The sequence below is a fragment of the Musca autumnalis genome, unplaced genomic scaffold (genome assembly GCF_047663935.1).
Source record: "Musca autumnalis isolate F117 unplaced genomic scaffold, ASM4766393v1 scaffold_3, whole genome shotgun sequence".
NCBI lineage: Eukaryota > Metazoa > Arthropoda > Insecta > Diptera > Muscidae > Musca > Musca autumnalis.
The window spans coordinates 211557427-211629515 of NW_027411866.1; positions in this window are offsets into that span (position 1 = coordinate 211557427).

Consider the following 72089-nt stretch of genomic DNA (forward strand, 5'->3'; position numbering starts at 1 on the left):
AGTTAGAGCATTTTTCCAAAGAAGCTTTTTGACCACAAATATAGGACTAAAAACTATAAAATATATTCAAATCTAATATGTGGATATGCAAAACGTATACTTCTAATTATAGTTATATTCCAGAACCTGGAATCGTAAATGGTACTTTAGTACTTTTTCCCATTTTGCGCTAAAAAACGAACCCTTTTTCCAAAAACTAGAAAAAATTGCGACTAACTCTAGCTCCTTTGTTTTTTTGCTAGACAATTTTGGCCGATTAGAAACAATCCCCATATTTGGACATGTTGATTTTGACATTTCTGATTGAGTTTTTAAATTTTTCCATTATCTATCTACATTTGTATAGGAAGCAAATTATGTTGTAATAGAATGCTGCGTTATTTGACATTTTCTCACCTTGTGAAAACTGATTTAAGACTTGTTAGTCTAGATTTATTGCTGTGGCGGAATATCTGGAGAGTCTCAATAACATAACAATCTGCAAAAAAACTATGTTAAACGTCAAAAAACTTAATTTAGAATGCTTTTTTGATGATTTTCTAAATTTAATTGATTTTTGTCAAAAAAACACTTGCATATTTAGCATATTTTTTGCATATTTTGCATATTTTTTGCATATTTTTGATATGACCCCAAATATCGAAAAATTGACCCTCAAAACGCCTAGATCCAAAATTTGAGTCCAATCGGATAAGAAATAAAAAACATGCTAAAATCCGATGTCTAGTAATAAATTACAGAGATACGTGAGTAATATGGGGTTTTCACCCGAAATATAATGTGGAGGCACATCCGCGTTTCTTGAAGAATTTGAAATAGGTGTATTTTTACGTATTTTTGATGGGTTTTACTGAAACCGGATGCGCATCAAAATCGTATGCACATTGCGCGACTTTTACCCACTTTAAGGTTTTTTTTTACATTGTGTGATGCAACTGGCGGCACACTTTGGCCGCAGAGTGAAACATCGATATATGCATAAATATTGAAAGAGATTGATTCGTTGTATCCAAAAACGGATGCGCATCAACTGAAATAGTTGCAAAACTCCCAAATATATTTTCAACAATATTTTCCAAAAATAAGTTGTTGTTGCTATAATATGCAATTTATGTGCCCAGTCTCTATTATTTGTGATTCATATTTGTCTACGTATTGTCTAGATTCCGCAGATATTTTTAATTTATTTTTTAATGGTTTGTACGGATTCTGGGAAAGGATAATTTGGATTTACTTCAATATTTTTTTGTTATTTGTTGATTTTCCGCGAAAATAATAATAAATTTAGTAAATGTTTAAACATATATATTCCTAGATATGGAATGCTGTTGACGATTTATGCATACATTTTCTCATAACAACAAATAAGACACTTTTTCTTTATATTTGTTCTTTATAGAAAACAAAAAGCGCTATAACTTTTGCTCGCATCGGCCAATTTTGTGAACGCGACAGATTTGAAACCAGAACCTCTATACCAAAAATTGTAGATGTGCTCGCAAACAAATTTTAATTTTTAATTTAATTTTTTTTCAAATGGAATTGCAACGGAAATTTGGTTTTTACCATTATTTCGATGCGTCACAAACTTTTTGGGCAAAAACACCAAAACCAACTTATAATACCCTCCCCACATAGTGGTGTAGGGTATACAAATCTGTGACTTCAGCTTACTGCTGCTATAAAAATATTTCGGTATACTGTTCCTCTCAGAGTTATTGGCTTCCTGTTCCTCACCGAGGCGCCGGTATTCTGAACAACACAGATTATTTGGCTTTCTGTTCCATACTGATACTGTGGTTTCCTGTCCTCCATAGATGTTTTGGGGTTTTTTTGTTCTATAGGGAGACTTTGGTCTTCTTTACCACACAGAGGCATCATTTCTCTGTCCTCCTCAGATGCATTCGTTTCGGTTCCTCACGGAGACTTCAGTCTCCTGTTCGGTGTGTATACTAGAGTAGCTAGTTATAGAATTTAGGCTAGTAGTCCGGTCAAAATAGTTATTGAAGTAGCAAAAATTCCCACAAAGCTGAATTTTAAGTTATGGTTTGCCATTAGAAACAATGTCCTAAAATTCCATGTTTTCAAAAACAGTTGTTCGGGGTCAAAGTTCAAAATTTAGGAATTTTTTAGGTTAAAGATGTTTTCTTGAAAACGGTGGGTCAAATCAAATCAAAAGTGACTAGAGCAAATATTGTAGACAAAAAGGTTTGGTCATTATATTTTTTTCCTAGAAGGAACCATTCTTGAGATAAGAAACACATCATTTTTATGCACTTATAAGGAAAATCGGACATATTCAGGTGAAACGGCTAAAATAACCGGGGTAAGCGCGTCTGTCCCCCCAAACAATATATGCTTCCTTGAAGAACAAAATTATACCTATCTTAAAAAAATCCAACAAAATCGGATCGTGTTTAGTAGAGTTATTCCATGTTAGCGTCATTTTATGCAAAAATAGCCCATTTAACCCACATGTATAAGCGAAAGCCCAACGGGAACGATTCCAAAGAAAACCCTCCGATTTTTTGATTGTTTATCAAAAGGTCGGGTTAGTTGCGCTTATTACGGATATGTATAATTTTCATGCGCGGCAGATCCGTTTCGCCGGTTATTTCACTTGATAGGCCAGATTTATAATCGGGCTAGACCCGGTTCTACTGAACCGATTACTGCAAAGTGGGTACCGTTTGAAAACTTATGGAAATACCTTACACATGGTGTTGTTATTTCCAGTTCCCTTACTTTTTCGCATGTGTAATTTGGCATTTATAACACTATATCTCAAGAATGGTAACTCGTATTGAAAAGTTGTAATTTTCATTCTTGTAGACAATCGTTCCCGACCATCGTCAAACTCGATAATTCCCGACCATCATCGTTTCCCACATCGGAAAGTGTAAAATCTAATAATTGAATAAAATCGACAAACTGTGGGCGAAATTCAAATCTAGCTGCGCGAAAGTCCGAAATGTTACCTTAAGTTATATGAACATTATTAATGGTGTTTTATTCTAAACATTTAGCTGTTGTTTTTGACCGTTATAGTGGTACGTTTATTTGGAGTATTTATTTTTATGCCAAATTGATGTTTTGGTATTTATTTTCGTCGTCAAAATTTGTGGGGAAAATGAAAGTAAACAGTGCATAATTTAATTTGTTCTAATAGATTGGAGATGCTGCTTTAAAAAGACAGTGATTGCAAGATTATTCACTATTGTTTATATTCAAAATACGAGGGACACTAGAAAACTGTCTGCCCTAGGCAACACGCAGTGTCGCCAGCCTTCAGTTGACTTTTTTTGGAAAGTTTTAGCCTAAGCGTACTTAGGACAGTTTGACATACGACCATGTGTTGGGTTGTTTACAGTGGCTTGATTGAGACAACTCTAAAACATGGTTTTTGAACGATTTCACAGCGCCTTCTGGCGACGAAAATCGTTGATCACGCCTTTTTATACCCTCCACCATAGTATGGAGGGTATATTAAGTTTGTTTTTCCGTTTGTAACGCATTGAAATACTCATTTGCGACCCTATAAAGTATATATATTCTTGATCAGGGTAAAATTCTAAGTCGATCTGAGCACGTCCGTCCGTCCGTCCGTCCGTCCGTCTGTGGTAATCACTCTAGCATCCACAAAAATAGAGATAGGACGCTGAAATTTTGGGAAAATGCGTCTTTTGTTTGCAGGCAGGTCAAGTTCGATGATGGGCTATATCGGTCCACGTTTTGGTATAGCCCCCATATAACGGTACCCCCCGATTTACGGTATTTTGACGTTTTTAGCTACATTTTCAGACCGATTTGGCTATAATTTGACATTTAGGGTTCTTATGTGTCAACAAACAAATATAACAAAAGTTGTGGACATAGGTCCACGTTTTGGTATAGCCCCCATATAACGGTACCCCCGATTTGCGGTAATTTGACGTTTTTAGCTACATTTTCAGACCGATGTAGCTATAATTTGACATTTGGGGTTCTTAAAAGTCAATAAACTTATATAACAAAAGTTGTGGACATAGGTCCACGTATTGGTATAGCCCCCATATAACGGTACCCCCCGATTTACGGTATTTGACGGGTTTAGCTACATTTTCAGCCCGATTTAGCTATAATTTGACATTTAGGGTTCTTAAAAGTCAATAAACTTATGTAACACAAGTTGTGGACATAGGTCCACGTATTGGTATAGCCCCCATATAACGGTACCCCCGATTTACGGTATTTTGACGGGTTTAGCTACATTTTCAGACCGATTTAGCTATAATTTGACATTTGAAGTTCTTAAATATCAATAAACTTATGTGACAAAACTTGTGGACATAGGTCCACGTTTTGGTATAGCCCCCATATAATGGTACCCCCCGATTTACGGTATCTTGACGTTTTTAGCTACATTTTCAGACCGATATAGCTATAATTTGACATTTAGGGTTCTTAAGTGTAACTAAACTTATATAACAAAAGTTGTGGACCTAGGCCCAAGTTTTGGTATAGCCCCCATATAACGGTACCCCTGATTTACGGCATTTTGACGTTTTTATCTACATTTTCAGACCGATTTAGCTATCAATTGACATTTAGGGTTCTTAAATGTCAATAAACTTATATAACTAGTGGACATAGGTCCATGTTTTGGAATAGCCCCCATATAACGTTACCGCCCGATTTCAGGTATTTTGAGAATTTTACCAACAAGTTTTAACCGAATTATCTGTAATTTGAACATTTCACATTTGAAATTCTTAGTGGTCACCACACCTCTCCACCAAAAATTGTCAAGAAAGCCCCCATATAACGGTACCTCCCGATTTTCAGTAATTTGATGATTTTAGCTACAATATTAAACCGAACAAGCAGTAATTTGACATTTGAAGTTCTTAGTGGTCACCACACATCTGCATCAACAATTTTCAACATAGCCCCAATATAACGATACTTCCCTATTTTCGGTACTTTGAGGATTTTACTTAAAATGTTTAACCGAACGTAGGTCCATGTTTTTGTATAGCCCCAAAACAAACCTCCCGATTTTCCATAGCTTTATTTTTTGGACGAACTTTCTGTAATTTGAAATTTAAAAGTCAACAAAAATTGTTCATTTAAGTTCATATTTTCGTATAGCCCAGATACCTCCGAACTAGCTGTTAATGACATTTGAAGTTCCCACGTTATGTAACCGAATTAGGAGTTATTTGACATTAAAGGCTCCCATCAAAAACTGTCAACATAGGCCCATGTTTTTTTATAACCCCTATATAACAGTACCTCCCAATTTCTAGCCCACTAAAAATTGTCAACAGTTAGATATAGGCACCATAAAAAACGGCCTCCCGAATGAAGCATTTTATGTACATTATCTGACATTTTAACGTACTCACTTAAAGTTGGGGACAGGAATGAATATTTTATGGTGGAGGGTATGAAAAGTTCGGCCCGGCCGAACTTAATGCTTTTTTACTTGTTTATTTATGTGCTGGAATCAAATGAAGTCGTTGGATCCGGTCAAACAGGCGCTGGTTTGAATCGATGTGTGAGAGCTCGTTTTTCGAATTTCTCTGACAAACAAATTGTAGTGTAACACTCAGAATTATACGTCCTACATTTCTCAAGCCGTATAGTCACCACTCGGTCAGGTATTTATGCAATATCAAAAGTTAGTTGGCGGAAGAAAAGCCCAAGGGTGCCTCTATCTCACGATATATAACATGGCGATCTTGCATTATCAGTTCACGCACGGCACAACGGTCGTTTTTTGACGTGAGGGTCGTCGACTTTCGTTTTTTGGCGAGTGCCGGCGACGATTGATCTCATTAAACTAGTTTTTCATAGTGCTATAGGATCACGGCACACGGCACAACGGCCGTTTTTGAAAGTGAGGGTCGTCGACCTTCGTTTTTTGGCGAGTGTCGGCGACGATTAAACTCATTAAACCAGTTTTTCATAGTGATATAGGATGGTCCTTTATCGAGATACAAAGATTTAATTTGATCGATGCACTCTTGCCGTGATTATCCACGTCGAAAGTTGTGAACAATTGTTGGACGAAAATGTTCACAAGTGAATTCCATTTTTTTTTTGCAAAGTGATATTTTCAAGTCACTGTAAACAACCCAACATATGGCCGTATGTCAAACTGTCATGAGTAAGCTTAGGCTTAAAACTGTCAAACTTTCCAAAAATTATTTTATATAAAGTATAACAAACTTCATTCACCGGATTTCGCATGTTGTTTTTCTTAAAGTACATTGTCCGAGGTAATAACTCCGAAAATTTCGATTGCTACTCTTCATTATATACCCGTTTTATTTTATAGTAAAAAAGGCGTTAAATTCTGGTATCATTATATGAGGACTATGCCTACAAATTTTGGTGGATAAGTTTTTTTTATCACTGGGAACCCTAAATGCAAAAATACATCTGCGTCGGCTAGAAAATGTAGTCAAAAACTTTAAAATCCTAAAATCGGACAATATCTATATAAGGGGGCTACACCAAAACGTGGGTCTATGTCACCAATTTTATGTGGGGAAGTTTTTGAATCCCAATTGTCAAAGTACAGCTATTTCTGACTGAAATAATTTGCAATAATTGTTACTAAACTATTCAAAACACCTAAAATCGATCGGTATCGTTACATGGGATCTACACCAAAATGTGGACATATATAGACCATATCCAATAACGTTTTACCTGCGTTAATAAGAAACATATGTTCCAAATTTCAGTCTATCATAACCAGTTTAATAGATTTTAATTTCGCCCACAGTGCAAAATTCCAAATTATCGTTAAACCCGTTAATCGTCGTACTCGATCATCGTACAATCGTAGAAACCGATCATCCGTAGATTTTGATTGTCCATTCATACTACAAGCATCTGAAATGATTATACCTCAGCATCATCGAAATAATGGTTTAGACCCCATGTTTGGAAATTCGTTTCAGAAAAGTTGGGGTCGATTTCGCCATGTCCGTCCGTCTGTCTGGCTGCTGCGCACCATAACTCTCGAACGGATCAATCGATTTAATTCAAATATTGGGTATCGTAATATTTTGTCCAAACTTAGTTGATGTTTGAACTACTACTCCTTCCAGTACCTCCCTTACAAAAGATGAAAATATTGCTCTAGAATGGTGTGGACAATAACTCACGAAGTGAGTAAAAGATATTGTCCAAACTTTGCACGTTGTATTATTTTCTCCAGACCAGCATCGGTTTCGAGTGTGGACCATATCGAATAAATGTTTAAAACTCAATAGTTTTTTAGCACAAAAAGACAGGGGTATGTATATTAGGGTTATAACTTTTTTGCAAATATCAAAAATAAATTAGCTATCAAATCGTGATATTTCAGGGCATTAATTGCAGCTTTGAATTTTTTTGTTTTTCTTTATAAACCCGCGAATTTTATGTTTATATTTATTCTATTTCGCGAAAGAATTCGCGAAAGGTAGTGACTGTTTTTAACGAATTTCCCTGTGAGAATTGTATTTGTTTTCTATAAATATTTATTCAAACAAAGCAAATTTAAATTTTTAAATAGAAAAAATATCAAAAGTGCTTTAGTAATCGCAGTCGGTGCGGAAACTTTTTTCACCGAATCGAAGTAAAACACGCGTTTTTGTTATCAGGACAATATTCCGCACATGGTACTGGCGTGGTATTTTTTGGTTATATGTACCCCGTAACGTATATACGTATCTACTTTTTTACTTGTGTTACATAAATATTTATATCCTATGTTAGGACAATAAAGTCATTGATCGATTTCGGTTCGATTCTAGGATAAGAGTTCTGTTTTATATTTTGTGGCAGTGCAAGTTAGAATGATTTGGTATGACTTGGGACGCGATATCGACCAAGCGCAATCACCATAAGAACCGGAGCATAAACCTAAATTTTTGGAAAATATATTCTTCGTTTCGAAAGTAATATAGTTCTCAGTTTTCACTAAGGATCCCGTAGGACGACTAGAATTTTCTTTCTGCTAGCGAAATGAAAAACATGACCTATATCCCTACGAAGTCATTTTACTTGTTATCTCTTCAACAATTTAACTTTAAACCCACCTTGTTTGATCCTCGTCGTTAGAGATGATAGTCACACAAACAAAGCATCATCAATGGTATCATTACACTATGCAACACTGAAAATGCAAACTACTTCTAGTATGCATTTTTTAAAAGTACATATCTAGGCTTCAAAAACCCTAGTAGGATTTTGTCCTGTCAGATCCAGTTCGGATTTTATGGCCTCATCTAAACCGGGCTAAATTACACATTTTTGCATTTATCAGGCCTTTATCTCAGAAACGAATAGGAATTTGGCCTAGCAATATTGTAGCTCTAAACTAGTAGAATTTATCTCTTAAAAAAACCACATAAGAAAAATTACATCTAGGGCATCAAAATCTATAATATAGACAATTTTACATAATTCCTGAAATTCTGGTCAGTATCGGCTGAACTATTGGGAGTTGAACCAAGTAACCTGTTGCAAAAATCTTCGAAATAAAGTTCTCAACAATTCCTTAGAAAATTTTGAAACTCTAAAATGCTTACTTCATGTTGTTTCAGTGGTATTTTGCATCATATCTTTTACAACACGTATTTCAAACACAGTTCACCTCAACAGTTTATTCTCGCATTTCGGATTTCACCACATTATTGACATTTTTATTACATATATTTTGAAATTTGAGGCAATAAATGTGGTTTTTCGAGTTCAGCATTTCTCCAAGTATTTTATTCTTGTCCTTATCTACAAATTTGCTTCAGAGGTCAGAAGAAGATTCGCATTGGTTTCAGAGATATAGCCCCGAATTTCTTTAAAAACTCAATATTTAACCATGTTTAGATGGGGCCATAAAATCCGAGCTGGATCTGACACAAAAAAACCCAACTAGGGTTTCTTGTCGTTTGGGTCTGTACTTTCAAAAAATCCTCGGTTCGAATTGTTTGCACAAGATCACCTTAAGAATGTTGCACAGTGTTATCGTTGTGGTGCACAGAGGGGAAATGTGTGTTAAAAGTTGATCAAAAGCCCTAGAAAGCTCACTTACAGTCGGATTGATGTAAAATTTTGCACAAAGCATATCTTCTGTACCAGGATTAATTCTATAGAAAATAATGAAAATCGGTCCAGATTTGGATGCAGCTTCCATATATATTGGCATCTGATATGAGATAAAAATTCACCAAAATCACTGAAATTTTACACATGCAACCTGAACTAGCCTAAAAAAACATTGAGCCAATTTTCAAACAAATCGGTACAGATGTATATACAGTCCCATATACATATATTTCATTCAAATTTTATTTTTTGAAACTTACTTAAATTAAATTTTTCTCAATTCACATGAGAAAAGCCGCGAATGTTTCTGAATAATGCACACATATTTGATAGGTGTTGGTTTAGTCAGATAAATAAGAGCCTCGGTTATAAGGCGGAACAAAATTTAGTGTGAGTAAACCTTGCAATTCCATAAAAAAATATTTCCTATTTTAGGTAAGAAAAATTAGATTTTTTCGGAATGGCGCAAATATGCGCAATTTTTTATGATTGAATCTGATATTTGAGAATCAAGCGCATAAAACATTAGAAGAAACTATGGTCGGGAAACGACGGGGAAATAGACTTTTTCACTATTGAAATTGTAGTAATCTTAAAAATTATCATAAAAAATTTTCATAAAGAGGATATGTATCAGCATTATTAAAGAACAAAGATGTAAAATCAATCTGAAAATTTTAAATGCTAATCTTGTTCGGAGACTGTACAAAAACAATTAATCTTGAAAAATGTAAATTTTCGCGAAAATAATGTCATTTTAATGTTAACCTAATTTCTTACTTTTCGGAAATTTACTTTTTGTTTTCAGTATGGCTGAGTTCAATCGACTGCTGCATTGGATTGGTTAATCTTACAAAGTCGAGGATGGTTATAGCAAATGTAGAAAAGAGTCTGGTTGCCGTTTATCAACATTTTTTTCATAAAAAACGATTTTCATATTTTGAGTTTTGAGCAACTTTAGGCCTATGTTTCCCCTCTGTGTGGTGGTGCAAAAAATAGGATCTATTCATTCCCTATTTCCATAAACATATTGGACTTTCTGGTTCAATATATGACTTTCGCCAAAAATCTGAAATATACATTCCATGTAAATATAATATTAAATCATTCTCAACTACTCATTTACTTTCAGACCTTTCAAAGAGATTATTACTTCCATAAGACATGCAAAAACAAATATGCCAAATGTCTTATAAAAATGTAGGTTACAATGTATGTATGTGGTGTGTTCTTAAGACAACAAATTAAAATAAAACTTTCTCCCTACAGTTTTAATTAAGTTAACTAATTTCAAAAGAAAAAAACTTTCACTAAACTCAACCCTTGACATTTTTAACATCTTTGAATACTCTTCTTCTTTTTCTCGATAAACAAGAACCCCAATTGTGGTTTCACAAGAATTGAATTGTCCAACTTTTCTAATTATATCCCAAATATGAGGTTTTTCTTTCTATTTTCATTTCCTTTGGTTACTACGAGCAAACATTTTGTTGTTTCTCAATTTTTATGCATCCAAGTAAACATTAGCCAGAAACAACAAAAACCATCGTTTGTTTGACCATCTCTATTTCGAAGTTATTCATTGTTCGTCTACGAGAACGACTGGTTGTTTGGTTGTTTTAAGCTTTTGATGATAACTTCTGTTGATTTCATCTAAACTAATTTGCAAATAAATAACTAAAGTTTTTCCTCTACTCCTCTTTTTTGACAATCCACACTATGTATGTATGTCAGTCAGTAAGCCATTGTTATGTTGTTCTCTTTTTTTGGCCTGATAACTCTAACAGAAAGTCAACAGAAATATTTTGCCAACTAAAAACAACTTTTTCTGTTGTGTATGTGTATTTGTGTCGTTATGTCCTGTTAACATCGATGTCTTCATTATATGCGACATGGAAAATTCGTACAGAGTATATCTCGGAAAAACATTTACTGAATGTTTTCGGAATTGTTTGTAAATGCAATGTCATTATCATTAAAATTGTGTTAGAACAGATGAGCCTCGGCTAATGTGGATAAATTATTTGAATTTAAAAAACTAATAATTTTTCACATTTGATTGAATATTTAGGAAAACATGAATGAAAATTCGTTACATTTTCACGTTCATTGTTTCCACATCATTCCGCTAAATGCACAATTTCTCGCAGAAAGTAATGGAAATTTATTGAAAAAGAAGAAGTTGGTTCAGTTTTTTGCATTTGAAATCAAAGAAGCACCTGTTTATTAGGACTTTATTTTTTCCAATTTAACAAATTATAATTGTTCCACAAACATCCCATACGGGACAAGGGAGACTTCTCTCTAACGAATTACCTCACATATTAACAAACATCGTACCGCTTCTATAAGCGATGTTTTATTGTGCGGCTCGTCGTTCAGACTTGGAGGAGGTTACATATCATTGATATGAAGTCTTTCTAGGAAATGGTTTTTTCGGAATGATATATTTTTTCCTCAAAAATGGAATAAAGGTTAAAATCGCCAAAGTTTTCTAACTGTGTATTTCTAGATGAACTTGTAATGTACACGCAGAGAAAAAATATTATTCGCTTCTGTTGGAACAAAAATATCTGTTTTGGTTCCAAATATGTATTTGTTTTGTTCAAACATTGTAATCCAAATCCAAAAATACCACCTTTTGTTCCAAACATAGAAAACAAAAACAACTTTCGAATTTCCGCAATATTGTAAAAATCGTTAACAATACCGATTGTAGGAACTATCATAATCTAATTTTGTTTACAAAAAGTATTGTCAACCCAGAAAACCAGACCAGAAATTGTTCATTTGAGTGTATATACTTCTCATATACACTTTTCACATAACTTGGATATACAGTGCTGCTCAAAACATTTGCAACTCAGATGCCTATATCACATTCAGTCTATTTTAAGGACATTTTGAGTTTCGAAATATGTTTGTTTTTGTTATTTGATTTTTTATTGACCATATTTTCAAGATTTAAAAAGGATTATTCAGTTATGAACACTTTTGTTTCAAAAATGTGTGAAATATCGGAGGAACACATGTTTTTGCCTGCTCAAAACATTTGCAACTCCGTGTTACGAATATCTATTAGTTTTTTTGACGAGTTCTTTTGTATTGATTGGCATCAAATTGTTTTTAATCAGAAGAAGGGGGCAAAAAGCTTTCATGAGGAGTACATTTTATCCCACATATGTTTACTTCTGATAGACAAGCATGCCGAAAACAAGACATGTCTATTGTTTAAGAAAAACTTAAATTATGACCAGAAATTTTTATGAACGCTTTGCTAAAATGGTATTTCTTGAAAATTGTGGATCCAAAGAGGTCCAAAAATAAACATATGAACATCACAATTTCTAAAACAGATCTGGATACCGCGTAAAAGTAACTAAAATCGCCATAAGATGGGAAGGAGATACGAGGACAACAACATCTACTGCAGGGGATGATCAAATAATTATACGAATTATTAAGCAGATCTCCCAGAGGTCATCAACAGATGTTAGAAAAAGACTTGACACCGATAAATCTATACAAACACCTCCGATACATACCAAGGATGCCGGTATACCAAAATAGGCAAATTTTGGGAAATCAGTAATTTCCAGGAAAAATGGAATTTTTCATAGAAATTATGCAAAAAATGTGTGGTTATGTTTTTGGAGTAGTGAAACCGAGTACTTCTCTTCGATTTAAATCTATATTAAAGTTATATGACTTGAAAAAATTTGATTGATCACCAGAACGAAGGACAATAAAATTTGTATACGAACAAGTTGACCCAAAATGTTGGAAGGTGTTTTATATTGCCCTGGAGGTATTTTTATGGACAGAAATGGTACAGAATGCATGAGGTCGAGAAGTTTAACAGATCCAAGAACTAACCGGAAAGATAGCATTTCAAACTCGCACTATGTACACTCCAGAAGTGTCGTATAACAGGAAGTTTTGACATAATACCGCTTCTAAACGTATATATAATCACGTAAAACTAGTAATTTTTTGCAAATATGCTTAAGTTCTTATCGGACCAGATCAACTTAAGTAATCTAAATTCATATAGGAGGTCCCGGGACTCTAATCTGGACTCTAGACTATTAAATATCGAATAAAACCTTGGTATTTAACAAATATCCTTAGAGCACAGGATTTCAAAGGATATATTAATTTATTTAGTTAACTGGCTTACTTTACGATGTCTTCAGATAATAAATAAAATGTTTAATTCACAATATATTATCAAAACAAAAATAATTTCTCCAGATTTTGAATCGAATTTTCTGAGTTGCAAATGTTTTGAGCAGAACCAAAAGTGAGTTCATGCATTGCTTTGTATATTTTTTGTAAAATAAGTGCAATTTTTGCAAACTAATTTTTAAATCATTAAAAAGGATCCAATAAACAGTCAATCTACAAAAATATTTGCATTTCAAATCCACATACTACCTCAGAACTACATAAAATATGAACTAGTCATTCCAGTTGCAAATGTTTTGAGCAGCACTGTAAATGTCGGGTATAATATTGCAATCATTGATGAACACAATACATGGTTTGCTGCATTGGCTGACAACAAAGACAAACAAAAAGCCACAAGCACCCACCACAACACAAGGAATAATTAAACACCATAACAAACTCCGGTATAACCACCAAACCTCAAAGCAAAATGAAGATAGATAAATGAAACAAAACAGAAACAAATAAAAACAAGAGTCTCATTGTTGGTATACATACACACAAAAACAAAGATAAAGGCATCATTTCATACAAACAAAACTCACCATAATTGTTTTTTTCAACACGGCATCGAATAGCGAGAGACGAGAAAAAAATTGTCGAAGAAAATATAGAACTATTATTGGATTTAACAAAACCCAATTGTTGGAATCACAATACTAAATAAGGATACCAACAATATGTTAACAATACATATTTTGCTCTTGGAATATTGTTGGATCAAACATATTTTTTTCTCTGCGTGTACCTGGAATTACAATGGATCAACGTCTATACCTACAGCTTGTACCTGGACCGCTGTAATGAGGCTCCCATTGAACATATTTGTCCATAGTTTCTAGATACCAACCACTAACTACCACAATATAGGTATTTTAACGTTCGATAGCATGTTTAAGACGTCCAAGCAAAACACAGCTATTTGTGACAAGATCAGAGGCAGGAAGAAATCGCTGCTCGGCAGAACTTGGTGTACTGAAAAAAACCTTGACAACATATTACAAAGCCATAGACTTGTACGTTGTAAGCAATTCGGCGCCAGTATGTTTTTGCAAATATTAGCACTACGCATTTCAAAAATATTTAAATCTATCGTTATGCCGAGCTGAGAACTGCAAAAGGGTGTACCGCCATGATATCAGTGGACGTGGTGGATTGGGACCACACAACACCCTGCATTTGTTCAAAAACCCACCTAAACCCACTCCATTGTCTCCTTATTCTTTGTGGACGCAGTCAATCCCAGGTGCAGAATTTTTGAATAAGGACTCAGAGGAAACCAGATGACTGAAATATATACTAACGAACATATTTGCTTTGCTAAAATAAAATCAGACTTATCCCGACTCTTACTGTGAGTTCATAGTTAGTCAGAGCCGAACAAATCTCATCTCTAGAATCACTACGGTGCACACTGGTCGAAACCACTGATCTAAATCAAATCAAAATATAAAATTGCGAACTATTTTCCAATGTATCGATTACAGACACTTTGCTGACAAAAATTTTGTTTATTCATTTTTGTTGTAGTAAATATTAACTCCGGTTTTCACTATCAAATACAAGAAAATTCGATGCAATAAAATTTACATTTTTTGAAATTCCCGGGAATACGGGTATTTGTATTTTTCATATATAAGTCTTATATTATTTGTCTTATAGTTATTTAATGTTGAAAATATAGTGGAATAGCGATTATTCATGTCCCGATAATTCGTAATTCCCGATCATTTGTAACAAATTTAGGGTCCATAGTAAAAATCGCTATAATTCGTGTAAAGTACATACATTTTGGTCCTCTCGATAATTATTGTTTTTTTTTCTAGAATTCGCAGTCTGTATAACCTTAATAAATCTGAACTTTTTGCAGCCATTTCCTTGTTGTTCTAGTCCACATTTTTTATTAATGGCATTCTTGAAGTATATTAATTTGCTAAGATATAAACTCTGCGATCGATTCGAATTTTTGTTTTCTCCAAAATTATTGTATGTAACATTAAAAACTGTATAATGTGCAAGTGGCAAATCGTGTATATTAGGAATGGAAGTCAGTAATAACTATAGTATGTATGTTCATATAAGTACGCCTCTATATCTTTGGTGCCACCATGGTGCAATTGTGAAGCTTTGTAAACAACAGGTCAACCTTGTAAAAATCATTTATCAACGGATCGACACTCCCTTCGAACCATAATAGTAACTCCCCATAACATTGACCTAAAAAATAGAGTCGCACAGCAATCTTTGATAAGAAGGAAGCCTTTGCGAGAATGGTCGTGGGAAACAGCAATTTATATAAGCTTTGTTCCTTTACGCTAAAGTTTCTTCAAGTTTCACCATTTTTAACTCGAAAAGCGTTCCTTAACCCCAAAAAGTAGTAAAACTGGAAGCAATTTTTAAGAGAGTGAGAGAGGAGAAAGGGCCAAAATGGCTTTCTCTTTTACTACTTTCTGTTCGACAAATTTCGTTGTGTAAAAAGTGAAAAATTGGTCAAGCTGCTGATTTGACATTTATTTGACAATTAAGGCAAAAGGAAGGAAAGAAAACTACGCGCATTGTCAAAGGAAAGTAAAACGAAATAAAATAATAAAAATTTAAACCAGTAAAATAAAAAGAACAGTGAAATCTATTTAGTTTGTTATTTTTTTTAACAGCCATGTATGTTTTTTGACTTTGCTGCCAGATTTACTATTTTTGCGTTTCTTTGCTTTTGTGCAAAACTTGTTACGTGAGAGCAATTTTCACAGTATTCTGAGAGAAGAGAGAACTTCTTTCTTTTGTTACTTTTACTACTTTTACTTCCTCTCTGTCACTTCTATGCCCCACAAACTCGATTTCTCATAGTCCCGGCAATTCCCGGGTTTCCGGGAATGAGAAATTTGTATTCCCGATTTCCCGGGAATGGAAAAAAGTCGGGAATTCCCAAAATCTAATAACCACATTAGGGCTGCAAATATTTGCAAATCTTTTGATGACTGCAAATATTGGATTTTGGTTGAAATTACACAAATTTAGCTGTGCATTTGTATGGAGGATATATGAATATATGTACCTATCTTGAAAAAAAAAATATCTGCAAGGAGGAGTTCTACCCCCGGAGACAAAAAATACCATATTATAGCTAAATCTGTTAATAAATATGGGTAAACAAGCAAAAGTTCAACTAATCGGGGGGTACCATAAAGGGGGCTACATCGAACCATAAATCCATATTGAAAATGTTTTGTAAGAAGATTTTACATGCATTTAGAACACGGAAAGCAAAATTATGGCCAAGTCAGTTAAAAAATGTGGTCATGATATTCCAAATACCTTAAATCGAAATGTACGATTACATGGGGACTACATCAAAACGTGCACCTATGTCCATAATTTTTGGTGAAAATGTTTTGTGACCGCTAGGAACCCTAAGTACCAAATTACAGCCAATTTGATACGAAAATGTGGCCTAAATCGTCAAAATACCGAAAATCGGAAGGTACCGTTATTGGGGGCTATACCAAATATTGGCCGATATTGTTCATATTTGGCCAATTCGTTTGCATGTTATTAATGTCTCGCCGCTAGATTAGTGATTTCGACCTCCGTGCTGTGTATGAAAGACTTGTGACAATACGGTTCAATTCGAAATGCTTCAACATATGTTTCATCTGCTTCCATTCCCGACAGAAGGCAAGGACGAGCGCATTGAGGATTAAATGTTTCGAGGCCTAAGAAATTTTAAGGCAAAAAAAAAATTGAAAAATGAGTAGCGCCTAACGAAAAGAGGCTATTCGAATTCACAGCGGGATCTCCAGGTTTAGACATCTTGACAAGTACAAGGTCACGTTGTGGTTACCAGATCGTAATACAAGAACTCGAATATATCACATTGTAATAGATGAAAAACATACGTCGAGTGTGAAGGACGTACGATCGTTTCGAGGTATGAAAATCGACTTAAACCATGAACTTGCTGCTTTTTTGCTGCACCCGACTGACCGCAGCAAATAAAGTACATACCAACACACCACGAAAAGTTGGCATACAACGCGCAAATTACCCGAAATTACCCGAAAATGACAACTCAATGACAAGCCCGTGTTTTGTGTGTCTGAGCCACCAACAAACATATGCTACCGAAGAGAAGAAGGAGACATGCAGAGTATGGCTACAAAAATGTTTCTTTTTTTGGAACTCCTACCCTCTAAGCTTTTCTCGTTTGATCCAAAAACCTTATACGTGAAATTTTATGGCGATCGGTTAACGTTATCCCGCTTCAACCTATAGGGATCTTTGTTTCCATAATAATTTGTATGGCACTTTCGGTTTCACGAAAAAATCGCTAAAGGCGGAAATTTTGGATATAACAGTTCATTATTGTGGCTGACGTAGGGGATGAAATATAACAAGGAACGGTTCTGACCGGCTTCAACATGGTCCCTCTTTCATCTCAAGTGGACACTGACCTCCCCGTTATGTCACCTGGGGTAACACCCGTTAAAGGTAGTGAGCTAAAATGTGCCGGGCGTTTACCCATAAGAACGTAAAAAACAATGCAAACAGCCGCAAAATCCATACTTGGAATCCACCAAGGAATGATCAGGAGTGTCGTGCTGCTAACGAAGAGAAAAATGCGGCATATAGGACTACTTTACAATCCGTAGCAACGCGTAGCGCACGAGAGAGATATCGGGAGAAAAGGAGAGAGGAAAAAGACAGAGATGGGAAAGCGGGATGTGAAAAAATCGAGATGTACAGGAACCAGAATGAAGTCCTAAAAATCTACCAAAGAGTCAAGCATCAAACGGATGGCTTTGGTACAGGGACATCTTCCTGTAGAGACCAGCGAGGTAATAGATAGTGTGCTCAGGATATGTAAAGAACATTTTTCAAAACTGTTGGTATCCAATAGCAGCGAAGACGACATAGATACCACAGATGCAATCCCAGAAGATGGTATTGAATGTATACCGCCCAGCCAAGATGAGGTAAAGGCAGCAATAAATCGGCTGAAGAATAATAAGGCAGCATGAGCCGATTTCAATGTGCCGTCCACAAGAAAGGAGATAAGACTGTATGCTCTAATTATAGGGGCATAAGTCTTCTCCCTATCGCCTACAAAATAGTGTCAGGGATATTGTGCGAACGACTAAAGCCTATGGCCAACGAAATAATTGGACCATACCAATGCGACTTTAGACCTGGCAAGTCCACCATTGACCAGATATTTACTCTGCGACAAATCCTAGAGTAGACCCAAGAAATGCAGATCGACTCCTACCACCTTCTTGTCGATTATAAAGCAGCCATCGAGAGCCCCCTACGTTCAAGGGTATTCCAAGCCATGTCTGATTTTGATATCCCTGCAAAGCTCATACGGCTTTGTAAAATGATTTTTACTGACAATCGATCGTCAGTTAAAATAGGGAAGAACCCTTCCGAACAGTTTTATACCAAAAGAGGTTTCAGGTTTCGTGCTATCTTTTCAACATCCTGCTAGAAAAGGTTTTACGAGACCAACTGCTGAAGTTGGTTCCTATTATTCTGAGGTAGTGAAATACTTCGACTTCCTCGGCACCAGCGTAAACACAACAAACAACATCAGTTGTGAAATAAAAAGAAGAATTATATTGCCTAACAGATGTCACTTTGGCTTAAGTAAGCAGTTTAAAAACAAAGCCACATCTCGCCAAACAAAAGTAACACTTAACAAAACATTGATACCACCCGTGCTGATGTATGGTTCCGAAGCATAGGTACTTGCGCAAGCGGACAAGGCAGTGCTTGGTGTGTTTGAGAGAAAAATTCTTCGAAAGATCTGCGGACCAATCTGCGTTGATGGTGAATATCGACGTCGTATGAACCACGAGCTGTATCTGCTATAAAACGACATCAGTATAGATAAAAGTATCGAGGCACAACGATTGCGTTGGCTAGGCCATATCATAAGAATGAGCTATGATGAACCTGCTAAAAAGGCAGACCAAGGAATCGATGGAGGAAACAAGTGGAAGAAAAGATGAAAAGAGGGATTCCAGAGAGCGAAGCAACAAATAGAGAGACTGGGAAATCTTTCATAGTTCGGCTTATGGAACAAGTGTTCTGTAATTGGTCATATAAGTAAGTAAGTATTTAATTTTTATATTTCCGCCAAACTCCCGTATTTCGCACTATACGTGAGTTCAAAATCAATGATGAATTTGTTTCAGTTAAGCAAACATCTCCATTTATTAACTAAATTAAATAAATTACGATCGCCTTAAATTCTGACATTTTACAATAAGTTGGACCTATATTATATCTACAACATTTGGTATATAATTAATCTTCGTCTCAAGATCTGTTTCAGTTCAAAAATATTCCAAATAATACAAGAAATTCTTCTCAAAACGGTATACACAGTCCTATCTGTAACATCGCTTCAATGCTCTATCGTTTTGCCATAAGATGTGTTAGCAATTTACACTATCTTCCAGAGTACATTCTACGGATTTGTCGATTTTGTTTTGCATATTTCTGTGAAGGTTTTTTTTTTTGCAAATTTAACTTTAATGTAAATTTAATGAGCATTTCTTTTGACATTACTTTGCACATGTAAATGAATACACGTATGTATGTATGTGCAATGTACTTATAAGCATTGATGTCATCAGTAAACCATTACTTGAATTAATAATTTTCCAACAACATTTGATGATAATTTATGATGTTACATATAATTTGTACTTAATTTTAAGTAAATGGAGAATAGATTTAGTTCAATTCTAAATTATTGTGAAGAAGATCTCATGGTAGAATAAATTTCCATCATTAATTGCTCTTATTTATCTGTAGAGTTTTTAATAAAGGGTAACAAGTACATGCTAAATATTGTTTCTTTTTCCAACAATATTATCTGAAATTAAAACGTATTTTACAATACTAAATATTTCTTAATACATTCTTCTGTTGTTATTCACTCCCTGTAGAGCATAGGGCCTGATCCTTTTATGTCGAACTCTGTTGTGCGATGCTTGACTGACGTCGTTCCATGAATTGTTTGCTGCTTGTAGTTCTGCGTCGATGGACCCTCTCCCTGAATCTACCCTGGAGATTCCAACGAAGCGCTTGACGAGCAATGTTTTCGGCAGGTCTCCATAGCGTGTGGCCTATCCAACGCCATTTCCGTTGACAGACCTCAACGGGAGCTGCAATTTGATTTGTGATGTTCAATAGTTTACCATTCCATATGCGGTTCGGCCACCAAATGTTTAAACTTTGCCGCAGACATTTATTTGTGAAGGTTTGTAGACGGGCGTCGATTGAACTTGTACGTTTCGCATCCGCAAAAAAGGACAGATTTAACATTCGAATTATATATACGAAGCTTCGTGTGTGTTGATATTTGTCGGGATCTCCAAATAGGCTGAAGCATGCCGAAAGCAACCTTTGCTTTATTTAATCGAATGTTGATGTCTGGTTCCGCAACACCCTTTGTCGTAATTTGGCTTCCAAGGTAATTGAATTTGTCCACCCATTAGACAAAAGCCCCAAAGTGGGGTGATATCTCCGGAACTGTTTAACCTCTACCACTCCTGTATTCCGCCCCCTCCAGACGGCATCGAGATCGTAACGTATGCGGATGATTGCACGATCCTGGTGTCGGGTACCTATCCTGATGACATCTGTGAGAGACTGAACAACTATTTAACCGATCTTACCACCTTTTTCCATTCGAGGAATATGCAGATTTCCGCCACAAAATCAACAGTCACTCTGTTCACCAAATAGACAGCGTGGTGGGGTGATATCTCCGGAACTGACGGCATCGAGATCGTAACGTATGCGGATGATTGCAGGATCCTGTCGTCGGGTACCTATCCTGATGACATCTGTGAGAGACTGAACAACTATTTAACCGATCTTACCACCTTTTTCCATTCGAGGAATATGCAGATTTCTGCCTCAAAATCAACAGCCACTCTGTTCACCACATGGACAGCGCAGTTTAGAAGAGAATTGAATGTCGTGATCGACGGTAGCAGAATTCCGACCACAAACTGCCCCAAAATTTTAGGGGTCACATTCGACACAACTTTCACATCGTGCGCGCACGCAACAGCTATCTGCGACAAACTGAAAAGTAGGAACAAGGTCCTCAAGTCCCTAGCCGGCAGCACTTGGGGTGCAGATAAGGAAACCTTGTTGACCACATATAACGAGACAGGTCGGTCTGTGGTAAGCTATGCAGCGCTAGTCTGGTCCCCGAATGCCGCCCTGAGAACAGCAACAGGGTGCCTCCTCTAATCTTCGGTGGACCATCTACATGATCAGGCAAAGATTCTTCCAGTAAAGCAACAAAATAAGATGCAGTACCTACTTGGTTGTTACCGTGTGAGCCATCCCAATCACCATCTTGTGGGTAGGTCCGACACATTCAGGCAGATCAGGAAGAATATCCATGCTCTAGAAGATCAACAAGCATATCAAGCAGGTTTGAATAGCATTCACACGGATGCAGTTGCCAAGGCCTTAAGCAATTATAGTGTTAATAAAGTACTCGCAGTACATCCCCCATTTATCGCAGCTGAGGAGTGTCCGCTGAAACGACAAACCAGAGTAGTTTTGGCTCAACTACGCTCGGGATATTGCAGTCGCCTAAATTCTTATTGGGCGGAAATCGATCGCGCCGTGCAAGACATCTGCCCAGTATGCGACATGGGCCCGCACGACACAGAACATCTTTTCAACTGCCCCGCCAAACCTACTCATCTATTTCCAGTGGATCTGTGGTTACATACCATCGAAGCAGCCACTTTCCTGGAACTGGAGATAGACCCCAGAGCCAGATTGAACAAAAGAACGAACATACAAACATAATAACAAACACTGTTGCAACAACAACAACCCATTCGATGTCAACATCGTCAATGCGATGTGTCAATCAGAGTTGGATTTAGTTTTTGAGATGTTGATTTCGAGCCCGACTGAACGCGACTCATTTTTAATGGAGTTGATATTTTCCTACAGGTGACTAGTTACCTGGCTCAGTAGACATACGTCATCAGCGTATTCCAAGTCTTCCAGGTGTTTAAACGGTGTCGTATGCGATTCAAAGCTGAACGCATTACATCGTCGATGACAGGGATGAAAGGTATTGGTGACAGAATACATCCTTGTCTTTCCCCTGCTTTGACCTCGAGAGGATCTGATAATGTACCACTATGAAGAACTCGGCATCTGAAGTCGGTACCCATGGCCTTGATTAAATTGTAATTATTTTGGCGGCATGTTACGCCGTACTAGTATATTCCATAGAGAGAGTCGGTTAATACTATCAAAAGCTTTCATGAAGTCTTTGGCTGCCAAGTATGGGGGAAAATCGTAGCACTGCTCCAATACTATTCTGATAATAAGGTCAACACAGGAACGATTTTCTCTGAACCCAAACTGATTCTCTCGGAGTGTATCAATGTCCGAATTAGATATTCGAGTTAGAATTATGCGACTTAATATTTTGCTTGGAATTGGTAGTAAGTTAATACGCGTGTAATTGTTGCAATTTTTGGGTTCCCACTTTTTGGTATTTTTATCAGGATGCCTTCATTTCCAGAGGAAGGAAGTACTTCTTTCTCCCAATTTTTTTAATATATACGGGTGCCATAATGTTGCTGATTGTTCTGCATCACAGAGAAACGTTTCCGCAGATATATTATCATTGTATGGGACCTTGTAATTTTTAAGGCTTTTTATTGTCATTTCTACCTCGTGTTTAGTTGGCGGGTTATCCACAATTCCAGTAAATGTCGTATCGTGGTTGACGACAAAGTGCGTCTTTATTGGCGTTGTTAGTCCAATTCGGTTATTATTCGGGGACTTGAAATGTTCCATCCCTCTTATTAACAGTCCATCCTTCGCAGTAGGTAGGGTTCCATTTTTTATCATAATAGGTTTGTTGGTGTAGGTTGGTTTTCCGCACAATATCCTTGACATGTTGTATAGCGATTTGACGTCACCCATTCTAGCAGCTAGTTAAACTAGATCCATCAATCCATTGTCGTTTGTCTCTTCTTGCAGACTTCTCGCATACATAACGCCTCTTAATTATGTTATTCAAAATAATATGGAATGAAAAAAAAAACTTTTTTGTACTCATTCACTGAATTGTGGACTAAGGTCAACACAGTCATTATAATAACAACAATCTGCTAAAAAATCCACATGCAGGGATTTAACATTTTAATGCATATTTTATCCTTGTAGTTTTTTTAGATGCATCTCTTGCTCTCTCCTCGAAACAAAATGTTATGCCCTAACTGTCATTCTTTGTATTTGTGCAGCAGCATGACATTGTTGATGACACTAAGATGAACATAAGCTCCTCCCGACAAAAAATCTCAGCAACATCACCAACAAATACAAGTTTGTCATGTTAGTTTTTGACATTTATGATGATTCCGTTCAGAATGTTGGCTGATGTTGATGTCAGAGATTACAATGTTGTTGTTGATGATGATGTTGATGTGAATGCTGATGTTTTTGTGACGTTGACAGCTTCAACATTATCAACAAAGACAATGTCCTTGTCGTTGATGAGTAACAAAACAAGTGAGTTAATTCACATATGACGAAGGGATTATTTTTGTTAGCTAAATGTTAAGTGGAGTTTTTAAAAATAGCATCAACCTTAAGGCTAAAGAGGTATTAATTATATTTTACATTATAAAAGATGCCTTATCGAAATAGCAGTTTTTGACCTCACATAAGTCTATTTAGTTATTCATCTGTGTAGCTGCATGATGCGCACAATACATCATTCAAATTTGTATTGAGATTTAAGATTGGTCATATCTGTACATGAAGACCTCTCCAAAGTTCTAAGATGTTCACTTGGTACAGGTCAAGGAATATTTTCGAATTGTTTTAATAATTGTATATTTAATTAGTAGAGCCCCTAGGGGGAGCCTGTAACCCCTATAGGGCGCGTCCCCAGGTGGCGGATAGGGGAAAGCTTCCCAGATATGGGTGGTAGGACGGAAATCAAATACGTCCCGTGGATCAACAGATAGCTGCGTCTGCCCTAAATTAAGCGGCAGCAAACAGCGTCTGTACTCCATTGGAGCGGCTGAGTATATAGACGGAAAACTATAAACCCATCAGAAGGCAAGGGGAAACCACTGATGTATTCCTTCCCTAGAAAACCATACAATTATGAACAATGAATCAAATACACGGCCCTTAGTCTCCGGCAATACAAGGGTGCTAAGAATCCCCGGAGGTAAAACAAAAAGAAAGCTAAATATCGGTACCTGGAATGTAAGAAGTCTCTACGAACCAGGAAAACTAGCCAACACAATAAACGAAATGAACCATTACAACATAGACATATTGGGTGTAAGTGAAACATGGTGGCCTGATAATGGCGAGTTTACATCTAACAACACAAAGGTATACCACTCTGGCAATCAAAATAACAACCACCGGAATGGAGTTGGAATCATAGTAAAATTCTGTAATAGGATTTATACCAAAATCAGATAGAACAATGCTCATAAAAATAGAAGCAAAGCCTATGAATATAAACATAATACAAGCGTACGCGCCAACTGCAGATAAAAGTGATGAAGAAATTGAAGTATTCTATGACGAAATCACATATTTATTGAAAACTACAAAATCCCATGAGATAAATATTATCCAAGGTGACTTTAACTCAAAAGTTGGAGAAGAAGCTGTACCTAGTGTATCGGGAAAATACGGACTTGGAGATCGAAATGAAAGAGGGGACAGACTGATTCAATTCTGCCAAGAATATAAAATGAAAATAACAAACACATTTTTCTGTCTTCCCAAAAGAAGACTGTATACTTGGAAATCTCCACAAGATCGAAAAGACAACATTGTGAGAAATCAAATAGATTATATAATCATAAATAAACGGTTTTTCTCATGCATAAAGAAAACATCCACTTATCCAGGAGCTGACGTGCCATCCGATCATAATCTTCTATTAGCAAATATGTGTTGCAGAATATCCCTAGCAAGGAAAACGGTTGGGCGAAGGAAATTTGCTGTGGAGAAACTTGATAACCATAATACACTCGCAGTTGTGAAGCAACATATAAATCGTGAATTAGACAATATAAACAGGGAGGAAGTAGAGAACATATGGAGTTCTATCAAAAATACATTAAAAAATATTGCCAGCAATAACCTAGGAAACTACAAAAAACCTAAAAATAAAGTATGGATGACAAACGACATACTCAAATTGATGGAAGAGCGCCGAAAATATAAACACATAAATTATGAAATATACTTTGAACTTAAAAGAGAAATTCAATCGGCAATACGAAACGCAAAAATGAGCTCTTAAACAAGCAATGTCAGGAAATTGAACGTCTGCAGGAGCTTCATGACGACTTCAATTTACATAAACGACTTAAAGAAGCCTCAGGAGTATATTACAAATCAATACCGAAAATACTATATATTAACAACAAAGCTGTTTTTGAGACAAATGAAAAAATAATAGTATGGAGTGAATACATAAAACAAACATTTACTGACGGTAACCGATCAAACAACGTTTCGGCTAACCAACAACCACTCACAGGGAACCCAATATCTAAAACTGAGGTGGAATCTGCAATAAAATTATTACGTAATAAAAAATCTTGTGGACCAGACGAAATTCCTTCCGAATTACTAAAATCGATAGACGACGAAAACATACAGCTTTTAGTATTACTTTTTAACTACATATACGACTCAGGCAGATACCCCCAGGACTGGCTGAAATCTACTTTCATCACAATTCCGAAGAAAAACCACCCAAGACAATGTACCGATTACAGACTAATAAGTTTGATGAGCCACGCTCTCAAAATATTTCTAAGAGTTATACATTCCAGAATATATAAAAAATGTGAAGAATACATGTGGCTATCGCAATTTGGATTTAAAGAAGGCATGGGTACGAGAGAAGCCCTACTCTCTATACAAGTTTTAATACAGAAATGTAGAAATGTACAAAAGGACGTATACATTTGTTTTGTGGATTATGAAAAAGCCTTCGATACCGTACAGCATGACAAAATGGTGGAAATCCTCATTTCTATTGGCATCCAAGGAAAGGAACTACAGTGTATCAAGGAACTATATTGGAACCAAACAGCACAAGTCGACATTAATGGAGAACTTACTGAATCCATTGCAATATCGAGAGGAGTTAGACAGGGCTGCATACTATCACCATTACTATTTAATATTTACGCCGAAAGAATTTTTCAAGAATCAGTCTCTAACGTTCGTAAAGGCATATATATTGGTGGAACATTCGTCAACAACATCAGATATGCAGATGATACCACGTTAATTGCAAGTAGCCTGTCAGAATTACAATTCCTTCTGACTCGTCTAAATATCTGTAGCGAAAAGTATGGGTTAAAGATCAACATCACAAAAACTAAATATATGATTATATCCAAATCCAGAAACGAAGAAACAACCGAATTACAAATAAATAATGTACATACATATAGATAGAGTACAGACTTTTAAATATCTCGGCGTCAAAATAAATGAAAACTGGGATAACACAAAAGAAATACGATGCAGAATAGAAATGGCGAGAGGTGCATTTTTCAAATACAAAAATGTCTTATGCAGTCATGACATAAACATGGAAACAAAAATTCGATTTGTTAAAACTTATGTCTGGTCGGTCTTGCTGTACGCCTCAGAAGTATGGACGCTAAAAGCCGTTGACATAAAGAAACTAGAATCTTTTGAAACGTGGATTTATCGACGTATCCTAAAAATCCCATGGACACATTTGATACCCAATTCAGTAGTTCTGACAAGGGTTAATCGAGAACGTGAACTAATTACAACAATAAAAAGAAGAAAACTGTCATATCTTGGACATATAATGAGGAACCGAAAATACAAGCTGCTCCAAACCATAATCGGTGGAACGATAGAAGGGAAGCCATCCAGAGGACGGAAAGAAACATCATGGATTGACAATATTCTGAAATGGACTGGCATTGAAAATTTCTCATTCCTACTGAGTGAAGCCAGAAATAGAGAAGCTTTTATGGAGATCACGAATAATATATGAATATACCTTAAAATTTGTAACAAATAACGATATATAATTGTATTGGTCGCTTATATTCAGAGATCGAATATGCAAATAAAGAAGAATTAGTAGAGCATATTTTTCTTCTCTTGAAGAAGCCAACACATCCAAAGAAGCTATACGTAAACGTGGAACGATGTGGTCCATCTTCGGATTGAAACTGAATTTGGAAGAAATATTGTGCTGAAGAAAATTAGGCAAAGTCGTCCACCAGGTGCGCTATAACTAGGCATACGGACTAACATGTCTAAATTGCCTGCAGAGCATTTGGTCTTTTGGAGTCCAAAAAATTATTATTTCAATGAGGCATATCTTTGATCGTGTCAGCATAAGGTTAAGGAATTAAAAACAAGAGAACTGATAAGGGTTTGTTGCGGGATTTATAATATTACCTGTCTTATGCCAACATTTTCCAGCTAATGAATAAAAATTGTTTAATATTTCGAAACAACCAAATAAAAGCATCAATCCGTCAAAATCAGTCTTCAACTGTTATGAGTATAAAACAGCATCATGCAGCGCAAATGCTCATGAGCATAAGAAGGCGAACACACGACGCACACGTAGAGTGTTTATATTTGGGATTCACTTGCATTTTTGCTATGATGACGCACAGTGTCACGACCGTGGCAAAAAATGGTCAAAACCAAGTACTTCGGCATGCAAATGTATTGATGAGAATTAATAGTAAACATTTCAATTTGAAAGAATTTGAATTATAGTACTGATTTGTCAAGTAGTTTTGTCGATGTGAAGGTTCAAACCCTATAATTGCTGGAAATATGCATTTTTGTCCTTATTTTACTAAAATTAATAAATTTTATTATGCTCCAATATTTTAATACTTAAAGAAATTTATCATTCTAAAATAAATTTTTACAGTAGCTTAGGATGTAATAAACATGGATTTAATTTTATTTGGAAGTGAATAGTGATCATATGGTACTTCCAGCTACCCTAGTCTGTGGTACTTAGTACATCGATTTTGTGAAACAAATTTGAAAAATAGTGAAGCGGGGAAAAAATTGATATCGATATTTTTGCTGTTTGAGTTGTGAAAAGTGAGTACTTTAAACGTATAAAGGTGCCAGCTGCAGAGGTTTGCAGACGAACATGTTATTTCTCTTTTTCAGTGACCACCTCATTAGGGAGTTACCCCCTTTTTATAGCAATGTTTTGCGGTGTTCATTAAAGCTCGAAAACGAATGGACCGATCGTCATATATTTTTTTGGGCTTATTAAGTACCTAATAAACCAGCTTTTGGGCAAGAGACTTTTAAAAATATAAATTAACAAGTAAAAAAGTATCAGTCAGCTTTGCCGACAGAGATATACCCTCAGCCTGTGTATATTGAAACAATTTTTAACAAAAACGTATGTATTTATGGGGTTTTAAAAATTTTGGATGTATGAACAGACAAAAATGTTGATTTGGATTAAAGATCAAAAGTTTTGCGGAGGAGATACTTAAAAGAGTGGATTGACATTGACCATTATGGAAGTGGATCTCCAGCCACTACATATGGTGCCATATGGGGTTTTTGCACCCATCAAGAAGTATGGACTTGCCCCTGAAAAAAATTTACCATCGTAATTGAGGCAGCGAATGCAAGTTGCTTCAGCAAAAATCAAAGTGATTCGAGTGCAGCTCTTAAAGTGAACTTATCCGAAATTTTGTGTGCGAAGTACCGCATGGAGTGGACAAATATAGTCCATATTTGAACCTGGTCTATATCTGGCAGATATATTCGGATGTGTAAAGTATGGACCAATTCGGCCACTCCCTTCAAGAGCTACCGTACAAACAATTTTTCCGAACATTTTTGAACTTTTGTTGGGGAGGTACCTAAAGGAGTGGACCGATATGGCTTATCTACGAACTTAAACTATGTTTGGACAAAATATTACTAAAGCCAAATTTTGGACCGAATCGGCAGATCCGTTCGAGAGTTATCGTGCGCTCCAGCCAGCCAGTCAGGCAGACAAACAGACAGACGGACGGACATTGCTCAATCGACTCCAAATTGTCTGAAACACATTTCGTCCAAACATATTTCGATGAGGCACATTTTGCCCGTATGAAAGTGTATATACCCTCGTTAGCACAAATGCTGAGGGTATAAAAAGAATAGTGAACAGCCAATGTCAATAGTAGATTTTTTACAAAAAAATTACCGTTTTTGACCACTAATCGGTCAAAAAATTTTTCAAAGAAAAATTCTCATTTTTAAAGACAAGAGTTCGATATATTCAATAGGCCCATAAAAAATATGAAGACTGAACACAAAATTTCAGCCATTTCGGTGTGATATTAAAAGCATAACCTTCAAAAAGCCGAAAATCGGAAGGTACCGTTCTATGGGGGCTATATGAAGACGTGGACCTATACTGACAAATTTCAAGGGGAATGTTGTATACCCCCAACGAAGATTTAATACCAAATTTCAGCAATTTCGGTGTGATAATGGGACTAAAATCTTCAAAACATATACCGACAAATTTCAAGGGGAAAGTTGTATACCCCGAACGAAAACTAAATATCTAATTTCAGCAATTTCGGTGTGATAATGAGGCTCAAATCTTCAAAATACCGAAAATCGGGAGGTATCGTTATATGGGCGCTATATCAAAATGTGGACTTACACTCACAATTCTCTGTTGGAATGTTTCATACCTCTGCCGAAGACTAAACACCAAATTTCAATAATTTCGTTTGGTTATTATGACTAAAACTTTCAAATTACCGAAAATCGGGAGGTATGGTACTATGGGGGCTATATCAAAACGTGGACCGAACATCCCAGTTTTTTGTCCTCGAGATTGTATATCAACAATAAGTTAGTATACCAAAATTGATGCACCTACCATGTCTCCTTTTATTTTTGGCCACAGTTAATATAAACTCGCGACATAGTATAGCGTATGATTAATACATTATTTTGTTTAATTAAATAACATTGCTCACACGCCTCTGTTGCGTTGCAAATCCAGTTGGCGTACGATGTTGAAAACATGCCAGATATTTTGAGGATAGATGATATAATTTAACACTTACTTACTTAGTTGGCCCTCTACAGTACATTTGTCATATAAGCCGAACTAATATAAGATTTCCATTTCTCTCCATTTTCTTACTTCATTTCTCCAATTTCGAATACCTCGCTTTTCGATCTCGTCTTCCATTTGTTTACCCCATCAAAGTCTTGACCTTCCATCAAGACCTTTTTAGCAGTTTCATCGCTCATTGTTATGACATAGCCTGACCAAAGCATTCGTTATATCTCGATACGTTTAACTATACTGATGTCGTTGTATAGCAGATACAGCTCATGGTTTATAAGACTTCGATATTCACCGTCAACGCTGATTGCCCCGTATATGTGTCGAAGAGTTTTCCTCTCAAACGACCCAAGCAATGCCTCATCTGCTTGCGCAAATACTTAGACTTCGGAACCATACATTAGCACAGCTGGTATCAGTGTTTTGTAAATATTAATTTTTGTTTGACGAGATGTGGCTTTATTCTTGGCTTTGCTTTATTCTTATTAAACAAAAGGTTGGTCTTGTTTACTGCCAGACCCACTATAGTAGATTCTCCTTCAACCTTCTTAAAGGTATCAGTTACTTCTGTCACCGATGGACACATGATATCAATGTCGTCAGAATTAGAGAGTAACATGTGACTATTAGGGTGGTATTAAGAAATCGATGTCAGATTTTTTTTATGCGGCATCCACCTAAAGTGTTTAGTTTTGTTCGATTTTAAGATAGCCAAAGTTTGAGTAGAATAGAAAAGTTTAATGATTTTTTCTTCTATCTAGGCAACGCCGTTAAAGACTAGTATAATATGGAGCAATCCTGGCTACTACATGACTTTCCATATATCATTATATTGTTTGTAAGTGGTCTAGATATAACCGTTAATGAATTTTCATAGTCATAGTCAAAAACTAGAAATTTCTAGTAAAATTTCCTACAAAGGGGAACTAATTACGGTCATGTCAAAATTACGTCAGGAACATCAGAAAAAAAAAATTCGGCCAGAATCAATGACAAAATCACTGAACAAAGTAGGGAACAAATTATTCCACCATTCTGATACTTAAGTTGGCATAAAAAGCCAACAATTTGGTAATTACACTGTGAACACAAATTTTGGGACAGAGAGTATTCCTTTTGGAGATGAAAGCCCTTGGTGAATATATTAAGAATCCCAAAAGGCAGATCCGCCGTGAGTCGAACTTCCGCGTTACGGCGAGATGAAGTTTTTACTAGAGACCATGTAAGGCATCAGGAATTAGCGTTATATTTTAGATAACTGTTGTTTTAGTTTGTTTTTGAGATGACATGTCTCTAGCAAAAACTTCATCACGCCATAACGCGGAAGTTCGACTCATGGCGGATCTGTCCTTCGATGTTCATAATATACTCACCAAGGCCTTTCTTCCCCAAGAGGAATTTTCCGTGCCCCATACTTTCATCTCCGCAGGGTTATTAATCGTTTATTGTGGTGCATCATTTTTAATGCTCAATTTAAATTTTATTTTTTTGTTTTGTTTATTGTTTGAAGATTCAAGCTCATATGATTGCTTATGGCTGGAGTTTCCCCCCAATTGTTTCTTTTTTTTTGTAAAATTTTAGTATAAGGATAAAGTAAATTAAGTATTTTTGTATGCCGTCGTAAAGATAACTTTTCAGCCATAAAATTATTTTTTGAGTTGTTAAAGAACCTCAAGCCGTTTCGAAGTTATCAACGTGTAAATTTGTTGGTTGTGACAGCTACTGTGCATTTTCTGAACTAACTGAGGCATTTGTGGTATTCGTGGTAGAAAAACTTCTCCACTTATAATTGCGGACACCTATAATTGCATTTTAGTTCGGAATATTTTATCGTGGTTGGTATACAAATTTCGGCCATGCCGAACTTAATGTTTGTTTACCTGTTTTTATACCCTCCACCATAATATAATTAAATTTGTCATTATCACGCCGAAATGGCTGAAATTTGGTTTTTAGTCTTCGATGGGGGTATACAACTTCCCCCCAAGAATTTTTTCAGTATAGGTCAATGCCTTCATATAGCCACCATCGAAAGTACCTCCCGATTTTTGGTGTTTTGAAGGTTGTGGTCTCAACATTCCTCAGAAATGGAAGAAATTTGGTATTAAGTCTTCGTTGCGGGTATAAAACTTCCCCCCAAAAACTTGTCGGTACAGGTCCACGCCTTAGTATAGCCCCCATAGAACGGTACCTCCATATTTCCGTTATGTTGACATTTGTGGCCTCAATATTCCACCGAAATGGTTGAAATTTGGTATTTGGTCTTCATTTGAGGCATTAAATGTTCCAAATGAAAATTTTCGGTGTAGGTCCACGCCTTAGTATAGCCCCCATAGAAATGTACCTCCCTATTTCCGGTATTTTGAAGGTTGTGGGCTCAATATTCCACCGAAATTACTGAATTTTAGAATTTGGACTTCATTTGGACTTCATTTGGGATATTAAACGTTCCGTATTTTGAAGGTTTTAGTTCCATTATCACACCGAAATGGCTGCAATTTTGAACTTAGTCTTCTTTGAGGGTATAAAGATTTCTCACAGAAATTTGTCGATATAGGTCCACACATTCTTATATCTCCCATATAACGGTAGCTTCGGTATTTTGTAGGGGGTGGCCACAGCAACCAATGGAGAAGGCTGAAATGGTATGGTATTTAGTTTTTGTTGGAGGTAAAAGCCTTTCTGGCTGAAATTCATCGGTATGGGTCCACGTCTCAATATAGCCCCATAGAAAGGTACCTCCCGCTTTTCGTAATTCTGAGGTTGTGACGTCAATATCTCAGCAATAAACTGAAATTTGTTAATTCGTCTTCCATGGGGCTATAACATATTATAGAATAAAACAAGTAAAAAAGTATCAGTCGGCTTTGCCGACCGAGATATACCCTCAGCCTGTGTGAATTGAAACGTTCATCTATTCACAATATTAAATATAATACCGGCTGTACATTTCCAAAGGATCTTCGAACAGATCCTAAACTGTCCTTAACAAATGTTGAACTTTTGTGGGTGAAGACCGATGTTAGGAGATCCGAAGTTAGTACGGTTGCTCCGCTCAACAGATATAGCGCGAAATTATACGAAGCTTGGAAAAATATTGGGGAAGCCAAATTTTGGACCGAATCGGCTGATCCGATCGGGAGTTACTGTGCGCTACGTTCAGCCAGTTTACATGGTTCCAAAGGGGTTTTTATAAATTTAGGGCTATTTTCTCAGGACGAATGGATTTGCGCCCTAAAAACTTGTACCGTCGTAATGGCGGCAGCGAATGCAATTTATTATAACAAAGATGAAAGTGATTAAAGAGAAGGCCGTAAACTGAATTTTTTGAAATTTTGTGCAGGATTTACCCGAAGGAGTTGACATATGCAGTCCATACTCGATCCTGATCTATGTCTTGTAGAAATATTACGATGTTCACAGTACGGACCAAATCGGATACTCCCCTCCAGAGTTATCGTTATAGTTTTCCGAACATTTTTGAACATTTGTGGGGGAGGTACCGAAAAGAGTGGACCGATATAACTTATCTTCGAACCTAAACTAAGTTTGGACAAAATATTACGAAGGCCAAATTTTGGACAGAATCGACTGATCCGTTCGAGAGTTATCTTGTGCTCCAACAATTACACACGGTGTCAAAGGGATTTTTTTGCAACTTTCAGATTATTTTCTCAGGAAGTTTGGGCTTGCCCCTGATGAAACTTGTACCGTCGTATGGGGGCACTGAATACAAGTTGCTACAACAAAAATCAAAGCGATTCGAGGGCAGGCCTAAACCGAACTTATCCGAAATTTTGTGTGGGAGGTACCCAAAGAAGAGGACCGATTGAGTCTATATTGAAACCTTATCCTTTCACGATTTGCAAAGTATGCACCAAATCGGTTACTCCCTTCAAGAGTTATCGTACGCACAAATTTTCCGAACATTTTTGAACTTTTGTGGGGGAGGTACCGGAAGGAGTGGACCGATATAACCCATATTCGAACTTAGACTAAGTTTGGACAAAATATTACGAAAGCCAAATTTTGGATCAAATCGGCTTATCCGTTCGAGAGTTATCGTGCGCACCAGCCAGCTAGACGGACAGACGGACGGACATTGCAAAATCGACTCCAAATTGTCTGAAACACATTTCGTCCAAACATACTTGGGGTCAAAAACCATTATTTCGATGAGGGACATTTTGCCCGTATGAAACTGTATATAGCCTCGTTAGCATACCCAGCAAAATTTGACGGAAGGGGTTCTTTGCGATGACGTGATTTCATGTCATCTTTTGCATTGGTTCAAAGGAAGTCGTGAAAGATCCGATCTTTTCATTAGGATTTGAACCAATGCAAAGGAAGTCGTGAAAGATCCGATCTTTTCATCAGCATTTGTACCCATTCCATCGATCCAATAGAGATGATGTTTGTGTTTTTATTTACACACCTGCTTATTTTCATTTTGGCATGTTCCAGTACTGCAAAAATCTACTAATTTTTACTATTTTTTCCGATAACATAAAGGAAAAATTGTTATCGTAGTAAAAATAAGTAGATTCTTGCAGTTTCTGGAACAGACCAAAGTTGTTAGAACTGTCGTCGTGATGTTGTCTTACATTTCCTGAATATCAAACAACTAAAACTTCTAAACAATCGGTATTATATGAAGTCCCAACCATCGAGCTAAAAATAGAATCGGACTGCACACATTGCTATTTTAAAAGTTCCCTTGTCTGTTCTAAATCTGACATAGAATGAAATCAATCAAATCTCGCTTCTTGGAATTTGAAAAAAAAAGTCGGAAACGAAAATGAACAAGAATCTGAAAATAAAGAAGAAACTACTTTTGGAAAGAAACAATTAAAAATAAATTAATTAAGCATAAATGGTATTGTCCATAAAAAGTCTCTCCTCCCCGTTCGTTACATTTTGTTCTTAGAGATCCCTAAAGCAAGCCGGGTTGTAGATCCCTACATATTTCCGTCACTAAACAAAAGAGTATAAATTACCAAAATGTTGTTATAAAATAACAAAATTATAAAATAAAAGTAATTTACGAAATAAAAATACTTAAAGGAGTGTATTTGGAGTCCATGTCGAAATCTGAACTGGTGATGGGAAGATAATTGAAAAAACCTTTTGTAAGATGAAAGAATATCAGTTGCGGAGAATGGAGGAAGTAATCTTTTGCGTTGCAGCGGTGGTGATTACATTGCAATTTTGGATGTAAACTTTTGAAAAACTAAACTGCTAATTTATAGTAGTTATTTCATGAATTCGTTTGAATTAATAAAGAGTTTTGTTTTTCATGAAAACCATATTTCAATACAGCTTTTCCATTTTCCAAACAAGACATGAAAATTTCATGCCAAGGGGTTGATGAAAATGACATGCCAAAGCATTGGTTAAAATGATATGTCAAAGCATGGGTGAAAATGACGTGTCAAAGCATTGGTGAAAATGACATGTCAAATCATTGGTGGAAATGACATGCCAAAGCATTGGTGGAAATGACATGTCAACGCATTGATTAAAATGACATGCTTAGGATCCAGAAAAGAACGTCATCTTTTGGGGTCCACGCTCATATAAAATTCATCGATGAAGATGCTAAAAAGATGACATGCTAGATCACTTGCACCCATGATTGAATGTCATCTTTGGCATCGAACATTTTGCTGGGATAAATGCTGAGGGTATAATTAATTATCAGTATAGGTAGTCGATTTCCTATATCCCCCATGGAACAGTGCCGACCAAGAAGAGGGCAGTCAACAAATGTGAGTGTGTTCAAAACATTGGCAATTTGTGACAGCGTGTTAGTAAGTTTGTATGCACGCAATCTACAAAAAAAAAATCAAAACATTTGCTTTCTTTCGTACGTTCTTTCTTTGCGGGGTCGTGTGTGTGTTAATTGCCGAACAACTTCGTAACCAGCGACAAGGGCATATTGGGCAGTGCCATAGAAGCGTACCTCTTGATTTTCGGTATTTTGAAGGTTTTACCAAAATATCGAAAATTTGGTATTTAGTCTTTTATGAGTCTTTTTAATTTGGCCCCCATGGAACGGTACGTTTCGAATTGTTTTACCGAACTTTCTGAAATTTGGTATTTAGTCTTCTTCATAAACGAAAGGAAACTAATTGCTCCATTTTGCTTCAATACAACTCATGGTGGCGGTATAACCAGTTCGGCCTGGCCGAACTTTAGGTCTTTCTTACTTGTTTTTATTCAAAAATTTATAGGTTGAGTGGTAGCTAAAAAATTCTAAATCTCTTTCTTGTATAAGTGTTGAAAAATTAAAACAGCCAGCCTATTTGTATATTTCTTCTTATATTAGTTAAAGTAATTAAAAGCATTTTATTTGTAATTTATAAACAGAATTCAAAAAATCTCTTTATGCCATGCGAATAATTATAACCATTAATAATTGTGAGTAAAATCTTATACATATTATTTGATAATATCAAACCCTTTTCTATCAATGCTAATAATGGCTTTTAAAGAAATTCCATAATAATAATTAATTTTGAATATAAATAATTAAGATATAATAAAATCTGTTAAGGTAATTACAATTCATTTAGAACAATAATAATTAATAAATCGAGATATTATTGAAATACCTTAGGGGTTTCTTGAACTTGCCAAGACCACAGCAAGCAGACAGGCATTAACTAAATTGACGAGCCATTCAAATGTTTGTCAGAGCTGCCATAATATAACAACAATTCATATTCAATTAATTTCAATCATTAAGCACGACGTACACACTACCTACATAAAACACCACCGTTTTAGTTATAGCCTGGTATGAAGATGAGTAATTGATAATACTTAAGATGCCATCATCAGAGTATCTGTGTACACCTTGGGAGTAATACGACATGACATGGCAACGATATGGAGAACAATACTAAAACCATCGTTCGTGACGTAATATAAGTCCTAGGAGAAAATTACCATAAACCTGTAGTCAGTAAATGATTTGGCATTGTTTTCTATTGGTAGTGTTTCAGAGGTGGAAGAACATATCCTACTCATGTTGTTAGGTGATATGTTGTTCTACCACCTTTCATCTTATCATTATCCTGTTGTTGATGTTTGTACTATAAGGATGTGCAGAGGTTGAATCTGTGTGGCTAAGTGTAATATAAGAGCAAATTGTTTTTGCAGCACTCCTCCTTCTCCTTTCCCACAATCACACAGATATTTCACAAATACATAATGCATTCGACAAATGTAATAAATTTCAACACTGCAATGTAATCCACATATGTATGTTATTTACACATACATATATGTATGTATGTGTATTTATGTGTGTGCGTGTGTGCATTTCAATTCACTTGTAAGAGTGGAACAAAATGTTCTCTGTAAATGATGATTATAATCATAAATAACTTAAAAGTCATTTTCCAATGCAATTACTTTTGATTCCATTGTCTATTGCATTGATGCCGACTGCTACCAAACAGTTTAAATTTGCAGGCGGTGACTTTAATGGTTTGTAATGATGATGAAATGTGATGTTATGCACTCCGAACGAAGGAAGGTGCGGATGCTGTCTTCATCAATGCCTTCTTAAGTTAACATCAACAGCAGAATATAAAATATGATAGCACCTTCCTATGTTTCCTTGTACTTGATCATATGTGCTTACATACATATGTATTTATCTTTGTATGTAAGTACAATGGGAAAATATTCGTACATATATGGGAAATTACATTGATTAAATTCAGCAATATTTGCCACGACACGACTAGTATACTCTTCGGTATTTACCAAGTGAACTACGAGTATAATATATCTTTGTCTAGTTTTGATTTCAGAAAACATGTTTCGAGCGTATTGGATTAAAGATGGTATAGGTTCATCGATGTCGAGGTTCGCCACAGGAATTTATTTTTGATATTGGAGGTTAGGGGGAGAGTAATTCACGTCGTTATTTAAAAAACAATACAAATATCTTTACATAAATATTACACTGTGACATAAAATGGAGGTAAAAATCTGTGGAAGAGATAATTCCTTTTGGCGATGAATGCCATTGGTATAGTCCTTTCTGAACAAAAACCTGGTAAATGCACAAAAGGACCATGAAAACGGGACAAAATCGATTAGTTGTCAATTAGAGCCGGACCTAAAATTTTCTGAGCGACATTTTTGCAGAACATTTCGAAGCTGAAAAACGTCATCTTTTGGTACTTTTATAGCGGTTCATAAAATAAGGGACGAAAAGGACATTCAAGGAAGCGAGTTAGAAGGTCGAAATGCCCTACGAAAATAATCCTCATTTGATTTGACTGAAGACATGTCATCTCATAAATAAGCTTAAACACCAGTTAACAAAGATATAACGCTAATTTCAGATGCCTTACAGGGTCTTCAGCAGAAACTTATTTATTTATTTATTTATTTTATTAATCCATTTTGTAATAAAAGGCCTAACAGACCATATATAAATATTACATAGCTTTCTAAACCTGAGTTATAATAATTCATAAAAAATAAAAAAAACGCATTGTACATTCGATGATATGATATATACGTACATATTAATACTAAATAATATTTATTGGCTCCCCAGCCACAAAAAAATTTAATATAAGGTTGCTTAATATCCACGTTAACAATAACTCGTTTATTTGATAGTCAAATTAATTTATACTGCGCTGACATACAAAAATTTTAGGATGCAAATTGCTGCAGCAGTTTTAATCGAAAAACATTATTTGAATGTGAAAAGACTCTTAGTTGATAGGGCAATGTGTTCCAGCATCGTGCGACCCGAATCAAAAACGATCTTGTATAATTGTTTCTATAGATCCTAGGTATAACTATTTGAGGGTTCCTCGTTGAGTGAGAAAAAGCGAAATTCGTCCTAAGTGATACTGGTTTGCCACTGCATATTATATTATAAAAGGATAAAAGATTACGATAGTTAATGAAGTCGTTAAATGAGCATCCAATAAAACGTTTAACATATTCGGAAATATGTTCTCTTCTACGAACATTGTAGACAAACCGAACTACAGAATTTACGATTCTACGCAAACGGAGAAGATGAACACCAGTAGCACCGGACACTATCTCAATGCCGTATAAGATTGAAGACATTAACAGAGTATGGGCCAACTTTTCCTTTATATAGCAAGGTAAATATAGATTACATATATAAAATCTTCGTAAAGAAGACCACACTTTTCCCGATAAAATGTCAATATGGTTTTTAAAAGATAATTCATTATCAATTACCACTCCTAAACATTTATGATGAGAAACAAATTCAACATCGTTATTGAGCAATTTTATATCAATAGTAGGAAACGGATTCTTAAATGCTCCAAACATCATGGCTTTTGTTTTGGTGGGATTTATTGTTAGTGAATTAATGGATGCCCAATTTGAAAACTGGTGAAGGCACGTATTAATGCGATTCTCAAATCTTAAGGATGACTCATTGTTACAACTAAAAAGAAGAAAAATGTCATCTGCAAATTGATAAGTTATGCATGACTCAGAGTCAGTGACATCCTTAAGTTCATTTACATACAATATAAATAAAAGTGGTCCTAATACCGACCCTTGTGGTATACCACTATAGGTCGAAACCGTATCTGACTGACAACCGTTTATAGCAACAAACTGAGACCTACCGCTGAGGTAGGAATACATAAGCCTACACGCCGTAGACGAAAAATTAAATGTATTCTTAAGTTTATTTACCATAATGACATGGTCAATGGAGTTAAAAGCTTTTGATAGATCAAGAGCAACAAGCACGCTTAATCTGCCTTCATTGATATTTTGGCGTATATCATCCGTTGCCTTTATAAGTAAGTGCGTAGCGCTGTGCCCTCGCCGAAATGCATATTGGGTATCAGATATTTGACTAGACGTATACTCCAAAATTTGATTTTTCATTAAAATTTCAACTATTTTAGACACTGATGGTAGTATAGAAATTGGGCGAAGGTCATCCGGACAGCTTACATTACTCATTTTGGGGATGGGGACGACCCGAGCTGTTTTCCATGCGAGTGGAAATGTTGAGCTTATTAAGATATAGTTAACTAAGTGCAAAATAATGTCACAGACATATGGGTATATTAACTTTATAAATTGTATGGGAATTTTATCAACCCCTATTGATTTCGAGTGAATTTTACACAAAGCTTCAAAAACTTCTGCCTCCTCAACGCATCGAAATGAAAATAACGAGTTGGATTCTACATCCTGCATAAACTCCATTTCCCCCGCAGGTCTATGATCACTGATTATAAAGGAACGATTTATGTCATCCACATTAATATCAAAATCAGAGCTTTTTTGGTTAACATACCCTGCCGTTCTAAGCAATTTCCAAATGCCAGATGCATCTAACCTACCAAATAGACCTGCAAAGTATTTCCTTTTTGCCCTTCTAATAACAGTCCTAGCCCTGTTTCTATATTTGCAGTAAATAGTCCAATTTCTCTCACAACGGTCTAATTGAAATGCATTAAATGCCAGATCTCTAACGGATCTAGCAAATGTGACATCACTAGCCCCAATCCAAGTTTCAATACGAAAATGAACTCTCTTCCTTACAACAGGCACACAGGAAAATAAATTGTCTATTAGTGAAGTAATTTGGGAGCATTTGACATTTACATCAGACTCACTGCTAAGTGCATTCATGTCAAAAGCACGCAATATCAACGAAAATCTGTCCCAATTCAAGTTGTTGTAATCACGGTATTCTATGAATTCACAAGACGTATGAAAACTCAAGGAAAGAGACGCAAAAAGCAGGGCATGGTCAGAGACAGACGGACATTGGACCTGATCACTGAAGTTAACAAATGAAGCATCACTCACTAGCATGAAGTCTATTAATGAAGTTGATCTTCTTGACAAATCAAAATGTGTAGGCTTGGAATTGTGAGCAATGGACAAGTTATATCTTATGCAAAGGGAGCGAAAATTACTAGCTTTGGTATGGTCGAAAAGGTTATTATTAAAATCTCCGAAAATAACTATATTTTGGTGCTCTGAAAATAAATCCCTGTGATTACACTCAAAATCGTACAAACTACCTGTTGGTAAATAGATCACGCCGAACAAGATTTTAATATTATCAAAACACAACTCAATGAACAGTGATTCACATCTAGGAAGAGAAGTTTTGAATACAATTTTGTAGGAGAGACCATTGGCAACAAATAAGCCTACACCACCTCCCCTACCTGGAGTTTGGCGATCATTTCGGCAAAGTCTATATCCCGGTATAGAAACAGCTTTATTGCAAACCTCACTAGTAAGCCACGTTTCTGTCACTGCGAATAAATGGAATACATTGTCCTTTAAGATATGTCTTAATTCATCTAACTTCATTTTAGGCTTTATGCTCCTGCAATTTAAATGGGCTACTTTTAAATTATTATGATACGGGCACAACACCGATTTAATGTACGAGTTATCGTTAACTACTGGACCAAGATTTTCACTAAGTGACATTACAATAGAGCCAATATCTAAGCATGGGGAGCCAAAAAAAGGGTTTTAATTGAAAATTTATAAAATACAATAATAATTCCATAACACACAAAAAATATTATAAAAACACTCATGCAGCTGATCGCTTTTCCTCTTTTAAATATGAAATCACAATTCAATTTATTAATAAAAATATAAGTAGAAATTTAGAATACTGAAACTGCATGACATTAATTTTGAATTAGTTCAGAATTGTTTAATAATGAAGAGCATTTCTTAGAATCTGCATAAATTTCGGTGCCATCCGTCAGTATAAGTTTGGCTTTCAGCTTGTCTGAATATAAAATCTTAAACTTTGTGATAACTTTTTGTCGGCGAAGCTTTATACAGAGCGAATTTAGATATGCTGCAGCAGGGGAGTAATGTTCGTTAAGGTAAACTCTGTTTGCGAGGTCACCGCCTTCGCCCTCAATTATGTCCGACACTTTGAGTGTTCTGGTTTTAAAATATCACTGTGCAACACTGAAAATGCAAACAACTTCTAGTGGGCATTTTCTGAAAGTACATATTAAGACTACAAAAACCCTAGTAGGGTTTTGTCCTGTCAGATCCAGTTCGGATTTTATGGCCTCATCTAAATCGGGCTAAATCTACACTTTTTTGCATTTATCAGGCCTTTATCTCAGAAACGAATAGGAATTTGGCTTTGCTGTCTTTAGCAATATTGTAGCCCTAAACTAGTAGAACTTATCTTTTGAGAAAACCACAAATGAAAAACTCCATCTAGGGCATCAAAATCTATAAAATATAGAAAAATTTACATAATTGCTGAAATTCTGGTCAGTATCGGCTAAACTATTGGGAGTTGAACCAAGTAACCTTTTGCAAAAATCTTCCAAATAAAGTTCTCAACAATTCTTTAGAACATTCTGAAGCTCTAAAATGCTTACTTCATGCTGTTTAAGCGGTATTTTGCATCATATCTTTTACAACACGTATTTCAAACACAGTTCACATCAACAGTTTTTTCTCGCATTTCGGATTTCACTACATTATTGGCATTTTTATTAAATCGAAATTGAAAAATGTACTGAAAACAAAGACATAGAGGTATTTTACAACAATGACATGTTCTGAAGAGTTGTGTATTACATTCCAGGGAATATTTTTCCAAAAGAAAATATTCAGAAAAAATTAACGGTTTTGGAGATACGGTGCGAAATGTATAAAAATTGTGTATTTTTTGTATATATTTTGAAATTTGAGGCAATAAATGTAGTTTTTCGAGTTTATTGTTTCTCCAAATATTTTATTCTTGTCCTTATCTACAAATTTGCTTCAGAGGTCAGAAGAAGATTCGCATTGGTTTCCGAGATATAGCCCCGAATTTCTTTAAAAACTCAATATTTAACCATGTTTAGATGGGGCCATAAAATCCGAGCTGGATCTGACACAACAAAACCAAACTAGGGTTTCTTGTCGTTTGGGTCTGTACTTTCAAAAAATCCTGAGTTCGAATTGTTTGCACAAGATCACCTTAAAAATGTTGCACAGTGTATTCCTTCATGATTAAATCACGGGCATTAACATTATTCAGCTTAACAAGAATCTGTTTTTTGTTGCTTATGTAGCCAATATAGTTGATATCATGAGTTGATAGCGACACATTAAAAAACGAGCTTAACGCCATTACTGGGGCTACTAGGTCCGTTAACCCAGCAGGTAAGCCACCGATTAGGAAGTCGGCCCTATTCAGCCTACGATGTAGCACATTCACTTCAGCCTGAAGTTCTGATATTTTTGATTCTGTAGCAGATTCAAGGTTGTTCACTTTTTCACTGCATTTATTTATATCGGATTTAAGTTCAGTTAAACAAGATCGCATTTCATTTTTGATTTCATCAAGAGCTGCTTTAATAGAGTTCTTTTCAGTCTGGTTGTTTAATATGATGCCATCCAACTTTTCGTTGAGACTGCGAAACTCTCCAGATATGCTATCCCTATTGTGAATTGTTTGTTGATTGTTCTCACATGGAGAACAAGTAAATATGCTGGATTTAATAGATTTTAAAGCAGTCAAATCTTTATCACTGAGATTGGCACAGGAGGCGTGTATCCATTTATTGCATTTTTTGCACTTAATGCTATCTTGAGATTTTGTTGATTTTGTTATAGCACCGCTACAAATACCACATTTATCCGCACTAGGCATCTTTGGTATTTCCAGAAATAAATATCAGAAACAGCTTCAAAACAAAGCAAGCGAGAACAACAATAACAAAATGCAGGAACAAGCCGGCAATAACAAAAAGGGCAGCAACAAATCAGCAACCAAAACAGGGGGTGCAACAAAGAAACAATTATGCAATGTCTTCACTCAATAATATTGTGTATTTAGCGGTATTTTAAATGTAACTCAAATAAATATCAAATGAGTCATTTAATAAACAGCATCTTCCGATAAATAGAGTATAATTTAAACGATTTTATTAATAAATTTTATTAATTTGAAGAACGAAAAGCTGCGATGAATAAAACCACGACTACTCAGGCATAGCGACGCCATAACTCGGAAGTTCGACTCAGGGCGGATCTGTCCTTCGGGATTCTTAATATACTTTCCAGGGGCTTTCATCCCCAAAAGAAATTATATATGCCCCAAAATTTCGGTTCACAGTGTTATCACTAAACGATATTTAAAACTTGTACTGCTCTGCAACAATGACACACAATTGAATATAAGGATGGGTTTTGACTGTGGCGGCTCTCACACCGCAGCAGGAGAATTGCTACAACCCTAACTGGGCCTGCGGTCAGTCAGGCGTCAACACAGTCCGAGAAATAGGGAGTATTGCTACAACACTTACCTCTCAGGGAGGTTATCAACAGGAATCTGTCACCTGATCAAAGAGGCTGTATACTTTGAAAAATAAATTGAAACTTTGGAAGTGAAGAGATGGTAAGTTTTCCACAGCGATTTTAAAGATAAATGATGTACTCATGTAATTAATGAGCAACTCTCAGAGGTATTTTAGTTGTAAAATATAGAAGCCACTGCCGAACTAGTTAACTTTCCGAAACAAATCCAAAACAATTTGGACTAAGGTACTGAGACACTATTAAAGTCATTAAAAGAAAGTTGTCCCCTTTGACAACGAAAATCTGCATACGAAAAAACCCTAGATGAATTCGCAACAACAAACAACTCCGCAGACCTTACAGTTGTGAACAGGTTGATAGCGGAAGCGACTTCTCAGAAAGCTATACAAAAACCAAGCAAATGGTTGATGAAACAAATATGAAAACAGTCGAAGAATCTGTAACGTGAAAATACTATCACGTACATACATAGTACAACAACACAATACCGGCTACCACCCAATGGAGAATTCTAGTCCAGTGTATTTTCGCCGTAACCATTCACTCTGTACTCCAGCCCACTTAGGTATTCCAGAGTTGCTTGAGATGGGCGAGCATACTGCACTGGTTGGAACAACTTACACTTCGGTGCTACCCATTAACATGTGGTGGCTAATACATACACAGGGTCAGCTGTTCCACTGGGGCTTCAGGTCAGCAGTTCCACAGGGCCTTCGGGTCAGCAGTTCCACTGCGTCTTCGGGTCAACTGTTTCGTAGTTAGAAACCAGAAGGGCATGGTAGAAATTAGCCGCATCTGCAGCCGAACACCGAATTCATCGTCTTCCTGGTCTCTGCAGTCGAACACCGAATTCATCGTCTTCCCGATCATCTACAGCCGAACACCGAATACATCGTCATTCCGATCATCTGCAGCCGAACACCTGCCTTTATTTCAAGATCCAGTATCCTTTTCATTGTTTTCAATAGAAAGAGTAAAAGAAAGAAACAAAGGAAAAAGAAGGAAAGAAGGAAAGAAAGAAAGAAAGAAAGAGAGAAAGAAAGAAATAAAGAAATAAAGAAAGAAAGAAAGAAAGAAAGAAAGAAAGAAAGAAAGAAAGAAAGAAAGAAAGAAAGAAAGAAAGAAAAAAAAAACAAAGAAAGAAAGAAAGAAAGAGAGAATGAAAAAAGAAAGAAGGAAAGAAAGAAAGAAAGAAAGAAAGAAAGAAAGAAAGAAAGAAAGAAAGAAAGAAAGAAAGAAAGAAAGAAAGAAAGAATGAGTGAGTGAAAGATGAGAACAGGCCTTGGGATTGTTATCTGCTACGTTGCTGAAGCTTAGTTGGTATTAATAGGCTACTTAATCTATCTATTAGATGTACATCATCTTCAATGGGGGGTTGATCAAGATCCATGTAACAAGGAAAATTAACCTCTGAAAGTAGATGCAGAGTATCCATTCCAGGGATAGCGCCTTTATTCCATAACCATCTTATACTGCCTACTGATTTAAAATCCTTAGATAGTGTCTTGGTAAGCATACGTTTACATTATCTATAGAATAACTAAAGCTGGCCAAAGGATCCCGCTTAATTTTCTTGATTTAACTCCATACTGTGTTTCGTCTTACAGGCTTTGTTATTTGATGTCGTGGCTGCTTTGCGTTGAATAGCTAAATGTTTACTCCATCAAATCCGCAGGGATTTTCTCCCAATATAGGGGAATGGACAGGAATATTGATAGCAAGTCAGGAACGTTTTGGTTAGGACATTCACAGCTCTCTCTACTGCTCTCTTTGTATGTAGACGATTGTTTTAAAGCCCCCCAAAGCGTTGCAATACACAGTAGCCCTAACCAGTGACAAAAATTAAAAAATCGATGGCAGCAAATTGGGATGGTAATTCTTCTTCTTTTTTTACATCTTTTAACGGTACTTGCTAAAGCAAAGCAACTGAAGTGATCATTTCTATTTGAAGCAATAGAGACATAGAAACAACTGCAACTGTGTTAAAAATGACTTACCAGATTTGAACTAAACTGGTGTCCGTTTAGTTCAAAAGCAATTTACATAAAACACTGTAAAAACAATTAACGTAGTGACAGTTTACAGGTCACGGTGCGCCTGAATCAACTTTAAATGGAAGGTGCTTACACCTGGGAAGTTTTTGCGGATTCTGAAACTCTGACTCTACAATGTTCATAGATGAGAAAAAATCATACAACCAAAAAAAAAAAAAAAAAAAAATCGTCAGAGGGCCGTCAAAGTTCATTTTTTAGGTTTTTTAGGTTTTACGATTGCTTGGAAACCGCAAGTCCTATCGAAATGGGACTAGAGAAAATGTTGTAGCAATGCACTGACAACTGACTGACTATTCCGCCTCCTTATAAAACAATTTCATGTAATGCGCGCCTTAACTAAGTTTAAATGAAAATTTTCAACGCATATAGATATTTTAATAATTATTTTTTTTGACAGATAACACAATCAGCTTTCCGTTGCATTATAAGCAATAAAATTCGGTTTAGCAGCTGCAGAGGAATTTAAGGTCAAAGTAAATCTTTTAACAAGTAAAAAAGTATCAGTCGGCTTTGCCGACAGAGATATACCCTCAGCCTGTGCAAATTGAAACACTTTTTTTCACAAAAAACTTATGTATTTAGGGGGTTTCAAAATGTTGGTCGTATGAACCCACAAAAATGTTGATTAGGATTAAAGTTCAAAACATTTTGCGGAAAATGTACTTAAAGGAATGGACGGACATAGACAATGGGGGTGCAATAGGGGGTTTTTACACCCTTCGGGCTATTTTTTTTTTCAGGAATTATGGACTTGCCCCTGAGGAAACTTGTACCTTCGTATAGGGGACAGTGAATACAAGATGTTACAACAAAAACCGAGGCGATTCGAGAGCAGGTCCTAAACTGAACTTTTCCGAAATTTTGTGTGGGAGGTACTCGAAGGAGTTAACCTATTGACTCCTTATTGAAACCTCATCTAAGTCTGGTAGAAATTTCATAATGTGCAAAGTATGGAACAAAACTGTTACTTCCTTCAAGAGTTATCGTACTCACAAATTTTCCGAACATTTTCGAACTTTTGTGGGGGAGGTACCCGAAGGAGTGGACCCATATAATCCATCTTTGAACGTGAACTAAGTTTGGGCAAAATATTACGAAAGCCAAATTTTGGACCGAATCGGCAAATCCGTTCGAGAGTTATCTTGCCCTCCAACCACTACACAAGGTGTCATAGGGGCTTTTTGCACCTTTCCGGCCATTTCCTCAGGAAGTATGGACTTGCCCCTAATGAAACTTACAGCGTCGTATAGAGGACAGCGAATACAACTTGCGTAAACAAAAATTTAAGCGATTCGAGACCAGGTCCTAAACTGAACTTTTCCGAAATTTTGTTTGGGAGGTACCCGACGGAGTTGACCGATTGAGTCCATATTGGAACCTCATCTAAGTTTGGTAGAAATTACACGATGTGCAAAGTATGGGGCAAATCGATTAGTCCCCACAAGGGTTATCGTGCACACAAGTTTTGCGACAATTTTTGAACATTTGTGGGGGAGGTACCTGAAGGAGTGGACCTATATGGCCCATCTTCGAACTTAAATCGAATCTGGACAAAATATTTCGATACCCAAAATTTGAACCGAATCGATTGATCCGTTCGAGAGTTATCGTGCGCACCAGCCAGCCAGACAGACAAACAGACGGACGGACATTGCTAGATCTACTCAAAATTGTCTGAAACGGACATCGTACAAACATACTTGGGGTCTAAAACCATTATTTCGATGAGGCACAGTTTTGGTCGTATCAAAGTGTAAATACCCTCTTTAGCCTAAAGGCTGAGGGTATAAAAACAGTTAAATATAAACAAACCATAAAAACACAAAAAAAAATTAAAAAATACTAAAACAAGTAAAGAAGGATCAGTCGGCTTTGCCGACAGAGATATACCCTCAGCCTGTGTGAATTGAAACACTTTTTTCCAAAAACGTTAAGGGGTTTTGAAAATTTTAAGAGTATGAACCGACAAATATCGCGTGTACTAATATTATCGAACTTTGGTGGGGGAGGTACCGGAAGGAGGAAGGTTATTCGAATAAATATTACGATATGCAAAGTGTGGATGAACTCAGTATTTGGTTCGGGAGTTGTCCTGCTCTCCAGCCACTACATGGTCCGGAATGAGGAAGGTTATTCGAATAAATATTACGATATGCAAAGTGTTGATGAACTCAGTATTTGGTTCGGGAGTTGTCGAGCTCTCCAGCCACTACATGGTGCCATAGAGTGTTTTACACTTTTAGGGTTGTTTTCTCAAGAAGTATGGACTTGCCCCTGAAAAAACTTTTACCGTCGTAACTGAGGCAGTGAATGAAAGTTGCTTCAACAAAAATCAAATTGATTCCAGAGCAGTTCTTAAAGTGAACTTATCCAAAATTTTGTGTGGGAGGTACCCGAAGGAGTGGACAAATGTAGTCCATATTCGAACCTGATATATATTTGGTAGATATACTGGGGTGGGTAAAGCATGGACCAAATCGATCTCTACCATCAAGAGTTATCATGCGCAGAATTTTTCCGAACGTTTTTGAACTCTTGGGGGTGAGGTACCTGAAGGAGTAGACTGATATGGCTTAAAACCTAAACTAAGTTTGGACAAAATATTACGAAGGCCAAATTTTGGACCGAATCGGCAGATCCAAGTATGGACTTGCCCCTGATGAAACTTGTACTGTCGTATAGAGGACAGTGAATACAAGTTACTACAACAAAAATCGAAGCGATTCGTGAACAGGTCCTAAACTGAACTTTTCCGAAATTTTGTGTGGGAGGTACCCGAAGGAGTGGACCGATTGAGTTCATATTGGAACCTCATCTAAGACTGATAGAAATTTCACGAAGTGCTACGTATGGACCATATCGGTTATTTCCTTCAAGAGTTATCATGCGCACAAAATTTCCGAACATTTTCGAACTTTTGTGGGGGAGGTACCGGAAGGAGTGGACCGATGTAGCTCATCTTCGAACTTAAACTAAGTTTGGGCAAAATATTACGAAAGCCAAAACTTGAACCGAATCGGTTCATCCGTTCGAGAGTTATCGTGCGCTCCAGCCAGCAGGACAGACGGACAGACAGACAGACGGACGGACATGGCTAGATCGACTCCAAATTGTCTAAAACACATTTCGTCAAAACATACTTGGGGTCTAAAACCATTATTTCGATGAGGCACATTTTCATCGTATCAAAGTATAAAAACGCCTTCGCCACTGGGGCTGCTCCGCCAGCGCCGATTTTATCGCAAAATACAACTGCTAGAAAAAATCCATTAAAGGCAAAATTGTGAGCTTAGTAAAGATCTATCATCTCCAAAAAGATGGCCGTTCTGTCATCGGTATGATAGCGGATGCGCGCGGTTTTGTGTTTTCAGGGTATTGGGAAAAATAATTATCGTAGGTATTTTTTGTGATATCTTCTTTACCTTTTGTTATATCAAAAACATATTTGATACCGTTAGAAGACAACAACTGAAGAATATAAATCCCAATAATTCGCATAAAAAAGCAATTACAACTGTCAATATTTTAATATTATGAAATATGTAAGGGGTGGGGCGCCTACGCCATTATAGGGGTGTGGTGGGTTGATGTTAGAAATTTGTCATGTTTAATTTAAATTCTTTATTCCATAGATATACCACACTATAATGTGAAGTTAAAATCAAATATTATCCTAAACGTATCTTCTTTTAGTTATATTATGATTATTGTACCTAAATTCAAGGTACCTACTTTAGTCCGGTCAAAATAGACATGGGTATAAGGGGGAAATAGCAAAAATTCCCACAAAGCTGAATTTTGGTGGAGAGCTAGGGTTGGTCATTAGAAGCAACGTCCTAAAAGTCCCCATCGATCCCATGTGTGCAAAACAAGTTATTCGGGGTCAAAGGTCATTTTTGGAGGCATTATTCAGTTTTTTTAGTATTTCTCAAAAACAGTAATACTTAGCAAAAGCCCGCTTAAGTAAAAGTTGTACATTCAATAATTGTCTACGAGATTGGTCTTTATGATTCTTAAAAAAGACTTACCCTTTTCGAGATATCTCGATCTAAAGGTCAAATAAAAAATTAGCCGCGTAAGTACATTATGAGGCGCACCGGTTAAAGTAACGACACTATGTGTTAGATACATACTTCCGTAAGCTTTCAAACGATATCCACTTTGCAGTAATCGGTTCAGTAGAACCGGGTCTAACCCGGTTTTTAAATTTGGCCCTTCGGGTCTAATAACCGGCGAACCGGATCCGCAACCGTTGAAAATTATACATTTCCGTAATCAGCGCAACAAACCCTACCTTCGGACAAAACTTGAAAAAAATCGGAGAGTTTTCGTTGGGGTCGTTCCCGTTGGGCTTTCAATTATACATGTGGGTTAAATGGGCTATTTTTGTATAAAATGACTCTAACATTGAATAACTCTACTAAACACACTCCGATTTTGTTGGAATTTTTTTTAGAAGATAGCTATAATTTTGCTCTTCAAGAAAATATATATTTTTTGGCGGGACATACACGATTACTTCGCTTATTTTAGCCGGTTCGTCTGAATATGTGCACATTTCCCTTATAAGTGCATAAAAATCATGTGGTTTTTAGAACAGCTATATCTCAAGAATAGTTCCTTCTAAGAAAAAATTTATAAGGGTCAAACTTGTAGATAATTTTTCTGTCTACAATATTTACTTTAGTCACTTTCTGATTCGATCAACCGTTTTCTAAAAATAAAACCGAAAACCTAAAAACCCTTAAATTTTGACCTTTGACCCCGAATAATTTTTTTTGCACACATGGGATCGATGGGGACTTTTAGGACGTTGCTTCTAATGGCAAACCCTAGCTCTCCACCAAAATTCAGCTTTGTGGGAATTTTTGCTATTTCAATGTCTATTTTGACCGGACTAACTTCAATTAACCGCTAGAATCTGTCACTTTTTGCGAATTTTAAAATCATTTTTGATTATTCAATACAAAACATGTTATTTTTTGCATAATGTTTATATTTAAGGAATAAGTATGGTAAATTACAGTTTTAGAGTCCGTTGGAGAATGTTCAATATCGATGGCGAAGCTGCCCCATGGGTGGGGAGGCTTCGCCACTTTTTAGACATTTTCTAAAAATTTATATATCAAAACTTATAGTCAATATATGCTAATATTTGTACCAAAAATAATAATTGAAAAAACTTTAACGGTGTCGGTATGAGAACATTTTGAACAAAAACATGGCGAAGGCGCTCCATGTTACCATATATGATATAAAAATTCTTGTATGTCAAAAGCTGTTCATTTGTGTAAAAAGGCTATAATTTATATGGGAAAGGAGAGAAAAACAAAAATGTGTACCCATGTAATTTAAAAAAAAAGTGTTCAACATCATTCTGCAAAAACGAAACTCTGTTCCATGCTGTTCCCTAAAAGTTCTAGTCTACTAAAGTTGGAATTTCACTAAAATTTAGTACCTGCGAAAAAATAATATAGCTCACTTACTGCAAACGCTACGGTAAACAATGAATACAATATATGTTGTAGTTTCCGAGAAATAGCTATTTCTTTCTCCAAAATTTGCAAACAATAGTTATTTTCCAAAACTGGGGAACAAGTGTCGTCTTTACGATCACGCCAATGCCACACCTTCTAATGTTTTGACCTAATTGTACCCTATACCACTATGTGGGGAGGGTATTACAAGTTGGTTTTGGCCAAAAAGTTTGTAACGCATCGAAATAATTTCGGCCAAAAAGTTTGTAACGCATCGAAATAATTATCATAGATCCGTCCGCCCGTCTGTCCATCTAAACCTTGTAATCACGCTACAGGTCGCAATTTTGATCGGATCGTCACCAAATTTTGGGTGTTGATGGGGGTCCCGGAGGGGAATAAACCTATTGCCAAATGCGCTATGCTATCACAATTTTAATATTTTAAAGTTTTTACTTTAATGACAAATACCGCTGCTTCTATTTGATGTATTAAAGACATGTAAAATGGTAATCAAGAAGATCAGCAAAGCTTTCAGTCAATACGAAATAGATGTTGACGAATGAAAAACTTATGCCCAGGGGTAGTGGTGTAGGGTATCACATAGTCGGTTCCGTCCCGACTATAGCCTTTGCTCACTTGTTTTTTGGTTTCCTTAGTTTCAATATGTTTACTATCGAATATCATATATAAATTAACAATCGGTGACAACAAAAAATGGGGGTTTTGGAAAGGAAAATCGATTCCCGAACCATATGAGCCACGTGCTTCATTGACTAATCAATGACATCCAATATCCAGAGTCTATCTCATTAGAAAGTACACCTTATACTGCGTTGTCTCGTAAAGTTGTGTTTTTATCTGATTGTCTTTCCTTAACATTTCCTTCCATACTTAAATTTCAAAACGGAATTACTCATATGTTCCACATAAACTATCGAAACTCTGCCAAGACAATAACTTCAACACACAAACATAGACATAGTGATAAATAATTGCACATTTATTACATATTCTTTTGAATAGATGCGAGCACACACACCTCATGGATGGCATTCAATAAATGGATTTTAATTGAAAAAATTACTTTAGATTTTTCATTGCCGGGGAGAAAACTTTTCACATGGCTATCGATAGCATTCAATATGTTAGTAATTTATTATGCGTGTGACACTGGAAGAAAGCTAAACAGGTAAAAATTCACTTTTGGAATGAACACCTTTCTTTATATTTTACGCTATCATTTGCACAGAGACTATAATAAATATGCTGGTGCTGCAATTCTTAACTTATGCAAGTTCTTTGTGATGAAATTTGTTTTATTTTTGAACATTGTAACGCAGAGAAATAATGTAGGTGTAGCAAGACATGGTGACTGGGAGTTTGTGATTGTCTACAGAACCTATAAATGCCACACTATACACAGAATATCACATGTTATCCTCCTACGCTGACATCATTGCTACTTTTGATGAAATCAACAAATTATTAAAAATTCGCTTTTGTTGCCTATCATAAACGGACTGTCGCGAAGAAGGTACCTGAAGGAATAGACCGACATCGTCCATCTGTGAAAAAATTAAAATTAAAGTGGTGTACATTTTGAAGGAATTTTACAATGTGGAATAGTGGATAGTTAATTAGGAAGTTATAGTGCGCATCCGTCATTGTAGTTGGTGCTGGCTGGGGTTTTAGCTGCTTTGGGCCATTTTCTCAGGAAGTATGTACTCGTCCCGAAAAAAATGCACAGTCACAATAAGATCAGCGAGGATAACCTACGTACAGTTCATCTGCTGAAGTGTTTTCCCACGCACAAGTCATCCAGACAGGCGGACAGACAGGACTAAGTCGGCTTCAAATTATCTGAAACAAACATACTTGGGACCAAAACAATTATTTCGGCGAAGAAAATTTATAATCGCATCAAAATATACGTATTTAATATTTAACGTCAACTCAGATTGGGTAGTAATAGATATCTCGAAGAAGTACTGCCTTATATACATCCCCAATTACCCATGGAATCATGCATAGAAAATTTTTGTTTGACAGGATGTGACTAAGAACCCTGCCCAAGGCATTATATTGTCGAAACAAATAAGAAAGTATCAGTCAGCTGTGGCGATAGAGACATAGCCTCAGCCTCGGACCTAAAGAAAAGAAGCAAACACAATACTTCTGACGTAAAGGGTTTTTTTTTTAAGTTTTTGGGGGTAATTTCTCAGGAATAATACGATTTGTCCATTCCAGGGTTATCTTACCTACAACACGTAGTCGGTGCCGGCAGGCTTTGTAGTTGGACTAGACCCCGAAAAAAGTGCGCCGTCGTAAAAAGGTCAAAACCATCTGAGACGATCTGTTAGACTTCAACCTTCTTACATTCTGTCTGGGAGGTATCCGAAGGACGAGACTGATAGAGAATTAGATTAGAAATTAGAAATTCCTTGGGAGATTTATATCGCGGCACCACCTAAAACAGTGCCGTTAGTGTTTCTTGGAGCTTTTAGGCCATTATGCCACTGAAAAGACTGTACTGTCGTAAAGCTGTCCGCAGGACAACCTGCTGAAAAAAGTTCAAAACCATCCGCGAGGAGGTCTTAAAGGGTTTGTTTTTCTTCTCTTTCGTTTTTTCATAGTAGGCTGCTTTTCCTAGGGGAGGGTTACTAACCCGACGCTCAAGTCTTTAATGTTCATATGGGTGAACGCGCGGCACATGTAAGATCACTATATTTAGTAGGTGTTAAAGGCAACTTCGCAGGTGACACCACGGGGAGGTCAGTGTCCACTTGAGATGAGAGAGGAAACAATATAAATCCTGGGCTTTGCCAGGTTAAAGCCGATGGGGACCGTTACTTGATATCTTTCATCCCCTACGTCACTCAACGATTGAGTTGGCTAGGTCAGGTCATAAGAATTAGTGATTATGAACCGGCTAAAACGCGTCACACGCAGAACTGGAAAGCCAAGGCTTTGTTGGAGCGAACAAGTGAAAGGCGGCATCAGAAAACACCATATCCCGGATTGGGAAAATATAGCAGCAAACAAAGAGGATTGAAGATCCTTTCTCAGTTCTGCTTATGGAACAAATGTTCTGTAAAAAGCCAGCTATGTAAGTAAGTAAGAAGGTACCTGAAGGAGTGAACCGATATCTTCGAACCTAAATTAAGTTTGAACCCGATCGAGCAGCCAGCCAGCCAGAAAACTAAATAAATCGACCCCAAATTGCCCGAAACAGATTTTGTCCAAACATACTTGCTGTCTGAACCCCTTATTTCGATGAGACACATTTTTGGTCGTATCAAAGTGTATATACCCTCTTTAGTCTAAAGGCTGAAGGTATAAAAATATATTATGTGTGGAGCTGAATATATTGGGTGTTCTCCAGGATTTGCTGAAAGATAAATATCTGGTCAATGGTAAATTTGACACGTCTAAGGCCATACACAATATTATGGATGTGATTTTAGAGGCGATGAATGGTAACTTATATCCCTATAGTTAGAGCAATATTTTCACCTTTCTTGTAGTTGGTTTATTTAATGATCACATTCTAATCATCGGGTACACGTTCCTCCTGCCACATTATTAGCCTCTTTCTAAACATCGACTCCTACAGACTTGTAATTTTGCAGTCGGCTTACTGCTGTCTTTACATAATTCCGACTGGCCGATATCCATTCAATTTCATCTTCTGAGATTTGTCCTGATAAAGACTGAAAAGGGCTCTTAACATAAGTTGGATACGCCATATTTATAGCTTTGTTCCTTTACTTTTTTAATGGTAACAGTGGTATAACAGAAAATTGTAAAAATTTCTCTCTCATGACTAGTTTTACCAGAAAAGTAAAGGAACGGAAAAATGGTAGATCTGGTAACAATGTCAAAAACAAACATAAAAATTCAATTTTCTTTATTAATTTCACTGTTTTTAATTTTGTTTTGTCTGCGTTCGCTTGTTTCTTTTGTTGTTGTTAATTTTTGTCTTCATTGCCAAAAATTCGTCAAACAAATGACGAAAAATCAGTTCTACCATTGTTTACCTCAATAAATTTGTCTGGTAGCTTATGGTAGAAGTAAACGTCATTTTTTTCTGTCTCTCTCTCTCTCTCTCTCTCTTAAAAATTGCTTCCAGTTTTTCCATTTTTCGGGTTTAAGGCAACGCTTTGTAGTTTAAATATGGTAACTTCAGGCAAGTAAAGGAACATAAGTTATATATCAAGAAAAATGTCTAAAATTGTCTTTTCCATTTCAAAAAAATCAAAAAAAAATTTTGATACTACATCAATGAATTTTGCTACATAGATTAAGAAAAAAATCTGCATTCCAAATCTGTTTTCGTTACTAATTTTGATTGTTGCGCGCAAAAGATATGACCGTTTTAATTATGATAATTAGAAAAAATTCTAAAAAAAATCGCGGCTTAATATAGTTAGCTGTTATATCCTATTATCGTTAACTGAATTCGTAACCTTTGCGATGATGCAAAAAATAATCGCTAAGTCTCAATGGATTCGCGAAAAATCAAATTTGTTAAATAATTTCACGTATTTACAAACATATTTTAGAAACAATAGCGCTCATACTTACGAAAAATATATAAAAAAATATAACAGCATCCAGACATTTTGAGGAATAAAATGAAACCTAAGTTGTGAAGGTTGGAGCTAAAGTATTCATGTTATTTGCAAAAGTACGAAGAAAATATTAGGAAAAAATGAAAATCATATTATTGTAATTTTATTTTTTTATGGTTTTATAGGAAAAGTTGGAGAAAAAATTTTTGAGTTCTTCGGCATTTTCGTGAAAATTTCACGCAATAATGATGATATTCCGTTGCAACAAATTTTTCGCTTGTAGTTTTCCTATTTGATAATATTATTAGAACCTTATATTAAATCACAAGGAATTCCAATTGTGGCATAACGTTAAAATAATGTTATATTGAATATTATAACATTTGAGACGCATATAAACCGCGTAATTATGAAAATGACATGATGCTCATCCGATTTCCCAACACAGCGAATCAATCCCTCTTATTTGATGTACAGTTTGTCAAATTCTATTTGGCGGCCACGATGTAGCATCTGCTGCATATTAGGGTGCAAAATACTGTAAAATGGTCATAATTTCCGCGAAGTTCATTTACATTTTATGCGCATCCGATTTCAATAATCACCATTAAAAAATACATCATTCTATGCCGTTTTAATGCGATCCATCAAGAACCGTGGATGTAGCATCGCACTCAATTTTTAGAAAAAAATCTATTATATCTCTGGATTTACTAGAGTTTTTAAATATCTGTTTTAGCAAAGTTTAAACACGCGTATCGATCTATTTATTTAAGTAGAACTGACACATCCAAAACGCGTTTTAATATGCGATATTTTCAAAATAGTTTTTTGCAAATTTTCGAAATTTGAGGGGTATCATATCCGCCGATCTAGTGGGTGGATTTTTACGCGTCGTGGCTTGTTAGATTCAGAACGTAAAAAAACTAAATTTACGCGGGTTTCCACGGAAATCGAATGACGTTTGTAAATTTTAAACCAAAAAAATAGGTTTTTGAGAAAAATTTACGCACAAAAATTTCGTGTTTGGGCGCAGATTACTGTGATCCTGTGAGGGCTACACCCTCATGTTATACATTAAAAAATGCGAAATCGCGAGTACTACAATCAAGTAATAAGCTTTTAGGGACATCCAGCTGCGCATCCCGATTAGAGCAAAAATTCAAAAAAACCCATTTTTCAGGTTTCAATATGTCAGCATCCGTTTGAGGTAGATACAGTGGATATATTAAAAAAATCATTCATTAGAAACTTCAACTCTGAAGTGCACTCTTTAACTTCTCCTTTGAGCATTAAGCTCTACATTGTGTTGTAAAACCACTAATTGGAAAATAACATAATGAAACTCGTTTAATTCAACGATTTTTTTTTTCGATTTTTTTACATTAGTACGACCACAGCTTCCGCTCAAATTATTATTTTAAGAAACCCCTCGGTGAATCAGGCTAAAACTGTTTATTTTACCGAAATGCGGTCAAAAGTTATGGTATAGTAAAACTGATCGCGAGTTACAATACCCCATACCTCAGTTTCAACATAAGTTAATTTTCTACAAAAAGCTTGATATGTATGTTACCATGTTATCTTGCTCGTCTTTCGATTTTTCACTCGCATTTCGCGTTTTTGGTATTTTGAGGTTTTTATCTTAAATTTTTGGACCGAGCTATCTGTAATTCCATATTTGAGATTCCCAATGGTTACAAACCTTCTCTACCAAAAATTGTCAACATAGATCAACACCTTGCCCCATATAAAGGTACCTACTGATTGAAGACATTTTTATATGCATTTTTATACCCTCCGCATTTATGTTAACGATGGTATATACGCTTTCATACATTTGCCTCATAGAAAGTATGTTTGAACGAAATGTGTTTCAGACAAGTTGAAGTTGATTTAGCCATGTCCGTCTGTCTGGTTGGCTGGAGCGCACGATAACTTTCGAACGGATCAACAATTAGGTCCAAAATTTGGCTTTCGTAACATTTTGTCCAAACTTAAGTTCGAAGATGGGTTATATCGGTCCACTATTTCCGGTACCTCCCCCACAAAAGTTCGAAAATGTCCGGAAAAATGTGCCCACGATAACTCTTGATAGGAGTGACTGATTTGGTCAATAATTTGTACATCCTAATATATCCACCTGATTTAGATCAGGTTCGAATATGGACTATATTTGTTCACACCTTCGGATACCTCCAACACAAATTCACTGTAAGACCTGCACTCGAATCACTCTGATTTATGTTGAAGCAACTGACATTCACTGCTTCAATTACGACTGTAAAAGTTTTTTCTGGATCAAGACCTTACTTCTTGACAAAACAGCCCGAAACGTGTAAAAACCCCTATACCACCATATATAGATGCTGGAGAGCTCGAAACGAATACTGCGATCATTCGCACTTCCAGCATCGTAATATTTCTTCGAATATTAGATGAAATTCGAAGGTGGTGTTTATAGGTCCTTTCCTTTCGGTACCTCCCCCACAAAAAGTTCGAAAATATTCGCTAAAATGATACGTGCGTTATCTCATAAACGCAGCAACCGATTTGGTCCAAACTTTGGATCTCTAAATATGTTGTCCAAACTTAGTTTATGTTCAAATGTGGGCCCTATCGCTCCAATCCTTGGGGTACCACCCACACAAATGTTCAACATTTTTGTGTGGTTAAGGGTCTGTTCGAGGATCTTTTGGAAATTTGTACGTAGTGTCCCTGTTTACAGTATCGCTGTTTTTCGTAGGCAAGTATGGCACAAAAGCCATATCTATCGATATTTCCCGCAAATGTTTGAGCTTTAATGCAATCCATATTTTTGTTGCCCAACATTTTGGAAACCCCATAAATACATAAGTGTTTTTTGGTAAGAAATTGTTTCACTCCACACAGGCAGAGGGTATATCTCTGATGGCAAAGCCGACTGATACTTTTTTTCTTGTTTCGCCTCATTAGGTAGGAGTCGACACAAAATATCTCCGCCTAAAATTGTGGATAGGAAGGAAAATAATTGTTCCATTTTAGTTCAGAATATTTTATGGTGGAGGGTAAAAAAGTTGTGGTTTAAACCGAAGGGTAATCAGAATTCGACCTATTTCCACCTACTATACCTACCCCTTTGGGTATAATCGATATCCATCTACAAATTTGTAATAATCAGGCGTCAAGCGGTATTTTAAGCGTTTGCAATTTCAAAAAGTTCATTGTGGAAAAGTTTTCCTTTCACAAACTTTATCTTTGTTATGCCATGCTATGCTATGCAGAGCTATAATGTAAGTGTATGCGTAACTTTTGCAAGTGTTGATATTATAATTGCTTTACAAATTGCTACTTTTCATTTTTATGCCATCGCATCTTGTTCGAAATTCTTCTTCTTCCATGCACTCTTTGATGCTGCTACATGAAAAAGTTTTCGTAGCAACATATTGCCAAAATTGTAGGCTTACCATAAACTAATTGGCCTTCTTTCTTTTTTATTCGACGTCTTCTTCGTTGGTGCGTGTGTGTATGTCCGTCCGTTCAATTGTTGTTAATGTAACAATTGTGTTTTGCGAATATTGTTGCAGATTTTAATAAATGGAAAAGTTTTCGCAACTAAATGCATAAAGGAGAAAAGAAATAATAGGTTTTTGAATATTTCATATGATGATGATTGTTGTGGTTACAAATATGTTTTTCTCACACACACACAACAAAAGTTTAAACAAAATCTGTTGAATTGTTGTTATTGAAGAAGAATAAAGTTTGATTTATGTAATGTTAAATGTGGTAAAGTATTAGAAGAAGTAAGGTTTATTTTAAGAAATTGAAATGAATAATTTTTAGAATATAAGAAAAAAGTGTAAAGGCCAGAATATTGAATCCAATGTTGACCTGTTTTTGAATCCAATGTTGACCATATAGCGGTGGACATATGGGATTTTTATACATGTTTAGACGAAATCCGTTTCAGACAATTTGGAGTTGATTTAGCTATGTCTGTCTGTCTGACTGGCTGGCTGGAGCGCACGGTGACTCTCGAACGGATCAACCGATCTAAAATTTGGCTTACGTAATATTTTGTCCAAACTTAGTTTAAGCTGGAAGATGGGTTATACTGGTCCACTCCTTCAGGTACCTCCTCCATAAAAGGTACAAAATGTTCGGTCATTTTTGGCGCACGATAACTCTTGCACATCGGGACATTTCTACCAGACTTATAATATGGACTCAATCGGTCCACTCCATCGGGTACCTTCCAAAAACACCCCTATGACACAGTGTGTAGTGTTTGGAGCGCAAGATAACTCTCGAATGGTTCTGCCGATTCGGTCCAATATTTGACATTCGTAATACTTTGTCCAAACTAAATTTACGTTTAGACATAAGCAATATCGATCCATTTCTTCAGGTACCTCCCACAAAAAAGTTCGAAAATGTTGGGAAAAAATTGTACGCACGATAACTCTTGAAGAGGGCGACCGATTTGGTCCATACTTTACACATCCTAATATATCTGCCAGATAAAGATCAGGTTCAAATATGGGCTATATTTCTCCACTCCTTTGCGTACCTCCTACACAACATTTTGGGTAAGTTCACTTTAAGATCTGCTCTCGAATCACTTTGATTTGTGTTGAAACAACTTGCATTCCCAGCCTCCATTACGAAGGTAAACGTTTTTACAGGAGCAAATCCATACTTCTTTATAAAACATTGTAAAAAAGCCCTATGGTACCATATGTATGTATAGAGAACACGATAACTCTCAAACTGATCAACCGATTTTGTAAAAAATTTCACCTTCCTCATATTTTGTCCAAACTTAGTTTCAGTTCGAAGATGGGCAATACGGGCCCACAACTTCCGGCAATTCCCACCAATATTTAAGAAACTTAACTAAAATGGTATGAACGATATCTCTGGAACGGGGCAACCAATTTGGTCCAAACTTTGGATTTTCTAATATATTTTCCAAATTTAGTTTAACTTCTAAAATGACCCATATCGGTTCCCTTTTTAGGATACTTCCCTCACAAAAGTTCAACATTTGTGTCTAAGTGAAGTTTAAGGTCTGCTCGATGATCCCTTGGAAATGTATACCGATGCTGTTCGTTGTGGCCCTGTTTACAACGATATTATGTTTTCCGTGGACAAGTCCATGCTTCCTGCCATCCTGTTCCAAAAGTTATACGATAACCCACTGAAATTACTGGTTGGCGCGATATCTATCAAAAACATATGACTCCCAAAATAAGATCCACTTCCATAATTTACTATGTCGGTCTATTCCTTCAAGTACCTCCGCCGCACTTTTAAACTTTGATACTAATCCACATTTTTGTCGGCAAGTTCAAATATCCACAAAGGGCCACAAAAATCTGAAAATACCCTAAATACATTCGATCTGTCCGTAGATGAAAGCTTTAATTCACATAGGCTGAGGGTATATCACTGTCGGCAAAGCCGACTGATACTTTTTATACCCTCCACCATAGTATGGAGGGTATATTAAGTTTGTTTTTCCGTTTGTAACGCATTGAAATACTCATTTGCGACCCTATAAAGTATATATATTCTTGATCAGGGTAAAATTCTAAGTCGATCTGAGCACGTCCGTCCGTCCGTCCGTCCGTCCGTCTGTGGTAATCACTCTAGCATCCACAAAAATGGAGATAGGACGCTGAAATTTTGGGAAAATGCGTCTTTTGTTTGCAGGCAGGTCAAGTTCGATGATGGGCTATATCGGTCCACGTTTTGGTATAGCCCCCATATAACGGTACCCCCCGATTTACGGTATTTTGACGTTTTTAGCTACATTTTCAGACCGATTTGGCTATAATTTTACATTTAGGGTTCTTAAGTGTCATTAAACTTATTTAACAAAACTTGTGGACATAGGTCCACGTTTTGGTATAGCCCCCATATAACGGTACCCCCCGATATACGGTATTTTGACGTTTTTAGCTACATTTTTAGACCGATTTAGCTATAATTTGACATTTAGGGTTCCTAAGTATCAATAAACTTATATAACAAAAGTTGTGGACATAGGTCCACGTTTTGGTATAGCCCCCGTATAACGGTACCCCCCGATATACGGTATTTTGACGTTTTTAGCTACATTATCAGACCGATGTAGCTATAATTTGACATTTAGGGTTCCTAAGTGTCAATAAATATATATAACAAAACTTGTGGACGTAGGTTCACGTTTTGGTATAGCCCCCATATAACGGTACCGCCCGATTTGCGGTATTTTGACGTTTTTAGCTACATTTTTAGACCAATTTAGCTATAATTAGACATTTAGGGTTCTTAAGTATCAATAAACTTATATAACGAAAGTTGTGGACATAGGTCCACGTTTTGGTATAGCCCCCGTATAACGGTAACCCCGATATACGGTATTTTGACGTTTTTAGCTACATTATCAGACCGATGTAGCTATAATTTGACATTTAGGGTTCTTAAGTGTTAGTAAACTTATATATTAGAAGTTGTGGACATAGGTCCACGTTTTGGTATAGCCCCCATATAACGGTACCCCCCGATTTGCGGTATTTTGACGTTTTTAGCTACATTTTTAGACCGATTTAGCTATAATTTGACATTTAGGGTTCTTAAGTGTCAATAAACTTATATAATAAAACTTGTCGACATAGGTCCACTCTTTGGTATAGCCCCCATATAACGGTAGCCCCCGATTTACGGTATTTTGACGTTTTTAGCTACATTTTCAGACCGATGTAGCTATAATTTGACATTTAGGGTTCTTAAATGTCAATAAACTTATATAACAAAAGTTGTGGACATAGGTCCACGTTTTGGTATAGTCCACATATAACGGTACCACCCCCCCCCCCCCATTTACGGTATTTTGCCGGTTTTAGCTAAATTTTCAGACCGATTTAGCTATAATTTGACATTTAGGGTTCTTAAGTATCAATAAACTTATATAACAAAAGTTGTGGACATAGGTCCACGTTTTGGTATAGCCCCCATATAACGGTACCCCCCGATTTACGGTATTTTGACGTTTTTAGCTACATTATCAGACCGATGTAGCTATAATTTGACATTTGAAGTTCTTAAATGTCAATAAACTTAAGTGACAAAACTTGTGGACATAGGTCCACGTTTTGGTATAGCCCCCATATAACGGAACCCCCCGATTTACGGTATTTTGACGCTTTTAGCTACATTTTCAGACCGATATAGCTATAATTTGACATTTAGGGTTCTAAAGTGTAACTAAAGTTTTATAACAAAAGTTGTGGACCTAGGTCCACGTTTTGGTATAGCCCCCATATTACGGTACCCCCGATTTACGGCATTTTGACGTTTTTATCTACATTTTCAGACCGATTTAGCTATCAATTGACATTTAGGGTTCTTAAATGTGAATAAACTTATATAACTAGTGGACATAGGTCCATGTTTTGGAATAGCCCCCATATAACGTTACCGCCCGATTTTCAGTAATTTGATGATTTTAGCTACAATATTAAACCGAACTAGCAGTAATTTGACATTTGAAAGTCTTAGTGGTCACAACACCTCTCCATCAAAAATTGTCAACATAGGTCCATGTTCGGATATAGCTCCCATGTAACGGTTCCTCCCAATTTTCAGTAATTTGGCAATTTTAGCTACAATTTTTAACATAACTAACTGTAAGTTCACATTTGAAGGTTGTAGTGGTCACCACACATCTGCATCAACAATTTTCAACATAGCCCCAATATAACGATACTTCCCGATTTTCGGTACTTTGAGGATTTTACTTAAAATGTTTAACCGAACGTAGGTCCATGTTTTTGTTAGCCCCAAAACAAACCTCCCGATTTTCCGTACCTTAGCTTTATTTTTTGGATGAACTTTCTGTAATTTGAAATTTAAATGTCAACAAAAATTCTGCAACAAAAATTGTTCATTTAAGTTCATATTTTCTTATAGCCAGATACCTCCGAACTAGCTGTTAATGACATTTGAAGTTCCCACGTTATGTACCGATTTTCGATATTTTGAGGATTCTAGCTAAATTTTTTAACCGAATTAGGAGTTATTTGACATTAAAGGCTCCCATCAAAAATTGTCAACATGAGTCCATGTTTTATTATAACCCCTATATAACGGTACCTCCCAATTTCTAGCCCACCAAAAATTGTCAACAGTTAGATATAGGCACCATAAAAAGGGCCTCCCGAATGAAGCATTTTATGTACATTATCTGACATTTTAACGTACTCACTTAAAGTTGGGGACAGGAATGAATATTTTATGGTGGAGGGTATGAAAAGTTCGGCCCGGCCGAACTTAATGCTTTTTTACTTGTTTACTTGTCTATTCTACTTTTTTCTTTAAAATAAACCAATTAAAAATAATTTTCGAGATTTAAAGCATTGACTATGTTTTTAGTTGGTTACTGAGCCTAAAGTAGCGCTGCCCAGACATAACTTCCAAAATGATTTGGGCGTTATTTCCGTTATTTCCAAAAAAAATCACGGACATTTTTTTTTTTTTTTTTTTGTTATTCTGTATTTAATTCAAGTAATACATTTTGAAATATACACATAGGAATATATATCAAGAACATAATCAAGATCAAATCAAATCAAATCAAGATCATAACTCCCAACTTTTTTTTTCTTTTCTTTTTTTCTTTGCTTAATTTAGAAATTTATAGATATAAAAATGTTTATAAATTTAAGAGTATAAGTTAGAAAGTAAGCGGAGTTATACATTTGAGAAGGCCTAAGAGCCAACCAATGCCGAAGTATTTAATACTTAAAGACGAAATTAGGCCCGAAATTACGTAAGTAGCTGTTCGGAGAGGTGTTACCATACAACGGTATTTCGTAAATTATGAAAATATTTTTGAAAAAATGGTGCGATTTTTTACAAAAATATTTTCGCCTGCGGCTCTTTTCGGTTTTCAAAAATATTTGAATGTTCTTACAACAAATTTTTATCTTATTAAATTGTAAAAATATTTTTGTAAAAAATCGTAAAATTTTTTCAAAAATATTTTCGCCTGCAGCGTTTTTCGTTTTTTCAGAAAGTATTTAAATATTTAAAAAAAAAATTTATCTTCTTAAATTGTGAAAATATTTTTGTAAAAAATCGACCGATAACTTGTCAGCACACTAGCAAAGTATTGCCCACCCCGTACAAACAACCGCAAAATCCATACTAGAATACCAGAGGCCTGTCGTGCTGCTACCGAAGGGAAAAATGAGGTATATATGAAAATATCGATATGTGCACGAGCAAGAATAAAATTCAAAAATTTTACCAAAGAGTGAAACATCAAACTGATGGCCTTGGTACAAGCACATCCTTCTGTGGAGACCAGCAAGGTAATTTGGTAACTGATACATGAAGAAAATGGTTTCCAAAGTGTTAGTATCCCATACCAACGAAGACGATGAAGATACTGCAGTTCCAGTCCCAGAAGATAGCATTGAATGTAAAAGCTGATAAGGTGTATGCATCAGCTATATAGTTCCATCTGGAAGGATGAATTCGTACCCGACTATTAAAACCTGAGCATCCTTTGTCCCGTCCTCATATAAGTAGAACACCTTCTAATTATATGGGCATAAGACTGCTTTCTATTGCTTATAAGATAGTGTCAGGGATATTGTGCGAACGACTAAAGCCAATGGTCAACGACATAACTGGGCCATAGTCCTGGCAAATCCGTCATTGACTAATCCGGCAAATCCTGGGAAAGATCGAACAGATGCAGATCGACACTTACAATCCTTTTGTCAATTCTAAAGCAGCCTTCAACAGCCACATATGTTTAAAGGTATTATACGCCATGAATGATTTTGGTATTTCATTCGCCTTTGGTTTATAAAAGTTCATTTTCTTGCGGTGGACGGAGTTTAAGATTTTTATCCGTGGACAGATGCAAAGTTAGCTACGGGTATACAACCTCCTTGACCTCATAGTCAGCTTTAAATTACGTCCAACACTAATTTAAGACTCATTGGGAGTTATGTCAGGACGCCAGCTTGGGCTTTTACATACCCATTTATCCTTATATACAACCTATCATTATTTCATGCATTTCGTATATTTAGTACAATTATCCCTTTTGGAATATGACACACAATAGTTTATAATGGCTAAACGATTTAACATTTTGCTACATTAACACACATACACATCCATTATTCTACAACGACATCTTCAACACATTACACAGATACTTTGATTTGATTTCTTCACAAAGAAATATTTCTACATTACATTCTCAGATATACCCAAATGCACCCTCCCAAAAAAGGGAAACTGTTATCTTAACAACTTTTTGCCACATTTAAACATTATTACAGCTACACTGACTCACTGGCTGACTCGGGTCCAATTCATGTTCAACTGCAGCCCATGTTCGCTCCATTATGGCCACCATCAATGCCTTATTTGCCGCTTGACATCGTTCTGGGCCAAAAAATTGTCACAGCAATTTTCTTCAATTTTATAGCATTGTCTAAACTCTTTTGCGGGACAATCAGTACAGATAGGCAAGGGGATGGAAGTGATGGTGGTAGAGGTAGTGGTATTGGCGGCTTTGTGGGCAAACAGGCAATGGCATTGGCATTTATATTTCCTTGTGCATTTGTTAGTCCAACCCTGTCTCGATAATGGTGACAGTGGTGATGGTCTTGGTAATCGTAAATATTTCAAATAATATATGAAAGTGTGTGTGTGAGTGTTTGTGTGCAACTGAAAGGCAATCGTTTGGAAAACTATTTTTCCAACCGAAACCATTGACACTGACGACAACTGACTTTCAAGCGTAAGTTTGAAACTGTCATGTCTGTATGTCTTCTTTTTTGATGTTGTTGGTGTGATATAAATACACGAGGATAGTGTGATAAATACAATGGAAACGTAAATTACTCAGATTTATCATGGTTTTGTATTTTTTTTTTTTTTACTTTTGAAAAGGAAAGAAAAACGGCCCAAGATTTCATACATGATTAGATGAGAACGACAGGAACGCAAGTGGTGTATACATCTCAAATGATTTAAAGAATAAGATAAATGGTTTACAAATTTTAATTTATCTGATTGATCCACATTACATTACTCTCTGCCAACGGAAGTTATTTGAATGAGCACATTTTCGTATTTTATACCTACAATTGGCACAATTGGAACTTGTAGTTTGGGTTGGCCCAAGGATGATGTAACACTTCGAAAAATAATTATTTTACTCCCCTTACCAAATACCGTTAAAAACAAGAAAACTAAATTCGAGGTATTGAAGTTTGGTGTATTTCAAGCAAATTTGCTGTTTTTACACATTAAATTCTTTCTATCGATTTTACGATTTTTATCTCAGGCAGAGACCACAGAGAACTCTTCCTGGTACCTCCCAGACAGATTTTCGGATCATTTTGCAGCTGATAGCTAGTTCTCCGCAATTACGATCCCTTTCGGGGGTTGTAAAGCCCTACGTCACAAAATAAAACCAGTAAGGAAGGGATCATTGTCGGGCGGTGCCGACTATATGGTACCCTACACCACTGTGAATATGTAAAAAATATACAGGGCCGTTGCCCAGCCCATGACATTAAAATTATACTAGGCGATTTTATTGCCAAAATTAGAAAGGAGAATATCTTTGGCCCAACAGTCGGGAAATGCAGTCTCCACAGTGAAACATCTGACAATGGTATGAGGCTGATAGACTTTGCAGCTGCAAATAACATGGTAGTTAGCAGTATCAGATTTAAGCATCTCGATATTCATAAGGGCACCTGGCTGTCAAAGAACAAGAAATCAAATTGATCACGTTGTGATAGATGGAAGACATGCATCAAGCGTGTTGGATGTACGATCGTTCCGAGGTGCAAACATAGACTCGAACCACTACCTTCTTGCAGCAAATGTACGTACCAGATTAAACGTGGCAAACAAAGTGCGAACAGACACAACACGGAAGTTGGACATCGTTAAGCTGCAATCACAACAGATAACCACAGCATTCCTCGCTCCGATAACATATCAGGACAATAGCAAAACATTGACCACTCCATGTAAACAGCCGCAAAATCAGTACTTGGATACCAGAGACCTCCACCAAGGAATCTATGGTATGACCAGGATTGTCGCGCTGCTACCGAAGAGAAAAATGCGGCATATAGGGCTACTTTACAATCAGTATCGGGAGAAAAGTAGAGAGGAGAAACGTATTTTCGGCAGGAAAAATAGAGAGATGGAAAAGCGGGAGTTCGAACAAATCAAGATGTACAGGAGACAGAATGAAGTACGAAAATTCTACCAAAGAGTGAAGCATCAAACTGATGGCTTTGGTACAAAAACCTACTCCTGTATAGACCAGCGAGGTAATTTGGTAACTGATACAGATAGTGTGGACAGGATATGGAAAGAGCATTTTTCAAACCTGTTGGTATCCAGCGAAGACGACGAAGATACCACAGATCCAATCCCAGAAGATGGTATTGAATGTATACCACCCGGCCAAGATGAGGTAAAGACAGCAATAAACCGGCTGAAGAATAATAAGGCAGCAGGAGCTGATGGCCTTCCAGCCGAGCTGTTTAAAACCGGAGACGCACGCTGATAAGGTGTATGCATCAGCTAGTTAGCTCCATCTGGTAGGAAGAACGCGTACCCGACGATAGGAACCTGAGCATCCTCTGTCCCGTCCATAAGGAAGGAGATAAGACTTTATGCTCTACCTATAGGGGCATAAGTCTTCTCCCTACCGCCTACAAGATAGTGTTAGGGATATTGTGCGAACGACTAAAGCCCATGGTCAACGAAATAATTGGACCATACCCATGCGTCCTAGAAAGTCCAACATCGACCAGATGCTTACCCTGCGGCAACTCCTGGAGAAGACCCAAGAGATGCAGATAGACACCTACCACATTTTTGTCGATTATAAAGCAGCCTTCGACAGCCCGCTACGTTCAAAGGTATTCCAAGTCATGTCTGCATTTGTAATTCCCGCAAAGCTCATCCGTCTTTGTAAAATGACTTTAACTGACGCGAGTTTCTCAGTTAAGATAGGAAAGAACCTCTCCGAAGAGTTTTGTACCAAAAGAGGTTTCAGGCAAGAAGACAGCCTTTCGTGTGATATTTTCAACATCCTGCTAGAAAATGTTATACAAGAGGCAAACGTCAAAAGAAGTGTCACAATCTATACCAATAGCAACATGTTACTTGCTTATGCTGATGATATAGACAATTTGATGGTATGACACCCAATGCAGTCATAGAACTCGAACTAATAGCCACTGGGTTTACTAAATCCGGTTATATGTAAACTACTATAACTGTGGAAGTTGGCAACTACAATGTTGATTTAGTTAAAGACTTTGGCCACATCAGCACAGCCATAAACAAACCAAACAACATCAGTTGTAGAATACGAAGAAGAATATTATTAGCCAACTAGCATCTGTTGGCTAATAATATTCTTCCTAGTTCTTCTTCAGTTTAAATTAGCGACCTTAAAACAAAGACACACCTTTAATTAATTACTCGTTGAAAACGACCTTAATGATCAATAATGCATCTGAAAAAGGAATGCTGACCCACACACCCATCTCTATATGACATACATGTTTCGCCTTCGGTAAAGGCTCTCCAGACATATCGGATGTGGAGCGGCTTCGCTATCCTCGAACTTTTTATACCCTCTGGCTTTAGACTAAAGAGGGTATTTACGCTTTGATACGACCAAAAATGTGCCTCATCGAAATAATGGTTTTAGACCCCAAGTATGTTTGTACGATATCCGTTTCAGACAATTTTGAGTCGATCTAGCAATGTCCGTCCGTCTGCGTGTCTGTCCGTCTGTCTGGCTGGCTGGTGCGCACGATAACTCTCGAACGGATAAATCGATTCGGTCCAAATTTTGGGTATCGAAATATTTTGTCCGGACTTGATTTAAGTTCGAAGATGGGCCACTCCTTCAGGTACCTCCCCCACAATAGTTCAAAAATGTTCGGAAAAATTGTCCGCACGATAACTCTTGAAGGGAGTAACCGAATTAGTCCATACTTTGCACATCGTGACATTTCTACCAGACATAGATGAGGTTCCAATATGGACTCTATTGGTCCACTCTTTCAGGTATGTTGCTTAAGTGCAGTTTAAGGCCTGCTCTCGAATCGCTTTGATTTTTGTTGCAGCCACTTGTATTCACTACCCCCATTATGACGATACAATTTTTTTCAGGAGCAAGTCAAAACTTCCTCAGAAATCAGCACGAAAACTGCAAACAACCCATATAATACCATGTGTCGTAGCTGGAGCGCACGAAACTTTCGAACGGATCAACATATTTGGTTCAAATTTTGGGTCTTTCAATATTTTGTCCAATCATAGTTTAAGTTTGAAGATAGACCATATCGGTCCACTCCTTCCGGTACCTCCTAAACAAAGGTTCAAAATTTTTCGCCAAGATTGTGGCCATAATAACTCTAGGAGGGAGTAACCGAATTGAGCCAAACTTTGCTATTGGTAATATTACTTTCAGACATAGATGGCGTTCTAATATGGACTATATCGGTCCACTCATTTGGGTACCTATCACACAACATTTAGAAAAAGTATAGTTTAACAACTCCTTTCTGATCTTACTAATTTGTGATGCAGCAGGTTGCACGTGCGGTCCCTGTTACGACGTTGTAATTTTTTTCGTGGGCAAGTCCATACTTCCTGAGATAATGACCCTACCGGCACCACCTTAACTGGCTAATGTGTAAAATAACCCTTTAAGAGGAAAATCGATTTAGCTCAAACTTAGTAAATTGAAAAGTAAAATTTTAATATATATATAAATTCTGAAAATTAAGTACAACATTTTTGATTATATATACAGATTTGTATTAGGTCCGAATATGTACTACATCGGATCACTCCTACATCTACACCCTACCCAAAGGTTGGAAACAATGCACTCGTCTTGGATCATTCTCAATGTAGTTTTTTGCGGCACTTTCCATCCTGGAAAACTGTCCCAACAGCTAAAAACCCTACAGAAGTATTGTGTTAACTTTTTTTCTTCGGGTACGTGGCTGAGGGTATATCTCTATCGGCTCAGCTGACTGATACTTTCTTACTTGTTTTCTTTCAAATGCATTATTTTGTTTTACAACAATAATGGGGATTTTTC